The sequence below is a fragment of the Oryza sativa genome, chromosome 5, assembly GCF_034140825.1.
Source record: "Oryza sativa Japonica Group chromosome 5, ASM3414082v1".
In the NCBI taxonomy this organism is placed as follows: domain Eukaryota; kingdom Viridiplantae; phylum Streptophyta; class Magnoliopsida; order Poales; family Poaceae; genus Oryza; species Oryza sativa.
This window is the reverse complement of record NC_089039.1, coordinates 7554675-7626763: the sequence shown is the minus strand read 5'-3', so window position 1 is coordinate 7626763 and position 72089 is coordinate 7554675. Positions and strand designations below refer to the sequence as shown.

Genomic DNA, 72089 nt, shown 5'->3' with positions numbered 1-72089 from the left:
TCGACCACGATCGGATATCGCCATGGGATGACGGCAGTCTTGGGGTGGTCTTCTTCTGAGAATTCTATCTTCTGTTCAGACCACTTCATCTTGGGTGTAGCCCCCTGCCACGTCGAACAGACTTCACGTTTCACTTTCTTGTATTCTCGCTTTGAGGAGTATGCCGTGGAACCTCCAAAGATGTGCGAGACATGGAGATCGGAGTCTGGGTATGATGAGTCCGATTCCTAAGTAGCCGTCTCAGTGTCCTTCTCTACCACACGTACTCGCTTGCTTTTTTCCGATGCCATGTGCTTTCCGAGCGACTTTTTGAAGACGAGGCAATCTTCCAGAGAGTGTCTGTCCGACTTGTGTATAGCGCACCATGCTTCCTTCGCGTCACTACCTTGTAGGTCTGGGCGTTTGGGAGGGTCCGCGTATTCTGCTGCGAGAACTTCCGCTTGAGCTTTCTTTTTCCCACTCTTGTGATTTTTCTTTTTGCTTGACTCAGGTGCGTCCTTGGCTGGTTTCTTCTCTCCTGCGGTCTTCGGCTTGTCGTTCTTGCGTCTCAGTGCGTCATCTGCGTGGGCGCATCGATCGACAATCTCGAATAATCTCCAAGTAGTTGTGATGCGCCTCGTTGCCAACTCCTGGGTAGTATAGCGATCTCTGGCACCGGACTTGAAAGCGCGGATTACAGAAGCGTCGGTGATTTCGGGGATTGTATTTCTGCACTCATTAAAGCGCTGAACATAATCTCTCAAGGATTCACCTGGGTTTTGTGTCAACGCATGTAGGTCGTCTTTGATAGCGTGGCGCTTGTAAGTTCCTTGGAAGTTGACGACGAACTGCTGCCACAGGTCTGCCCACGAAGAAATCGAGTAGGGCGGGAGATGCATCAGCCATGAACGTGCAGAGCCTTTCAATGCAGTTGGCAAATAATTCGAAAACGCGTTGTCATCTACTCCGGTGTGCGATTACAAGGGCGTCGGCCGGGTTCTCGAGAATCCTGTCGTCGCCTCCCGTTGTTGTCCCAGCGCCGATCTCCATTGTCGTCGTCATTATGGCGGCGTCCTCGACCTGTATCGCCCGGCACCCGCCATTCGCGATCGTCGTGATCGTGGTAGTTGTGGCGGTTATCACGGTCTCGGTCTTCACTTGAGCGGCCTCCTCGTTCTTCGTTATCGTGACGTCGTGAAGAGACGCGATGTCAGGAACGGTTCCCGTTGTCTCGTGTGCGTCGTGCCTCTCGGCGGCCATTCAGGTGATCGCGGAGATCGCCGGTGCCGCGAGGTGGAGGGGTGGCTCGATGAGGCGATTCCCGCTGTTCAGGGTTTTCGCCATTAGCACCACCAGTTGGTGGCTGTTCCGGGTGCGCTGTAGCGACGGCCTCTTCAAACGCGTTACTGAGGTTGGTTACTGATTCCTGTAGCCGTTCTGTCCACCGTGCGAGATCGTCGTTCAGAACGGGATCGTAGGGGGCCTCCCTCAGTATTGCGTTGATGGCCCTGATATGCTGGGCCAGTGTAGTCACTTGATTTTCTACTTCCGCATTAGCGCGCGCTGACGTGCTAGTCCTGTCGATAGCCAATACCTCGCGTGGCGTACTTGTTGATGATGAGCCATAGTCTTCGAGCAAGTGTAGAACTGACGGCTTGTGAGGATCGATGTCGATTACCCCAACGAATCGATCCGAGATCAGTGTCGCTCCTTGTTCCTTGTCCGCATCCCTAGGAGAGATACATGACTGCTGGACCTTAGGAGGCGCCGTCTTCATGGCGCTGAGAAAGACCTTGCAGCTTGAGAGGTCGTGATTCTTTGTCTTGTGGATAGGACAATAGATATCACGGGTTGGAGAAGTACGCTGAATTCCACGCTCTTTGCAGGCACGAATTTCGGCATGTACGTTGAGAAAAACCCAGCAGGCTTGCAAGGTGTGTTTTCTGGTTTTGTGGATAGGGCACCAGGACCTTATCACCTCGGAAGTTATCCTCGTCGGCTCGTGATTCTTGTTGAAGAGACAAGGTTTGGCCGCATTAGGATCCTTCTCGGGCTCGGATGTCGTCGACGTTCCGTTCTCCGCTTCGGCGGGAGGATCCTTCGACATGAAGTCGTCCTGGGTTGTAGCCACTGTGTTCTCGCTTCCAGTCACTGATGGACCAGCCGAGATCGGCACCGTGGTGTAAATCGGGAAGACGATTTCGCCGACTTGAGTACACACCAGCATTGTTGAAGCAGGAACTCCTTGGTCGAGGTTGGTGTTGACGCTGTTGTCGACGAAGCTAGATGAAATAGTAGTAGAACCTTGAGCACCAAGGCCCCCTACATGGCGCGCCACTGTCGATGGGGGATACCGGATATAGTGGGTACTGTGGTACGCTGGTACGAGGATCTACGTAATACGACATCAAGCAGACAAAAAGCACAGATTATACTGGTTCAGGCCCCTTGATACGTAATAGCCCTAATCCAGTTGATATGGGATTATATGATGGAAATCACAGGTTACAAAGGGAACAATGGAACTCAATGATACCGGCGAGATCGTAATCGAGCTGGTTCGACTAAATCTCCCGACGACTTGGCTCCTGTAGATTCCGACTTCGTAGGCTGTGGTGGATGTGTTGGCTATGAGATTCGATGCCTTAGGTCCTCCCAGGGGGTCCCTTTTATATCGCAGGTCAGGCGGTTTCCAAGTAGAACTCGGAGACATCGGACCTTGCACGATACAGTGACGACCCAGTCCTGTCCGAGTAGGACTCCTTCCATCTGTGAACTCCATGATGAATTTCCTTAATGTATGCAGAGAACGTCTGTATACGCGCAGGTATACCATATCGATATGTGACGTATATCGAAGGGTAAAGGGTATACCTTACCCGTAACCCTGACATAGATAGCATGTAAGTATGGGAAATGGGCGATATGGTCATTTTGGAAAAAATCTAACGATCAACTCACGGTCAACTAATGGAATAGAGATAGAGGAGATCAAAATGAAAACTCAATGGCATGTAGGAATGGGACAAAATTTAGGGGTATAGAAGAAATTGTGAAACTTTTAAGGGGTATGTTGGGAATTTTCTCTTACTTGAAAGGGATGTCCACAAAAATACACAACATACATATTCAAATTCAACTCATGCAAGTAGAAAAAAAATTTAACTTTAAAAATAACATGTAATTTGGAGTCAAATCTATTTTTTTATTATTTTAGTTATACTAGTTTTGTTCCTATCCAGCAAAAAGTACCGCCTAGTACTAGTACCTACAACCTATAGGTGCCAAAACAAATCCGACTGTTCAATTCATTGGGGGTATGATGGGAATCGAAGTTAGGGTGGTTGCCTCGACGCCTTTGCCCTTCCTAGCGTGCGCTGCCTCGCCCTTTCGCCCTTCCCAACCCGCGCCGCCGTCACTTCTCTGCTTCCATTCCCCGTGCGCCCTTCTCCCCTTCCATCCCCTTTCGCATTCCCAGCGCACGCCACCCATCCCTTTGCGCCGCTTCTCCCCTTCCATCCCCTCGTAGCGCCGCGGCAGCAGGGTGCAAAATGGTGGCGCGGCAGCGAGGGAAAGAGAGATGACGAGCAAGAAAAGAAGAATAGGGGAACGGCGGTGGAGGATAAACATAGCAGCGGCGAGTTCGATCCAATCCTATTCTAGGATTTTTTTTTTTGGCCCACCTCAACCCCTCACCCATCCATTCAGCCTCATCCATCCCTACTAAGCGAAATTACTATCTTACCTTTTCACCTCTCTTCACCGTACGGTACTAGATAAGGGACAAAAGTGGTACCTCGCGGTACTGTACACTGGCAGCCGTTGGATTTGGTCCGATCAATGATCAGTATTTGGTCCCGTCTCTCAGTGCTGAACGGTAAAAAAAAACTCTAATTATATAGGTCGTACTTAAAACTTATATATTTGTATAATAATATATTACATATTAATCTATTTTATCAATCGTTTAAAAATTTTGTGATGACTTTTATACTACATGGACAAACGATAGGATGTCCCTCAAGTGAAAAAAAAATCCATCAGCTACAGTAGTTATAGTAACAAAGAAGAGGATAAAAGCATGCTACCACTATACAGCTAGGGATGAAAACGGAGCGGATAGTTTCCATCCGCTCCGGACAAAAACGGATACGGATACTTTTCGGATCGGATAATTCTCGGATAGTTCGGAAGACATGGTATGTGGTGGGTCATGCTGAGATTTAGTCAACTACTATTAGGTATGTGGTATCCATAACCCTGACAGTAGCCCCCGACTTCAATGCAAATGAACAAATTCATATTCTCAACCGCAGACCCTAGAGTAACTGTTGTCGTGCTCACGTGACTGTTCTTGATGAGTTCAGAGATAATGTTAGACTTCCTTTATCAGCCTCGTGCGGGCACCTAAAGGGTTTGTCTGAGTCAATCTCCAACGTCAACCAAGAAAGTACAGAATATACGACTAAGTCTCTTGTCTTGCTGTAATCGAGAATTTGGATTGAAATCAAGAAATTTTATCTCGGCGGGTACACCCTCTCTTCATTCCGTATTCCTTGTCGAGATCCACCAATCGTTCTCGAGTGATCGAGAAGGCGCAGAGTCTGCGATGGAGCCTTGTCAACATTTGTCGTACTCGCCTTAGTCGATCTTGGTATAAAACCATAGAGACATGGAGACTTCAACAATGTCGAATAGAATTTTCCTGAAATTAATACTCAGAAAAGAATATTAGATAGAAATAGCCCCCGAGCGAATGCTCAAAGGGTGACATGTTATAATATGTATGGAAAACTGAAAATGAATTAAATTTACAGACCAATGTTTTGTATGTGAGCGTCTTCTCTCTTACCGACTTCGATCAGTCAGTTTGTTAAGTCATACACTCTGCCTAGCCCCCAGCCTTATCGTCAGAGAATCGTTCTCGAAGGAGAAGGCTTTTGGACCCTTGACCTGCCTTGGTTGAACAAGCACTGATCCTAGCCCCCAGCCATGAAGTTGGAAAACTCAATTTCCGATTACACGGCTTGGTTAATACGCACGGCGAGAACTCTTACACGACCAGATCTTACATGGTCTTTTGTCTCTACAGGCTCTGACAAGGCCTTATCGGCTCTGGGCGTCCCCAGCCGAAGTTCCCTTAGGTTACTCGAAGGCCTTGTCAAGACGGCGTAAAGGAACAGTAGGATAGGTTTTAACGCTAGGTGTCGTCGTGGTAAGGGATCTCTGGGTAAAACACTTGGCGATATTATGTACCTGATATCAGTTTTGTTGGAGTAGAGGTAGTGGGAGAATCGCTACACCTCTGGTCGAGGACCAGGTAGTAGTCGTAACTTGACCACTTAAAGTGGAAATAGTGGGAGAATCGCTACACCGTTGGTCGAGAACCAGGTAGTAGTTGTAACTCGACCATTAGATGTAGATGTACGAGAGATCGCTACGATTAATTGGTTGAGAACCAGTGAATAGGTGTCTCTCGATCATTTCGACTCGTGGTACGAGGACCACTATGCTGTCGGTCGAAGATCAGTCGTAGCTGTTCCTCAACCATCTGAAGTTAAGGTGCGAGAGATTGCTACGTTTTACTAGTTCGAGAACCAGCGAGCGAGTAGAATTATCTCTCGAACACCAATAGAAGTTTGTGGTGCGAGAGATTGCTACGTACTAGTTCGAGAACCAGCAAGCGAGTAGAATTATCTCTCGAACACCAATGGAAGTTTGTGGTGCGAGAGATTGCTACATACTGGTTCGAGAACCAGCGAGCGAGTAGAATTATCTCTCGAATACCAATGGAAGTTACGGTGGGAGGGATTGCTACGACTGGTTCGAGAACCAGCGAACGAGTAGAATTATCTCTCGAACACCAATGGAAGTTTGCGGTGCGAGAGATTGCTACGTACTGGTTCGAGAACCAGCGAGCGAGTAGAATTATCTTTCGAACACCAATGGAAGTTTGCGGTGCGAGAGATTGCTACGTACTGGTTCGAGAACCAGTGAGCGATTAGAATTATCTCTCGTACACCAATGGAAGTTTGCGGTGAGAGAGATTGCTACGTACTAGTTCGAGAACCAGCGAGCGAGTAGAATTATCTCTCGAACACCAATGGAAGTTGCGGTGCGAGAGATTACTACGTACTGGTTCGGGAACCAGTGTCTCGCCCAGAAATTTAACCCAAATTTCCAGACTATTTTGTGTATTAAATCCCTATCCAGGACCAGCCAGGGTACACAAAACGACAAATAATAAACAGTTCCAAACATAAATAAAGCGTAAAATACTTATAGAAGAGGCACTTAGTCCTCACACCAAAAGAAAACAGCAGCAGCGGAAAAAGGCGATCCTAGCGGGGCTTCAGCTCCACTCCATAGGCAAAACTCAACTGGGTTCTAAGCCTTGGTCTTCTAACTTTGTCTTCAGCTCAGAAGTACTACACTTCTGAAAAGGGGGAATAATAGCAAGGCTGACTACAACCACCGTACTCAGCAAGCCACACCAATGATGCAAACGTGCAAGGGGATACAAGAATGGCTTGTGGCTATTTGCGTAAAGGCAGTTGTAAAACATTTCATTGAGCAAAATAGTAAAACAGTTGAGTAATTAAGGTAATATTAAATCTCCACATATCAACGCTACACCACGTTGAACAGGCCCAACCAACCCACTTGAACTACAGTGCATTGGGTCGATTTATTAAGTGTGAGACTAATCACGGTGAATCTGGTCGATCGCCCATAACCGCAGGCACGGCTATTCGAATAGTTTTACTCTGGCTAGAGGTGCACAACTGTACCCACAAGACACAATCCACCGGCATGTCACCATGTCATCATGTGCCCATGATGAACATGTCACCACGTCGAGTGATTGTGACAAGACCCTTCATATAACCCTCCCCTAACCATCCACACCACGCTAAGGTTTCACCCCCACTCCTCGCAAGGCAGCGGGCAGTCCCCTCGTGCGCCGTGGTGAATCCGGCAGCTGGACAACCGGTCTCCCCGGCCGACCCAACTCCATCACGCCCACCCTTGCCACCGGTGCCTAGGAAAGGGTCGAGCTATACTTCAGATTAAGCAGTTACCCGCTCCCGCTTGTGTTAAGCACTGTAAGTCTTCCAGGGTTTCCCGTGAACCGGTCCTTAATTGCCATGGATGCGACCAGCAAAACCATGCACCCACAGCCCACCATTCAGTCGCATTTTAGTTGGATAATTACGACCAATGCAACATGGTCAGGTGTCTCGAGCACACAGCTCGTTCTGATACTAAAAAGGTCTAATACTGCAATTATCCCATCAACTGAGCTAGTGGTAATTAAGCATGACTAAGCATATAGTTCTAGCTATGTCACATAAGTAACATGAGCTAGTCGATCTATTACCCACGGTTGACAAAGGATATATATCAAGTAAACATGGCACAAGCGAGCAGATAGGTAATACCCAGATCCCATGTAATAAGCAAAACAATTCATATTTATTTGCAAACGGTAAAACATTTGTAAAGTAGGATCAAAATGCTCAAGGGGAATGTATGACTTGCCTTGCTTCTTCAAGCAATCTTCCGAACTCTTATCCTCGCGACCGCGAACTTCCGAAACAGCGAATTCTACACGCTGGCACGTAAAATGAGGAAAAGCTCTCATAAACAACAAGGAAACAGTACATAAAAAGTAAACAAACATGTAGATCTCAATTTTAGATGAATTTTGCAAGTTGAATGGCCTAATTTGGAGTTCGAATGAATTAGATATGAATTTTAGAAGTTTTGAGCCATTTTAATGGATTTCTGGAATTATTAATTATTTATCGTGCAATTATTAAATATTTTCTCAAAGGAAAAGACCATCGCTAACGTCAGAAAGGAGCGGCCGGCGCCGACACGTGGACCCCGCACGTCAGCGGGCAATGGGGACGGGTGCATGGTTGACTCGGTCCACCGCGGCCGGGGCAGCACCGTGGACCCGGACCACGGGAGTGGTCCACGGGACCGACGGCCTAGGCAGCATGGCTAGGGCACGGCACGGCTCAAAGCCGGCCAGCCGAACGACGGCGATGGGCAGCGCGCGGCCACTGGCGGTGTGGAATGGTGGCAAGCGGCCGAGAGGCGGCGGGAAGGGGGACAGGAAAGGAAGGGGGACGGGGGAGGAGGGATCCTCACCGGAAGCAGCAGCCGGCACGGAGGAAGACGATGACGGCGACGATTCGGTGGCTTCCGACGAAGGAGGAGGGGAGGCCGAGGGGCGGCTACACCTGGGGAAGCTATTGGAGGGATTAGGGAAAAGGGAGAAGGCGTGAGCATGGCCGGCCGAAGAGGAAAAAGAAAGAAGGGACTCACCGGCGACGGAAAACATGTTTTGGTGGGGTTCCGGCGATGAAAAAAAGCAACCGAGGTGCTCCTCGGCGTTGCGAAGCGAGTGGCGCAGGCGGCGCGGTGCGGCGACGGCTGAGGCGATGGAGGTGCGCGGCTGGAGGCGACAGGCGGTGGTGGAGCTCGGGATGTGAGGTGGAAAGGTGGTTGCGGTGGGGTTTGGGGGCGGAGGAGTGGATGCCGGGGTGGAGCTCGGTACGGCGATGCCGATAGTGGTAGTGGCACAGCACGGGCGCAGCTAGAGTGGCGGCGGTAGGTGGCTGAACGACGCCGACGAGCAGCGGAGGTTGGTGGCGCGGTGGGGCGGCTTTCCGGTGGCTATTGGGGAAAATGGAGCGGCTGCAGGGTTGCGGCAGAGAGCGGCGAACGCGGTAGCGCAAGCGGCGTGGCGCGGGGACGTCAGGAGCGGCAGCAGCGGCCGACCGAAGAGCTCCCGCGAGCGGCGGCGCACGGCCTCAAGGGGAGGAGGGGGTTCCGGGCATGGGGGAGCTTGGGAGAGAGGGGGAAACGGAGGAGGGGAGCCCGGGGATCTTTTTTATGGGCGCGGGGGAGGGAGATCATGGCTGAGAGGGGTGGAATCAGGCGGCAACCGACCGGCGACGTGGGCGACATCGTGGGTGAAGTGGAGCTCAAATTGGCGCCAAAAATTGGGGAAAAGTGGGGGAAAATGTGTAGGAGATGGTGGGGAGCCGATTTCATGTGGTTTGGGTGCGAGGGCGCGGGCGGGAGAACCCGGAATCGGCGGCGACGTGGGCGGCAACGGCCGTCCATGGCAGCTTCTGCTCTAGAGACTGCAGGTAGAGGAAGGGCCTGACAGGTGGGGTTGCCGGGCCCACCTGTCGGGAACGGAGAAAGGGAGGAGAACCCAGGGGGTTATTTAGACTTTGCGCGAGGGGAAGGAAGATGGGTCGATGGCCCAAGGAGGAAGGAAGGAAGAGGGGAGGGAACGGGTCGTGGGGAGGGAAGGAGGGCTTTGGGCCGGAAGTGGCCCAAAGTGAAGGAGGGGAGATTTAACTTGGTTTTTCTATTTATTTTAATTGATTAAATGAACTTTGTGACTTTTAAAATTATTTCTCGAGCTCCGAAAATTCTCGGGAAATTTTTAGAAAATATTTAGGGCACAAAGAATATTACAAAATATTCCTGGCCGATGATTTTCAAGGGAAAATTTTAATCCTCCCATTATTTCACTTGATGAATTTGTTTTAACTTTTATTTAATTTCTAGAAAATGCATTATTAAACGATTTTTAATCCCGAACGAAAATCGGGGCGTTACAACTAGCGAGCGAGTAGAATTATCTCTCGAACACCACTGGAAGTTTGCGGTGCGAGAGATTGCTACGTACTGGTTCGAGAACCAGCGAGCAAGTAGAATTATCTCTCGAACACCAATGGAAGTTTGCGGTGCGAGAGATTGCTACGTACTGGTTCGAGAACCTGCGAGCGAGTAGGATTATCTCTCGAACACCAATGGAAGTTTGCGGTGTGAGAGATTGTTACGTACTGGTTCAAGAACCAGCGAGCGAGTAGAATTATCTCTCGAACACCAATGGAGACGCTAGAGTTGGTTTATTACATGTGCATCTCATGTGGCCAGCATGACTCACATACCCAACTTATAGCATATCCGGATATCTGTTCGCAATCATGTCGGGCAATCAAGCCGACGACATTCGCGAGGAATTATCCGTTAACAACCTTTTCTCGACTATTCCAGCCATGGCCGGTGCTATGAGATAGGTCGTTGGTCTTCGTTGGCAGGTTGGGTGCGATAACTCCGCATTTGTCGAGAATGTTCTCGATAATGGAGTGTACTCGATGACAACCTACTCATGTGCTCAATTGTTCCTGAAAAATATTTTCTAGAAGGCAAGACATATAGCAGAGAATATCGAGTATGTACTCGAATAACTGTATGGATCTTCTAGCATTATCAGGATATAACGAGCAGATTAAATATCAAGCATTATATAAACCGTGAACAAGCATGATTTATACAGAAGAAAATAAAGCGAGCCCCCAGTATTAGACCGCGGTGGTCTAATATTGAAGACGCTCGTATAACAGAGATTGTATAAAAAACATGCTCTAGGTAAACATAATAAATTATAGATCTGACAATATTATATTATCTGAAAAATAAGTACAGTACATTGCATATAAAATATTGCGTACCTGTGTAGATATCTACGAAATTAGTAGATTAATTCAAAAAACTAATCCACTAATTACCCTTTTCTTTTTACAGTCTGAGCATCAAGATCAACAAGTAGACAAGAAGCCACGTGCATGTAACTCCTTCACGTGCCCTGGTCACGTATACGAGTGTATATCCTGGTTTTTACCAACAAGTGCCGTGTACAGACATCTGTTGGCTACCAGTCCGACTCGGTGACTCATGGACAGGATCTGGACGCACACGCACAGTGATATGCATGATAATCGATCGATGTCGACTTCTGTCTTCCGCGTGCTGATGTCCTCCTGATCTCTGGCAGCTACATGCAAGATGGCGGGTGGCTGGCGCGCCGTCCTCCTGCTGTATATGTCTGCATCTCTCGAAAACCAACGTAGGGCCGACCAGTCAGGGCGTCGCGAGGAGCACTTTCCCTTGTAGTCGACGAGAAGATGGTTCGGAGATCTCGTCGAGTAATATGTTGTCGGAGAATCCATCTCTTGAACCCATCTCGTCGAAATCCTGAAGCACCAAAACCCCCCTACCTGGCGCGCCACTGTCGACGTTTGATGTCGCGATTCCGGTATTTGCATAGTATGGGGATTGTTGGTACTAGGATATATGCGAGACTGAGGTAAAATAGATGGAGACAGGATTTTTATATAGGTTCGAGCCCTTGAATTGTCAGGTAATAACCCTACATCCTGTTGGCCGGAGCCGGTCGTTGCTCTTTATTCACCATAATCATACCAGTACAATATTTGGGGTAGCCTATCTAACTGTTGTCGACATGGCGGTCTGAAGCTCTGACTCGAAGTCGACAACAGAGTAGTCTTCCTCCTCGAATCCGTGCCCGGCAAGATCAGAGATAGCGCTTTCATCTCTCCTGACAGTATCCGGAGACACCGTAGGAGACTAGCTGTGCTTATCCCTGAAGTCGATATCTGGCATCTTGTCTTGGCGTATGTTGACTTGTATATTGATCTTGTGGTTTGATCTATTGTTCCGTGTATGTTGATTGTGGTGGTCGTGTCCCCTCTTCTCCTAGAGGGCCTTGTATTTATACCCATAGGTGTCCCATTTCCAAGTAGAACTAGGGAAACCAAAATGGATACAATCCGAGTAGTCCTTGTCGTTTCCATGTAGAACTCTGGTTGTCTTTCCTTATCCAAAACTGCCTCCATATCTGAAGTCAGTTTCCGTATAAGACATGGTGTGTGGTGGGTCCTGCCGAGATTTAGTCAACTACTATTAGGTATATGGTATCCATAACCCTGACATCTTGGTAATCCTGTTAGAGACTTAGACCAGAGAAAAAAAGAGGAATCTGGAGGTCACCGTCGGAAAACGCTGCGAACAACAGGGGCGGCAGATGGGGTGGGAGCTGCCTAGATCTGCGCCGACGGCAACGGCCGAAGAAGAAGAGGAGAAAACGACGGTTAGGGAGAGAGCCATCCTCCATTCGCGTGATGGTGACGGCCAGGTAGGGAGCCGCCTCAATAGGGCTGCTACGGTGGCCGAAGAAGGAGAGAATACGATGGCAGCTAGGAAGGGAGTCACCTTGATCTGGGCCACGCGATGGTCGACGAAGGAGAGGAGGCGATGGAGTCGCCTCAATTTGCGCCGCCTGGATCCCGCCGTGATGGTCGGGAAGGAGCCTCGATCCGCTCCGATCTCGTCACCCTCGGCCTATGAGCTTGTCGACCGATAGTGGTCCGTTTTGCGGGAAGAGCGAAGGGAGAGGCGGCACCACTGGTGGAAAAAATGAAGAGGGAGAGAGGCGGAGAAGAGCACCAACAGTGGGGGATTCCGTGAGGAGAGCGAGCAAGGATGGGTAAGGACAATGAAAGTGAGAGGCTCACAGTAGAACTACCAGGAGTATAGGGTTTATATGTGTTTTTTTATTGTTATAGGGTGTGAAGTATAAAAGTTTTAGTTATCTGAAAATAAAAAAATTAGCAGAGGCTGACATGTAAGACTGTAGGAGCTAAAATAAAAAACCACTTTACAATAGTTTCCATTGTAGGGGAGAATTTTCACTATATGCCACTCAATTCGCAGCACTATCAGATTTTGCCACTCAGTTCGTCACACTTTCAGAATATACCATGGAGGATGCAAATTGTTTCATTCCGTACCACTCCGTCCATCCAATGTGGCATCCGTCAATCGGTCCATGCAAGCGCCATCGTTCGTCCATCGGGCGGGGAGCAGCTTGTCGGTCCTCCCCGCGTGCGCCGCCAGCCGCTGAGTTCCTTCCTGCACGCGGCGTCGGCTGCCGTCGAAGTGGACAAAGAAGGAGTCGGATTTCCCGCGCTGCCGACGAGGGCATTCATCTCCTCCGGCGCGCACTCGCCGCTCCGGCCGCGCAGCACGCACCCAACGGCCCCATCCCTGTGTCACTAGCACCCTCCTCGTCCCCATATCGCGTCGCCTCTGACCATGGTCACGAGCAAGAACAACATGCTCACAAGCAAGAACACCCCATGAACGCTATGAAGTAATGTGTGCATGCTCGCTGATAATGTCCAGGATGTTGAGGCCATGCATTGGAGAAGCGACCGACGCGGCTGGACGACTGGACCTCGTCGGCCAGCACGCTGCGTGTGAGGGGACCCCGCCGGCCAATGCCGTGCGCGAGGAGTAACTCGTCGATGGCGGCCGAACATCCCAATGAGCCCATCGGGAGTACCTCGGTAGCTGGCGGTTCTCGATGGCGACCGGATGCGTACGCTGGGCAAGACATCGACTGCTGATGGCTTACGCGAGGAGGAGCTCGCCGACGGCGGCCACCCATGGAGGACCTCGGCGGCCGGCTGCGCTCGACGGCAGCCAGATACGCGTGTGTACGTCCTTGCTGGCCGGCGGAGCGCTGGGAGGACCTCGTCGGCCGATGGGACGAGCGAGCTGCTCCCCGCCCGATGGACGAACGACAGCGCTTGCACGGACCAATTGACGGGTGCGGCATCGGATGGACGGAGTGTCACGGAATAAAACAATTCGCGTCTCTGGTGGTATGTTCTGAAGGTGTTACGAATTAAGTGGCAACAGCTGAAAGTGCTGCGAATAGGATGACATATACTGAAAATTCTACTACGGGTGGTGTACGAGTCGTGGAATATAGAATATGCCAGTATGTACGGTAAAGCTCCATATACGATAAGAAAATCGGCATGAGGTTATGGAAATAATTCTTATGGGCAAGTACATAGTAGAGTACTACTCGAAAAGGATTGAGACTAGATATACCATATCGTGCAACATTCACATGGATGATAGAACGCTTTCAGAAGCATAAGAACTTAACATTTGCCTTCTGCATCACTACGTTCAGTCAAAAATTTATGAACATTGCTGCGTATTTCATGGAAGCTTAGCAAGTAGGTAGTGATTCGATTTTGGCACAATAAACAACCTTTTTGTTCCTACGCTAATGCAAATGCAAGAACAAACAGCACCTTTGTCCGACCCGTCCTCCTGCTCCAGGCGCCAGAGCACGAGGCGGCCGTGGGCGTCGGCCTGCTCGAGAAGAGGCACCACCATGTCGAACAACCCGGCGGTCTCTACGATGTGGAGCACCCGGAGCCTCCGGGACGCGTCCTCCTCATTGGCGTCGAGGGAGAAGAGCGCCATGGTGCCCGCGCGGTCCTGCCGCTCCTCACCCTGCTCCTGCAGCGTACGTGTAGGTGGTGGCGGCGAGGACGTGGCGGAAGGGGTGGTGCGGGCAGATCCACCGCGTCAGCATTGCCGCCCAAGTAGCACGACCCCAAATCCATCCCTCCAACGACCCCTCGCCTTCCCGCACGACGCATCTCTCGGTGGCGATAGCGCCAGGAGGGCATCGTCATTGGGAGAAGCCATTGTTGCCTGCCTCGGCGAGAAGGAGAGGAGAGACGCGGGGAGAAGCACGCGAGGGAAGATTGGGAGCTCGCTCTCCCTCAAATCCACCGAGCGAAGAAAACGGGGAAGAGAACTCCAAAACATTCCACCGAGCAAATAAAACAAGAAAGGGAACTCTAAAACTTTTGTGGATATGTTGGATCCGAATTTTTCAAAAAAAAAATCCCTCAAATTTAATTTTGGGAAGAAAGTAGGATCATTGGTGATGCTCTTAGTGAGATGGCAAAGAATACACTTTTCACATGCCATACAGCAAGCATATAGGTTGCTTCATGTGAGTGATGGAGGGTTTGAAAATGTTGTGTGCGCAAAGAGTGACTAAAATAATTACTATCGTGATCTAATGGAAAAATAAATAAATAATGCAGATGCTCAAATGTTTGTGGCCCAACTACGTAGAAAGAAGGAGATCAATTCATCTTTCTTCCAAGATTTTGAAGTGGACGAAAATGGTAGGTTGGTCCGTGTGTTTTGGGCAGATTCCATAAGTAGAAAGAATTATAGTCACTTTGGTGATATTGTATCCTTCGATTCTACATACACCACTGTTGATGAAAAAACATACACTGGCCTAGGAGATCTGCTTAGCTTCAATGCAGGTCCAAATCTTGGTGAGGTGCGGGTGTGCCAGTCAGTTTGATCCTGCAACTGACAAGATATGTAAATAGTAGATCAAATAGACGATCGGCTGACAAGCCAATGAAGTAATTCCAGCCGATAGCAATAGGGTTTCGAGCAATCGGCTATAATTCGGATGTGGAGTCTGACACTATATGTAAATAATGATATAAAAACAATCGGCTGATGATGATAAATAATAATATGATCCAGTAGAAACCAATCGGCTAACAATGATATGATAGATAAGCATCGATCTGAAGGTTAAAGCATATATCGACTGAAGTTTCGATGTCATAAAATCCACAAGATTAGACAAACAGTAAAATCTTTGTTGTGATCGGCTAAATCCAATATGTATGCAATCCTTGTAAGCCGATGCAACATCTAGATAACTCATCAGCTGAAGCCCCGATGAAATCCTTATTGGCAATCAAGAAGCAGGCTAGAGAATATGGTTCTAAACACAACTTAGTAGATCAAACTTAACTGATGCAGCACTAAGTATAAAAAGAAATATAATATCTAGACAATCAAGCCCTGGACTGATTTTTAGGGTGGTAGATGCCTTAGCTAATCTAATATAGTAAAACAATTTAGCCGATACCGACAAAAACCCTAAAGCGAAAGGCAACCGATAGAGCTAAATTGAGATACTAAGACAAGATTAACTAAGACACATGATAAATAGGAAGGCAAATATATTAATCAAACTGGAGCAATCCAAGAGGTCAAATGTACTGATGCAGCCTTGAGCAACACCGACGTAGACGATACAATTGCCCGAGCCGGCGAAACATTGGACTTACCCCTTCGCCGGAGATCGGAAAGCGATGCAGCCCCGCGTCAGGTGCCAAATCCCGCTGGACGATGAAATAAAGTAGAAAAGGTAAAAGGTGGCGATGCACTGAAATGTATTGATCATGGAGATAGATTACAACGACCCCGGGTGTACATATTTATACCCATGGGTAGATACTATTTCTTATAGGACAAGAAAGAAACTTTCCTAAAGATAAAAAGAAAACATAAAGTCCTTATGGGACACTAAACACACTTTCCTAAAGGTAAAAGGAAACTAACAAATACTGGCTAATTAATAGATAAACTGCCATGCCGCATACTCCTTGAACACGGTCACTTCTAGATAAGCTTCCTTTAACAGATTAATTTCCTTAACGGAATATAGCAGGAATCCGACTATTGGAGACGTGATAATTTTCTTAGGGGCTTACCAAATTTCATTGTTAACAACCACTAACCAATACGACATAATTTTTGCTCCATTTATTGGAGTTAATCGTCATATGCAAAGTGTGTTCTATGGTGTTACGTAATGAGAAGATCGAGTCTTACATTTGGTTGTTTAAGACCTTTCTAAGAGCAATGGGAGAGAAATCACCTAGACTTATCCTAAACAATAAAGATGCTAGCATGAAAACTGCTACTATTCAAGTCATTCGGAACACGGTTCATAGGTTGTGCATGTGACATATCATGGAAAAGATGCCGAACAAGATTGGATCGCGGTGGAGAGAGAATTGTAATTTAAGAGAAAGTATGAAGTCATGTATTTAGCAATCAGAAACACCTGAGGAGTTTGAATCACAATGGCATTCTGTAATTTTCAAATTCAACTTGGAGGACAATGAGTAGTTGTCAAATAGGTGCGATATTCGTGTATCATGGATACTGGCCTACTTCATGGACATATCTCTGGCAGGTATTCTTAGAACCACTTCAAGATCAAAAAGCAAATTTATTTTTTAACCGTTTCATTCATCGTAAGCTTGTTTTCGTTGAGTTTTGGCTTAGATTTGTCACATCATTGGAATGCCAACGTCATGAAGACTTAAAGGCAGACAACACAAGCATTCATACAACATACAAATCTGTAACACCTTGCTAGAAGAGTTTTTACACATGAGGTTTTTGAGAAAGTCCAAGAAGAGTTTGTAGCAACTAGAGACCTTTGTTGTGTTAAAGACATGACACAAAATGATCGAATAAAAATTGTGACCTTCAGCGAGGTGAAAATCATATTATTCAAGTCATGAGAGGTGAAAATCAAAATGAGCTACCAAATGCATACATTGTGAAGAGATGAGAGAAAAGAGTGAAAAGGTAAATATAAGCATAATATTCAATGTTCTATTTTTTAAAACAATTCCAATTGTTTGACCACCATGTTATTATAGAGGGAGTGTTTATGATGACCAAGGTAACCTTCTATAAGAAAAAACTATTGACTCCATAGATATGGCAATGAGAGTCAGCTGCACACGCAACAAGTTTGAAGATCTCATTCAAAAGGCCAAGCACTCAGTAGAAGGCATTGACTACTTAACAACAAGTGTGTTCGACCTTGAGGCACCTTTGGACCAAATGGTCGCTGGTGGCAAACAAACTAGTTAGCAAGAGTTTGAGTCTTTTCTAGGTTGTAACATCCACCAACTGATTGATATTCATCCACCAACTGATTACTGATATTCATTAAGGGGAACAAGTAAGAGAATAAGAAGAAGCAAGGAAAATAATAATCAGAGAGGTACTACAAGTAAGAAGCAAGGTGACAAGGAACTAACACCATGCGTGTGCAAGATTTTCAAGAAAATGGTGTTTTATGATAGCCACAACTGTCCAAGTAAATCAGAACTAGGTATTGATACTATTAACTTCTCTCTATTTTTTTCTCTAAGAGAATGACATGACTTGCAAAATTATTTGGGTAATAATCTTTTCAGGGGTAACAGAAAAAGCACAATGAGAGATGGTTGCAGCGGGATATGGAAACTACTGAAAAAGAATGTAGACGCTACCAGTAGCACTTTAGTTGATTAGCGCTAATGTGCTTGCCTTGTTTTTATTCCTGACGTGCTCCAGCCTGTAGAACATGTATGTTATTGGTGATAGTTAGTGCTGATTCTATTTTAGTGCTGCCTTGGGAGAGCTAGATGTGACTCAACTCATGTTTAATGAGCTTGTATGCATGTAGGGGTATACTAGCACAATGTGACCTCTCAATAGCCAAAACATTAACAATTTGTATCCAATGACTCTAAACCTCCAACGTCAATTAAACAGAAACCGGAATGAGCACATGTATCTCATACTTTTATTCGATTAGAATATGTTCAAACTTTATTGCTATATAAATTAAAAGTGTGTTTTATGTATACACTGTTGTTCTCTCTATATGTGATTTTTATTATATTTGTATATTAATTTGTTTCTTATTCAGGAGCTCAAGGTTTATCGTGAAGTACCATACTCTTTGGCGCACCAGAACGAGACAATTAATGAGCTGAACCTAGTGGTCTTGTCCGAGATCAATGCCACTGCTTGTCTATGCTAAGATGTCCTACACAAGCTCTTAATAGTTTGGAGGTTGCAATCTCGATAGCCCAGAAGAATGTCAAGCTTCCTGGGGGAGACTCTTACCTATGCCACAGTTCTTTAACAAATACCCAGCTCAGCCAAACGAGAGAGATCAAATTTTTACCATGGATTCTAAGTTATGTGAATAAATGTACTAGGTCAGAATTGTTCTCGTCGGAAGTAGAACAGCTCACTACCAGGACCAGCTTACACTCACCACTTGCACTCCTAGTGGCCTTAACCCCTCCTTCCTTCTGCTAATCGGCAATTGCAATATGCATTTCCACAAGTATTCATTCTGGCAGTTCAGTTATGGCCAAAAATCTAAGAATCCCAAGTTTTTATTGTACAAATACGCTCGTATGAATCATAAGGTGAATGAAACTGAAGTGCGTGATGACTAAACAACAAACTACTGAAGTTGCAGACCAACTAGTGCATGACATACACAATTTTAAAGAACTTCATGAACAAAAAAGCCTGACACGATGCGTTGAGACTTATTTGTTTACGATAAATCTTCGTCATCAAAATGAGGCTCATACTTGTCCAACAGAATAAAAAAATTAACTAGGGTCAGTAGCTATGATTACAACCATGACTTATCTAACCAGCACTAACTGGTTCCAGGCATAAGAGCAACTACTTAACTTCAGCGACATAGTGCTAAACAAAAGGAGACTACAGGGACACAAGCAACACCAACAGACTAAAAAGTAAAGACTATTAGGTAGCAACATCATTCTCTAAAAGAGTCAACTAAATACCTAATTCAAATGCACCATATGATGATCTAATAAAGAATAAAAGTGAAAGAAATTGTTACATAGTATACATATAGTTTATTTAATTGATAAACAACAGAATATTGGTTTTCCTAACAATGATCTAACTATAATGACGACCACCAAGAAATGAAATTGTAAGTGAAGAAGCAAAACAATTGTTAGTGTTGTTGAAACGACAATAGCTTCACGTCGAAGGACGTGATTCTCTCAGTGGGATGATTGAACAGTAGAAACAATGTTTTAATTGATGAATTTTTTTGGATCTCCCCATTACATGGCCCTAGGGGGCTATTTATAGTCTTAGTATAGGCTCATTCCTTCTAAGGTTTAGTATGTAAAGGGGAATTTACATGGATACCCTTATGATATAGACATTAGTGAGGGCATGCAGTGTCCATTCTAGCTATGGGCCCTCAGGTGGGCTCCTTGGGCCAGCCCACAGGTGGCGAACGGCCTTCCTAGGTCGCAACGCTCCTTAAGCCCTTTGTCAAAGGTATCTTACCTTCGGGCAAACTCCTTCTGCTTCGTCTCGTGGCTTTGCCCGAAGTGGAGACATGGCGACGGGGTCGCGGACTTGGTGGCGAATCCTATGGCCTTCGTCCTTTGGCTTCATCCCCACTGGTTCGCCTTATGGCTTCGCCTCCAGGCGAAAACCTCTAACTTAGTCGTCGTCTTGTAGATCCGATGGTTTCGGCAGGTCCAGTCGAAGGCCCTCGTGACATGCCTCCAACAGTTTGTAACTATAAATGACCACAAAATTGAATTTCTTACCAATCATGAAAAACTAGCTAATAAACAATGTCACAACTATCATGAATGATGCATCTAACATGTACCTATGTTCTGGCTTGCACCAGCTAGAAGATTCAATCCTCGAACTTGTATACACAGGAGTTGCATGAAAATATGGGAATTATGGGCCTGTTCAGATTATAGCCAAAATAAACCTTACCAAGTTTTGGCAATGCCAAAATTTTGGCAAGACGGCAATATTGCCAAAATTTTGGCAAGATTTCTTATGTATTGACCAAATTTGGCAACAAACTAAACGTAGACATTTTTTTGGTAACTTTGCCAAAAAAATGGTATGGTTGAAAATCGCATCAAAGTGAACAGCCCCTATAATACAAAAATGTCAAAATAGGTGTAAAACATGACAAAAAAAAGAGTGACTTTTCATACTGCTAAAAGCACCAGAGCAGGAATAATATTATTAAAAACTCAATTTCGAACAAAACGCCACCAAGTCGACTCCAGTCAGTATTTGTTCAGTCAATCTATGCAAGAAAATGACCAGTCCCATACATTTCGGTTGGTAAAGCAACAAACCAATGGTCAATACATAAATTCGTTCTAGAATGCAAGCTATCAGTTCTGATATGATTGAAGGAGCAACCTGAACTTGCCATATATATGTCTAAAATTCAATACTAAAGCCACTGGAATTGAAACCATTTGATGCACTGATGAGGGAGTTAGGTCCCGATCTTCCAACAGGTATTAATAAATAGTCAATTTGGGCGAAGTTGCGACACAACTCGATCCAGTTTCCGAACGAACACGCTACTGAGCCCCGCAATTGCAGCACCACATGTCCTCTGGTTATCAACCGTGCCGAAACCCGGTTGACCTCGCCGAGAAGGCTAATCCCTGCATGCGAATCGAAGAATACAAGCAAGAACAAGATAGATTGCAACACAATTGCATATGAATGATTAAGCGCTCGAATTTGGGGTTCTACAAACCAATCTAGCGGCGAACTGTTCTTGACAGATTAATCTAAGCAAAACCCAACTTTAAACGATAACGGCTACTGAATAAATATGATTAGGGATGTCCTAGGGTTTCCCTAGGGCGCACACCCCCTTAGGCTAAGCCCACAACACAATTTAAAGCCCCAAAACCCAAATTAGATTCGGACTGGATGAGATACATGGCTTGTTTTGCAGATTTCCGGCAGCTTGGCAGGAATTTTGATGTGGGACCAAAACCATCTAAAAGTAGACTCCATAAGCTTTTCAACAAGTACTCATGGGCCCCTAAATTCCTTCTAGATCAGCAGCTAGGTCTGTTTGAAGTTGATGCTATCAGGAGGCCAAATCCGAATCCAAAACGCGCACAACTTTATCTCTTGTCTTCTATGGACCAAAAGTGGTGTGGTGATATGAAAGAAGACATGGAGGTCTTGGTTTGGTCCCCAAACAACTTCTTCAATCATCCATGTATTTCGTACGCTCGGTCTCTTTTCTTTCACCCAAGCAAGTACCTCTGCAAACGAAAAAACACAAAACTCATTATGTAGCAACGTTTGTTTAAATATATAACAAGTAAATCTAATGTAGAACATATGCACCTTTGGTTGATTAATAAATAAGATAGTCATGGTTATATCCGAGCTAGTTGTGTCCTTATCATGCACATGCACTTCAGGAACAAATAAATGAAAAAACTAATAGTATACTCAACAGTTCTAATCCCAGTGGGCAAATATATGAAAATAGAACAAAGGAATTTAACATAGCAGAATCTAAAAGCAGGGTCAGTCACATATGAATAATAACAGACATGAAATTCAAAGAGGCATTTTTCATCATCATTATGGGACTAAGCAGGGCAAAAGAATAAAGGAACAACCGACACACAAGGACATCACACGGCATCCTTAAAATAGACAGCTCTAGAACATGACATTAACATAGAACATTCACCAGAGAATAAATCTGCACATATTTAACAATGAGAGAGTTACTACCCAAACGGAATTCATTCATAGCATATAACATGTGTCCCACATAGCCTCCACATTGTACCACATTAACAGATAAGGATTAGTAGATAGTCATTAAAATGGAGATATAACGAATAGAGACAAACATAGGTGGTGTAACTGCAAGATAGTAGGTCACAGAGAGGTATAAGATAAGCTAGAAACATAGTTTGCTGATGGACACAGTAACTGACAGCTAATACATATTGATCGATCGATAGATAAATAGATAGATAGGGGCTAGGCTAGGTGAATCATCCATCCACCTAAGGTCAGTCAGTCTTGTCCACCATGAGACTTGAGGCTGTGATCGTAGCGAACCCATACAGTTGGGGCCATTGAAGTCATCCCAGTCTGCAGTCTCGATGCCGCTCCAGTCGATCTTGGCCCAAACTTCCTTGAACTGAGCCTCAAGCTCCGCCTGAATAGTGAAGTAGGTCTCGTCAACCATGTAACTCAACTTCGCGGCGGACCTCATCCTGTAATTCCTCGAGGCTGTCGTCCGACTCCCGGTCCTCAGGATGTAATCAAGGTACCCCTCTCACCGACTCCATATCCATCTGCTGCTTCGGCGGTCGTCTTCTCTCCTTCGTCGAAAGTTGACGCTCCCATCGGCACCACAGAGACGTCCGAGGCGGCCGCAATACTGCTTCTCACACACTTCTTGATGATTATCAAGTGGGACGCTAGCTGCTGACGTTCAACGTCGTCATCTCCACCTGTTTCTTGCTCCCTCACTTCTATCCCTCCTATAGATTTATATATAGGCTGCCACTGTGTTCAGATAGGGATCGCTGATCGGAGTCGGAGTCGGCTTCGACTCTGACTCGAGATTCGGGACAGGATGCACGGAAATCTTTTTTAACTCTAGAACACAAAGAACACAAAGACGTATTTGTCCTTCTAAGTTGACTCTAGAGTACAAATATGTATTTACCCTTCTAAGTTGTTAGACATACAAGTGCATCAATTGGTTATAATATGGCAATTATTTGAAGTTGGTTGATATGCACATGTATATATAGCTAAAAGAATTTGTTTGAGGAACATATATGTGTGATGATGGTGGTTAAAAATCATGCGACTGACTAAGAATTCATACCTTCAATAGCTAGATTAATATTGAAATGCTATGCATACATGTACATGTCAATCAACTTCAAATAACTGCCATATTACAACCAATTGGTACAATTACATATCTAACAAGTTAGAAGGGCAAATACGGTCTTTATACTCTAGAGTTAACAGTCAATGCATGGCCAACATACGGGAGTGGCATGAGAGTTTACGCGAATTTGAGCTAGTGGCATATAAGTAATTCTCTCTGCATAAATATGTGAACATGGAAAATGCAATAATACAATAACAAATGATTAAAACTAGATAAAATTAACACATTTAACAGGATTAGGCGTTTGGATGACGCACAGAAAATGCCCCTGCTGCTTCACATCACACGCTTCTTTCTCTTCTCTGCTCAGACATGACCATTGTGAAGGCAATGGAATAAAACCAGGAGAGGTACAGATAACACTATGGATTTTTGTCCGGATGAATGGAATAATGCAACAGAATGAAAGGAGATTGAATAGCACAAGCAACAACTGCGAACATTTTACTTTCACCCGACTGCTCGCACGAAGGCCGCCTGGAAGAAATGCAGGGATCCACCATCAAGGAAAGCACTGGACTCAGCACCAGGCGTCTGTCCACACAAAATCATAGCAGGCACATAAAAAATAGCACCATTAACTTTTCAGCACAAAGAAAGAAAGTATACCTTATATGTTAGAGCAATTTACGGTCCTTGAGCAGGTAACAATAATTTAGTGTAAATTTGGTACCTTATAGTAACTCATACTACCTAAGTACTAAGAAGTACTAAATTTACAGTAAAACAAGTGATACCTTATGGTACCTTCTTAAGGACCGTAAAATTGCTCTATATGGTATGTTTGTTGGCTTCAACCATTTTAGGCCATTCACAATGCGTCACACAAATCTGAGGAGCCTCGAATGGCACATAGGCTAGAGCATAGGCTAGAGCTACAGGTCCAACATTTGGGTTCTATAGTGCAAGTGACTTTAGTTTGTATTTCAGCCCCTAACACTTTTTGTTTCAGTTCTCTTTTTTTAATTTATATGTAGGTCCAAAATTTACAATTAACACCCTCAAATCTAGAAAAATTATTTAAACCCCCTCTCCCCTCTCTCTCCCTTATCTTTTACCCCTTATATTGTTCCTTCCTCATCTAGCTCGTTGTAGCGCACCTCCCCTCCATCTCCAGCTGCCTTGCGCCTCTCCCTCCTCCTCGGGCACCTCCCTCCCCCCCCTTCCGGTGCTTCCCTCCCCCTCCTTCGGCGCCTCTCTCTCCCTCCCCACCGGTGGCCCCTCTCTCCCTCCCCGTCTCTCCAGCTCGACCGAGTCGGCGACGGCTTGATGCTGGCCACTCCGTGCCCCTCGTCGCCAGATCCGGCCTAAGGGTCGCCGGATCTGGCCTTAGGCGGCAGCGGGACGACGGCAAGGACGGTGGCAGTCGATGACGGCGGGGCGGCGACGGTCGACGATGATGGCGGGGACGGCGACAAGAGGACCGTTGCTTCGCGTTTTAGGACATGGTCTCTCCAACGCGGTGCCGCCCCTCTCCTCGCGTGTCACGGGGCTTCCTCCTGGCAAGTTCTGACGAGGCTCGGTTGGCCAAATGATGCTCTGCGTACTTCGCAGGGACTCGCTCCACGTCGAGTTGGCTCGGAATCTCCGCGCTGGCGAGGTGAGGCCGAACACCACCTCACCGCATTGTGAATGGCCTTGGAGAGACCGTAGTTTTTGGTGCACCTTTGATGTAGCAATAGCTTAGCTTGTTGATTTTGAAAGCTTTTGTCTCAGTGGATGCATGACACCCAATTTCAGAGAAAATAGTTAAAACTAGCTCATTCTGTCAATTCTACGTGCAATACACTATGAAGTTCAAATAGAACGAACTGAAGTATGCGTCTATTTTGTTTTTAACTATATTTGGTTTCTCTTAAAGTTCAAGAAAATTCAGATCAAAAGGAGAGAAACAAGTAGGTTTTGCTAGCAAACTCTGAACTGAAGCAGTTTAGTGCTTGCTTAAATAGCTAAAATCATGCATGACGCATAGTTAAATCTGGACCATATCTTTTTGCTGATGGTTGGATGTTTCGATACTGCCAAAATTACAGTCACTGCACCTGATCCGAATCCTCGAGAATGTTAATTGATTTTTCTAGACGAGTTTGCAGATAGACCATAACTATTCCCGTGCATAGTTTAAGGACCGCATACGAAGACGAGCCTCTTAACAAGTCTGCACTATTTTCTCATGCGGACCTCCTAAGAGACCCACATGCGAAAATACCCCTCTCTTCACTCTTTTTTCTCTCCTTTCCTCTCCCTCTCCCGTTCACTCCCCACACTCCCTCTCCCTCCCCACTCCTCACCCTCCCTCTCCAACTCTCCCACTCCTCTCCACACTCTCTCCCATCCACACTCCCTCACGACGACGATGCTCTTGGGCTAAGGCGGCAGCAGTAGGCTTGGGCAACGGCAGGCGAGGGCGAGAGGGATCCCAGCGACGGCGACGACGGAAGGGGTGGATCCAGTCACCGCTCCCCCCCCCCCACGCATGTGGATCCACCGGCGGTGGAGATGGGATTGGCGGATCCGATGGTGGCAGCAACGGGAGGACAATGACAACGGTGCTGCCACCGGCAGTGATGACGAGAGGATGAAGATGATGACGACGGTGACGAGAGGATTCTTGGGTTAGGGTTAGGGTTTCAGAGTAGGTTTTCAATTTTTGGAATTTTCTATTGCATTTTTTCTTTTCGCTCCGGAGGAGTTAAGTGTCCGCATGTGAACAAAAATCGATTTTTGCATGCGGGTGACATGTGATTTCTCTATCGCATGCAAAATATGTTTTTCGTAGACAACTGGATGCAGGCGGGTCACCGGAAAAAATCGAATATATAGTAGTGACTTTCCCCATATAATCATTTATTTCAGCAGCAAGCAGTTTTTGTTGCTGTCATGACTCATGAACCTTTTTTTTTTGCCAAACACTACTATAGAAACCTTAATTGGTGCGGTTAGGAACCCCACAAAGGTGGCAGATTTGCCAACCGACATATAGCAGGCGGCACTAATGTGGAGGGGAAATAGATGCTTGTTTAGGAACCGACACATTTGAGGTTCTACGAATAAAATAAAACACTAGCTCGCCATCACCCCTGAAATCATCCCCACCACCCAGAGTCCACAAAGAAGACCAAGTTCATCCACAAAAATCCAGTAGAAACAAAATAGCATTAACATTTGCATGCTCATCCGCAAGTTAACACATCGTATACAACCAATATCGACATTCAGACACAATCAGCATTGGCACATGCACAAGAAAATTCCCAATGCCCAAACTCACCGCAAACTGGGAACTTCGCTGTTGCCCGCACCATCCGCCGTCGGAGGCCATGGTGGGCAGATCTGGCCACACCCGAGCTTGGGCAACTGCATCTGACAGCCGCCGCTCGTGAGGGAGAGGGCACTGCTGCCGTCGGCGCTCGGGGTGGGGAGGAGAGGGAGGAAAGGGTCGCGAGAGAGAGAGAGAGATAAGAGAGTCGCGCAAGACTGAGAGGAGGAAGAGAGTCGTGCAAGAGAGAGGGAGTGGCATGTGCTGCTTACCCTATCCACAAGTGCGACGTTGTCGTGAGTGTTAAGGACAACGCGGTCGGCTCGTCTCTGATTTTTATACAGGTGTCGGTTTTTTAATTAAACGAGATTTTAGATGTTCCGTCACATGTAGTGCCCGCTCTCTATGTATCTTCTGCAGTGGTGTCAATCAAATCACCAATTTGAACGGCACACTAGTACCAGAACACATTTTAACCATGGAAAACCACAAAGAGAAAATCATTCTGACGGGCAAGCATATTAGAGAGACAACAACCGATGATGGTAAAACAATACGCAGATAGAGTCATTCAGTTCTTTATATTAAGGAACATAAACGCTACTTAAACATACTCCCATCCAGACTGCAGTCAACAGATACGCATAACGACATACTATTACATACCTAACTAGTAATACCTATGCTACGCAACATTTCACACCCCAAAGGCTTAAATATAACTCAAACGGCAGGGTTTTTTCTTGCCAAAGGAAGTAGTAAATTTAGTCAGGCGGTTAATCCCACATTACGTATATGACAATCAAGATATATTAGCAAAATATATGAATGTGATATCAATATGTAACATCTTTTTCATGTTGGGCTTAGCATAGTTTGTTATAACCAGGGGATTAAATCAAAAGAGGAAAAGAATTAGAACTTGTAAAAGCCAAATGCACTGGTAGAGGAACAAAACTTAGTGATTCTGCGTAGTAAAATAAAAATAATAATGAAGCCATGGTTCTTATCAACATAATCACAATTAAATAATATTTAAATATACCATGTATAATATATTCAAAGCTTGCTAACCAAGAATATCTAAGACCTCGACTTCTCCTTGAATAGAACTTGACAACCTCGAATCGGACACCACGAATATCTCCCACAGCATGGCCCTTATGCCCAAATCCAGAAATCAACACCTCATCCCAGATAATGAGCATGAAGAAATAAGTATAGGTGACAGAGCAAGCATTTTCTAATAAAGTAACAGGATTAAGAATGTACATTTTCAATTCCTCAATGATGTTCAGGAAACTGTGCTAGCATGCATGGCCAGAAGTCATCAAAATTCAGGATTAAAATAGTAACTGGTCTCAATAATTAGAAATGGACTCGTTTATCATGGAATCAGTTGGGCGTACTGAATTACAATTATGATGGTAACATGCTTAGCTACCCTGGGCAACTTGCTAGGTGAATCACTACCTGATAACCATATGTCTTCTGAATGGTAGCAATCTTTTGAACAAAGCCAAATATATTAAACAAATTCTGTAGGTGCGAGAACAGCATAAATTATCTACTACTGTAAATAATCTATATTACGTACAGTGTAATCATCTATTAATTTGCCGATGATTCATGATCCAGTTACTCCACCAAGAAAAACGTTTAATCAAACAAAAATATATTGGTTCTTATGATTCATGTTTCAGTTAATCCACCAAGAAAAATGCCGCATTGAAAGAATTGATGAATATAGTCAGGAATTATTCTCTAGGTAAGGAGCATCAATGTTGTTGTCACTGGAAAATGCTTAAACTGATCGCACAGGAATGGGCTGAAGGAGAAAGTACCTTGATTTCCTTGAACATGGCCTTTGTAGCATATGATAAACTCGTCAGTTATCCGGATGAATGGAATAATGCAACAGAATGAAAGGAGATTGAATAGCGCAAGCAGCAACTGCGACGAACATTTTACTTTCACCTGACTACTCGCACGAAGGCTGCCTGGAAGAAATGCAGGGAGCTTCCTCAATTGATCCACCATCAAGGAAAAGCACTAGAAAAATCATTGCAGGCACATAAAAAGTAGCACCATTAACTTTTCAGCACAAAATTATATAGCCTCGATATCTCAATTTTTACAGCTCATCCATAGCAGAAATTTTGTTTATGCTAATCTTATTATCTAAAGCTGGCGGTTATCGCCGCAAGCTAATTGGTTCATTTTACCCCATTTAATTTTACGCCACGTGTCCATGAAGCATTCGGCAAACCATCGAGTGTCTCGTGCATGTATTGCTGTCTTCGTGCGGCAGAAAACAAAAATAACAGCAGCTTCTGGATGTCGTCTCACCTCACGTCCCTGCTATTTGGGATATACTCCTACAAAAGAATTCGTATAACATATTACCTACATTATAATTAGTAATTTGGCTCTATATTTTATATATGGAGTGCATATATAGTATTAAGCTATCTATCTAAAATACTGTGTCTAGCATATATGTCTACCAATTAATAGACGTACGTATCCTCTCTCCTCTCACTCACCTCCACATCAAAAAATATACTATGTGGCATTCTCTCCTACACGGTGATCCTACCATTATTCATGCCCTTAGTGCTAAGTGTGATTGGTTAAAACTGGAAACATGTAACTTAACCATGTTAATATCCTATATTATAGAAAAGATTAAACAATATTTTAACAAAAGGTAAAACAATCGATAGCAAGAAATAAAAAATATTTTATTTTAATTTTGCTAATTCTAACAGCTTATATACAAAATTTTAAAATTACAAACGTGAGACTAAATTCACCGTTTTGTTTGCGTATACTGTCACGCTATAATTCTCCGTAGGAATTATACAAACATAAAACCAAGTACATATTGAATGATATTTTTTCAATATATGATATTTACATAGATTTTATTAGTATTAAAGTAATTACTCTAAAAGGTATACATGTGCCCTAGGGGAAAAAATCACAGGATAAATTATCCAGCGCGCTAATAGGCGCGCCGATTTTCTAGTATAATGAAAAATATGGACATGCTTTGTTGTTCAAAGGGCATAAAAGATTTTTACTGCCAAACTATGAAAAGGTTTCTATTATGAACTTTATTTAAATTTGAAGCATCTAAACTCTATATATGTATACAGGCAGAAAAATGCACTCAAATTATTCTTGATCAGAAAGCATCACGTGAGCAATAGCTCTGCTAAATATGCCATCTTACTCGTAAACAACTGAACTGGGGGAGGAGCGGCAGCACCAGCCAAGTGGCGACGGCAACAGGTGGTGACGGCAGGGCAGTGCGTAGGGACCTTCAGTAACCTGTGGCAACCACCACAGATCTCGTGCGTTTGCAGAGGGGATCGTGCATGGAGGAAGTTGATGATGGCGGCAGGGGCACTGATTTTTACTGAAAATTTATGTCTCTTTTAACAATTTTTGCTGATCATCTCTCTTGTGTATACCAGATCTGCTGCCTAGACAGTTAGTTATTCATCTTGGTGCATCTGGCCGGATCCTTATATTGGTTTAATTAAAAAAACTTTCAGGAGAACATAGGGAACCTATCAGGGTTTTTTCATCATCCGTGCATACTGACGTTGTCACGATCAGAGCAAACCTCTTGCTATTGTGCGGTTTGCATTTATGAGATATAAACATGTATCAACACAATCAATGCAGACTAAATTGGAGGGTTTTTTTGTTGAGAAATTCCTCATAGAAATTAGTTGACCTAACACACTTGGTGGCGGCCACTTAGAACCATCCTACCATCAACAACAAAATGTTTGACGAACAGCATTGGCGGTTGTTTATGCGGCACTCAATCGAACATATCATGTGCATGGGCAAAATAGTTTGCTCGTTCATCGTAGTCAAAATCAAATAGTAGGCAAAAGAAACATAATGAACCGGGAGGAAGAAGAAACTGAAACCGAACAGCAGAAGCAAACTTGCCGTAGAGCTATGGAGACCGGATGTGAGGGCCGGAGGTGATAGGGATGTCTGGGTGAGGCGGCACGACAGTGAACCGATGAAGTCCTGGCGGAGAGCGGACGGCGATGGGATCGACGACAACTTCATGCGGTGCGACGGAGACCGGCGGGGATGGCACTAGGACGAGTTGGCGCGGTGAGCAGAGGAGGCAGATGGGGCGAATCGGGCAATGTGCGGAGGAATGTTCCGAAGGAAAAGGGGATGCGATCGATTTGCGTGTGCAGAAGGAAATCGACAATCAAGCAATCACGTGTGTGATTTTCCATTAGTGACCCCGTGTGCGCGATTTGAGAGAGAGGAGGGGAGAGGGGGACTGTGGGAGCCGATTTTTGGTCGTTGGATTTGATGAATAAGGTTTCTATAGGACTGCAGTTGCTCAAATAGATTAAACATATCCCAAGCTTATGGATAAGAGATTACTAATTTTTTTTAGAGAAGAGTATTTTTCTACCTGGCATCTACATCCAACCGGATATGTGCAATATTTTTAAATTAGGAACTTAACTTGTCAAATAGGGAACTTAGTCCTCATATGGAGATTAGAACTCAGGATCTTAAGGTGCTACTTAAGTCACTGCAACCACTAGGCTATATTTCTTTTCACATCAGAGATTATTGATAACAAACAGAACCTGGTAATTTATTACGCGTCCACCAATTAATAAACCCTAATTAACCAAACTTAATCTAGAATATGTAGATAGGGTATTAATAAACCCTAATTAACCAAACTTAATCTAGAATACGTAGATAGGGTAGTATAATGATCTTCTCTCCGCGCATGCAGGCGCGGTTGCCGGCAGCCCGAGAGCTCCCGTCCGTACGCCGCCGGTGGTCACGCCCTCCAGCGGCGCGGCCGTGTATTTGCCTGCGCGACAGTGACGTTGCGGCCGCCGATGTCCTGGCCGTTCATGCCCTGGATGGCGGCGTTCACCGACTCGCTGTCCTCGAAGTTGACGAACCCGAACCCGCGTGACCTCCCCATCACACTGTCCCAAGCGATCTGCAACCAAAAAGCCATCAGATAATAATAGATCATCTACTAGTTCACTAAGATTTCACGATTAGTTGTAGATCTGCAAATTTGAAAAAACGAACAGTGCATAGCGATCGATCAACCAAGTAGTGTGTGTGTGGAGATCAATTTGTGAAGGGATTTGTGAACAGATCGATGGAATGGATAGCCAATCAATATAAAAAAGATCAACGAAAACCCAGCCAAGATTTACAAAAAACTATATATCCACTGTAGAGGCGCTAAACTTGGGATGAACAGGCGAGACAAACCGATCGGAACGCTCGATCGACAGTTCGACACACACACAAAAAAAAGAAAAGAAATCCGTCAAACTTAGCGAAGAACAAACGACAACACAACCCACCCGGAACAGAACGGAAACGGAAGCAGGAGCGGCGAGGAAAGGGTTGGATACAGCGGAGCAAGAGCAAACCCACCTCGGCGCTGATGGCGCCGTAATTGGCGAAGGAGTCCTTGAGGGAGCGGTCGTTGGCGGAGAACGGCAGGTTGCCGACGTACACGCGGTACTCCAGCGGGGAGCGGTCCTTGTAGTCGGAGTCCCTCCACGGCGCCGCCATATCCTTCCCTTGCCTTCCTCTCTAAACCCTAATTAACTAAACCTTCGAGAGAGAGAAGCTAGAGAGCTTGGACTTGACGAAACACGACAATGACAATCCCAGGTCTATATAGATCTATTCTCATGGGCTCTTGGGTTTCCGCTACCGTCCGGCCGTCCGGGCCGCGCATGCCAGATGAAGAATAAGTTCATTTTAGGTCTCCTAACTTTACAGTGACTTTGATTTTGATTCTTGAAACGAAATAACAGATACAAGGATCCCTTAACTTAGCATAGTACTCCAATGCACCCGCTCAGAGCTCCGTGCTTCAGCAAATACGTTCGATGTTAGCCGCATTTTATTACGTTGTAAGACGTTTTGACTTTGGTAAAACTCAAACTGTTTTAACTTTAACAAAGTTTATATACAAATATAGTAATAATTATAATATTAAATTAGTTTTATCAAATCAATAATTAAATATATTTTTAGAATAAATTTGTCTTAGGTTGAAAATGTTACTACTTTTTTCTACAAATTTGGTCAAATTTAAAACAATTTGACTTTGAACAAAGTCAAAACGTCTTATAACCTAAAACGGAGGGAGTACCTTTCATAGATCAACATATCCAGTGGCCATTTTTTTTTCCCGAGCTTAGACCCTGCTTAGATTGGACTAAAACTTTTAAGTCCCTATCACATCGGATGTTTGGACACTAATTATAAATATTAAACGTAGACTATTAATAAAACACATCCATAATCTTGGACTAATTCGCGAGACGAATCTATTGAGTCTAATTAATCCATGATTAGCCTATGTGATGCTACAATAAACATTCTCTAATTATGGATTAATTAAGCTTAAAAAATTTGTCTTGCGAATTAGCTTTCATTTATGTAATTAGTTTTGTAAGTAGTCTATATTTAATACTCTAAATTAGTGTCTAAATACAAGGACTAAAGTTAAGTCCCTGATCCAAACACCACCTAAGACTTACATAAACCGGCAATGAGATCGAGGGCCTATTTGAGGGAGCTTCTAGCAGCTGCAGCTTCTCTTAGAATCTCCAGTTGCCAGAAGCTCTCCAAACAGTCCAGCTTTTTACCTAGATTTTGAGAATATGTAGTTATAGAATCTGGAAAATGAACTAGAAGCCATAAGCTGGGTTTCCCAGCTTCTCCAGATTCTCAACATCTCAGAATCTTAAGCTCCCCAAACATGCCCCAAATTAATTTTAGGCTTCTACCATTTTTTTTCTTGATTTTAGTTCTAGACTTTTACTGCTAACGATAAAAAAAAGAGAAGACAATGTAATACAGTAGTTGTTTTGCTTCTCAAACTTGCCATAACCCCCTCCCCCCCCCCCAAAGGTAGATAATGAAGGTTTAGAGGGAAAAAAAAACTTACTACAAATGTTTTCGTACCGTTTAGACTGCTAATAATTGGAACAAACCCTCAACGTTCATGCGTGCAACCTCCTCACTTTTAAGGTCTTGTTTAGTTAGAGAAAATAAAATTTTTGGATGTCATATCAGAAGTTTGACCGGATGTTAGTAAGGGTTTTCGGACACGAATGAAAAATTTAATTTCATAACTCGCTTAGAAACCACGAGACAAATTTATTAAGCCTAATTAATCTGTCACTAGCATATATGGGTTATTATAACATTTATGGCTAATCATATACTAATTAGGCTTGAGATTTATCTCACGATTTCTATATAAACTCTGCAATTAGTTTTTCTTTTTATCTTCTTATTTGCCATCGATAACACATACAGTCGGCATGAGGGTCACATGCAGGCCACAGACGGGCAGACGAACAGAGATTCGATTCTGCAGGAGGAAGCCAACCTCCTGGGCCTTCTGGCAAAAAGACGACGCCGAGCTCGGTGTGTTGGCACATCTGCGTTTGTAATTGAAAACGTACATATGTCCTCCAATCCTTATCCAACCTGACACACAGTAACTATGGAGCGGTCTCAACATCTAGGGGTGGGCAAAATAAGACCGAACGAAAAAACCGAACCGAAAAGACCGAGACCGAAACCGAAAAGACCGAGACCGAGAAATTTGGGTAGTAATTCGGTCTCAGCATGTCAAAGACCGAAAGTTGTTCGGGTAATTCGGTTATTGGGATCGGTTAACCGAATTAACCGAGAAAACCGAATTGTGGCCTAATAGGTCCAGGAGGCCCAATAGGCCCAATACACCACTAAACCCTAAAGACAACCCGTAGGCTGCATCCCCATCCATCCAGCCATCGCGCCACCCTCCCTTCCATCCCCATCCCCATCGCGCCGCCCTCCCTTCCATCCCGCGTGAGCACGCCTCCTCCGCCTCCATCGCGTCGCGCTGCCGTCGCCGCCTCCATTGCACCGCGTCGCGCCGCGCCGCCGCCTCCACATCGTCGGCGCCGTCTGCGCCCTCCGCCTCCACGCCGCCTCGCCGGTCGCGCCGGGCCACCGGATTCATCACGCCGCACCACCACCTCCGCCCTTCGCCCTCCACATCGTCGGCGCCATGTCAGCCTTCACGCTGTCTCGCCGGTCGCGCGGGCCGCCGGCAGCCAGATCCATCGCGCCGCGCCGCGCCGCCACCTCCGCCCTCCGCCTCCACATCACCGGCGACGTCTCCGCCCTCCGCCTCCACGCCAGTCGCGTGGGCCGCCGGCCGCCGGATCCATCGGGCCGCACCGCCACCTCCGCCCTCCGCCTCCACATCGCCGGTGTCGTCTCCACCCTTCGCCTCCACGCCGCCTCGCCGGTCACGCGGGCCGCCGGATCCATCAGACCATCACGCTATGCCACCGCCTCCGCCCTCCGCCTCGACATCGCCAGCGTCGTCTCCGCCCTCCGGCTCGGCTCCTCCAAATTCAGTCTGACCGAGACCGAAAAAACCGAGACCGAATTTATCGGTCTTGATTTTTTTGGATGAAATTCGGTCCTGACTTTTCAAAAACCGAATTGACCGAAAAACCGAAGACCGAGATCGAAATTTTCGGGTAGACCAAACGCCCACCCCTATCAACATCAACAGGTTATGGACTTATGGTATCCAGCTGTACATTGTACATATCTCAGGTTGTATACGTTCCTGAATAAAATTTATTTTTAAGTAATCATTATTTTGGAGTTTATAAAAGCAAGAAGAAACAATTATATCCGTACTAAAAATGAGATATAATTGTATTGATTTTTGTATTGGTATGTACATACGGAGTAGTATGTAATTAGTGAAAAACAAACTTATTTTATTTCGGAACCGAGGGAGTAAAGCTGCCATCGTGAGTTCGACAGCGAATCTTCCATATCGTCATGACGTTCTTCTTTTGCATGCCAAGCCAATCAGCTCACCAATTTGACGGGCACACTAGTAGTGCCAGTACACATTTTGACCATGGGTCCATGGCATCGCAAACCGCAAAGCAACAACCACTCTGACGTGGCAGCAGATAGAGTCATTCTTAACATAAACGCTAGCCATCAAACTTACACACACTCAGGTACGTGCTGCAGAGTGCAGACTGCAATTGATGATTACAAGCATAAACACACACCTAATTAAACAACATATCCTAATAAGGCCCTAAGCTTGCATATCCAGGAGATTACCAACAGAGACTGATTAATTAATTAAGCATCCACCGCTTAAACCCTAATTAACCAAACTACCAACACGACGAATGACTAAAACTAGCTAGTAGATCTGCAGCATAGATAGCTTAGGGTAGGTAGGTAGGTAGAGTCTTCTCCGCTCATTCAGGTCGACCTCCTCGCCGCCGGCCGGCCGTCCGCCGGCGGCGCGGTCACGCCCTCCAGCGGCGGGGGCGCATCTGGGCCCGCGCGACGGTGACCTTGCGGCCGCCGATGTCCTGGCCGTTCATGCCGTGGATGGCGGCGTTCACCGACTCGTTGTCCTCGAAGTTGACGAACCCGAACCCGCGTGGCCTCCCCATCTCACTGTCCCAAGCGATCTGCAACCCAAAACAATTAACACACCAAATCACCAGATCAATTCATAAAGATTTCACAATTAGTTGCAGATTTACAAGGACGGACGGCCAAAACGTTAAAACGTGCATATATAATACAGTGATGAACCAAAACAGATGGATAGCAAATACACCCATCAATATAAAAGAAATCAATGGAAACCCAACCCCCATCCAAAATCTCTACAAAGCCGACGGGGAAACAACAGCAGCACAGGTCCATCAGAAAAGCTTCCAACTTAATTAGCGAAGCACAAACGACACAACCCAATTAACCGGAAGAGAACGGAAAGGGAAGCAGGAGCAAGAGCAAGGCACCTCGGCACTGATGGCGCCGTAGTCGGCGAAGTAGTCCATGAGGGTTTGCTCGTCGACGGAGTAGGGCAGGTTGCCGACGTACACGCGGTACTCCAGCGAGGAGCGGTCCTTGTACTCCGAGTCCCACCACGGCGCCGCCATAGCCCTTCCCTTCCTTTCCCTCTCTAAACCCTAGTAATCAACACCTCTCTAAACCCTAGTAATAACACCTAATTCTTCTTTGGATGCCAAACGAGAGCTGAGGACTTGACGAGGTCACGAGGAAGACGACCGGAGTGCCTGACCAACCGCATATATATGTATAGGTCCTCCCTGGGTTTCGGCTGCGGGCCGGGCCGGGCCGGGACGGGTGCCGGACGAATGGGTTGGTCAAAAGGCGCTTTCCGCGAAATGGGCCGGTAAAAGATCGGGAAATGGGAACCAAGCTTCAGCACCGATCATGGGAGGAAAAACTTTTTGTGGCTGTGTGCCTGTGTTTTTTAGTTGGTGGTGGGAGCTATGCACACTTAAAACGGATTATCTCATTAACGGGTTATCTCATTAATATCAATATGAATGAGGAAAATGTCAGAATAACTTATATAGTTATGTTTTAAAAAATAAATTAATATGATTTCTGAAAGCAATTTTTTTGTATTTTTTTTTAAAATGCAATGTTTATTAGTTTGCAAACTTGTGTGCGAAAAAGAGAAAAAAAAAAGAGTCTGAGAAAGTAGAGGGAGGAATACAACCTATGACTCTCTTTCTATAAAACCGAGTATATCGCTTCCTCGAGTATTAAAACCGGTGTATTTTCAGCGGCTTTAAGGAGCCCTACTTTGGCTTCGATCACACATTGTACACCAACTTTGGTGTGGAGTGAGCCACTCGTACGTGCCACCGATCACGCATAGAAATATACTGTAGCGTGCAGACCCACATGCAAGGGCACAGACTAACCCACACATTTCTGCAGAAACCCACCATGCCTTCTGGCAAAGACCACGCGAGCTCAGCTTGCCGTTTTGGCACATCTGCACCGTACGTGAAAAAGTAACAACGTGTCCACCATTCTTAGGGTCTGTTTGGTTTACAGAGACTTATTTCAAGTCTCTGTCATATCGGATGTTTAGACACTAATTTAGAGTATTAAACATACACTAATTACAAAACTCATTCCATAATCTTAGACTAATTCGCGAGACGAATCTTTTGAGTCTAATTACGCCATGATTTTGACAATGTGATGCTACAGTAAACTTTTAATAATTATGAATTAATTAGGCTTAAAAAATTCATCTCGCGGATTAGCTCTCATTTATAAAATTAGTTTTTTTACTAGTCTATGTTTAATACTCCAAATTAGAGTCCAAACATCCGATGTGACATGGGCTAAAAAGTTTTAGCCCCATCTAAACACCCCTTTATCCTCCAACCTCCAACACTTTGTACTGGAGCGCTCAACTACTACTACTCGACTCGTGAGCGAATCTCCTTCGTACGGAACACATCATACGGAACACATCTCTCGTGCTCCGCTTTTGGCACCACACCTTCTTCATATTGAAAGGGTCTTTAATTATGTTAAAATATAAGTAAAAATCATCGAATAAATAAAGCCATGAAGTCGAACTTATAGTTTTCTAAATTCACTAAAAAAAATTACTCGAGATTGGTATAAATATGAAATCTTAAGTCTAAACTTAATTTCGTTTGGGAGGAAAGAAAGAAAGAAAAAGACAAATTTCACTAGAATAGAGAATGTATTTCATGCTTATAACTATCTCTAGTAAATTTTTTTATGAATTTATAAAACTTTGAAATTCGGTTTCTACAGATTTTCACTTATTGGAGCGTTTTCATCGCACGCGGGAGAAGACAGCACAGCGGTGTGCTTTCTATGCTGAGGAGGAGTAGGCGAAGGCCTGGCCAGTGCCGCACTCTTAAGCAAGCAGAGGGAGAAGGGAGAGAGAGTGTGTGTGGGTGATTGAGGAAAACATGGGAGAGAGAGAGAGAGTGTGTAGATGTGACTATGTGAAGGGAAAAAAGTTGGGTGAGAATGGGTCTGACTGATTTTTTTTTATAAAAAACTACTAACTGAATTGTCATGTAGGACTAAAACTACTTTGAATTGAGTCGGGAAGTTATTTGTCCTATTTAAATATTCGAGTTTATAGGATACTTCAGTCTAATGTGGACTTTTTCCTTTTATGTGCTTTGTGCTTCTTAATTACTCCCTCTGTTTCATACTATGAGTCATTTTGATTTTTTTTCTTAGTCAAACATTTCTAAGTTTGACTAAGTTTATATGAAAATATAGTAACATCTATCACACCAAATTAGTTTCATTAAATGTAACACTGAATATATTTTGGTACGTTTGTTTTGCGTTGAGAATGTTGCGTTGAAAAAAGTCAGAACGACTTATAATATGAATATTTAATTACACATAAACTATTTGTGTTAAGTGAGTTCTTTATTAGTTAGTGTTTATTATTATGTTTATATATGATAAAATGGTACAACTGAAATTATAAATTACGAAAGTAGTATAAATATGTCAACGAACCTAACGAACTTAACAAATCACCTCGAGAGTCTAGCCGAGCTAGGCCTAGCTCGTTAGAGTTAACAAGCCGAGTTGTGTTGTTAAGATTACGAGCCGAGGTCATTATCCACCTATAATTTCATGATTAACTTCAGTACTTAAATATTTCATCATATTAAATCATCGTATTAAATGAATTTTTATTAAGCTATTTTAGATGGATAAACCTAAGGTGGAAAGATGTAATTAGGAAAAAAAAAGGTCAAATAAACAATATTCAGGATGTGACATCTTCCCCCCTTCCTAACCCTCATCCCCTACCTTAATTTGGCGCAAAAAAAACCTAACTTGTCAGGCTTCCCACTCCTACGACCTAATCCTTACCTTATTGGGTTACTGGTGATCGTCCGAGCTGAAGGAGTGCCTCACGAATTGTGGTTCAATCCAATGGTAGAGGATTCGACGGAAATCCACCACAAATTTACGTGTCTCGTTTAGGTAGGTAGGAAATGTTACTCCCTTGTCCTAAATATAACAACTTCTTACTTTCAAAATTTATTAAAAATATTACTTCTTCCCCTACATCTTCTTCTTAACCAATAAGAAACTTACACCATTAAAAATTTCTACACACTCCATCGTTTTACTTATCGGTAGGACAAGCGAAACGTCATATTTGCAAACCAAAAATAATTATAAATAAAACTTTTATATACGTGTTGTTAGCGATCAGCTATACTTATCTACTCTTCTCAACAAATCATACCATTTTTCCATTTAATTTCACCAACTTTTTAGTACATGGCAATTTAAATGGTACTAAATTCAAAAACTAAATTTAGTACATTTGCCGCTTGCAACGCTAGGTACTGTAGAGCTGCGATAATTTCACTAGATACAAAAGCTTAGATTTAGGGGCGTAAAGTTTTAGCGTGTCACATCGGGTATAATATAGGGTGTCATGGAGGGTTCGAGCACTAATAAAAAAACTAATTACAGAATCCGTGAGTAAACCACGAGACGAATTTATTAAGCCTAATTAATCTATTATTAGCAAATGTTTACTGTAGCACCACATTGTCAAATCTTGGAGCAATTAGGCTTAAAATATTCATTTCGTAAATTAGTCACAACATGTACAATTAGTTATTTTTAAACCTATATTTAATATTTTTATGTGTTCAAACGTTCAATGTGATAGAATAAAAAATTTTAAAATGAGATCTAAATAAGGCCTTGTTTAGTAACAAGAAACACACCCCTGCTCGTGGCGGACAGGCGCGCGGTGGAGTGGGTGGACTCAGCCATCGATCGCCACAAAGCAGGGGGGACCACATGCAAGGCAGAGAGACGGGGCAGGTCAGGTCGTCAGAGTCGATTCTTCATTTGCAGCCTTGCAGCAAGCCACCACCATGTTCTGGGCCGTCTGGCAAAGACCACGCGACCTCCCTGTTTTGGCACGTCTGCATTTTGTACGTGAGAAAGTAACGCTATACTACCATATTTCTCGTGAGCGAATCCTTATGCCTACTTGGTTCTCAAAAACATTATATTGAATCTTTGCGCACATATATAGAGTATTAAAATAGATAAAAAGAAAAACTAATTACATAGTTTGCATGTAAATCGTGAGATAATCTTTTAAGTATCCTAATTAGGCCATAATTAGCTACAAGTGCTACAGTAAATTACATGTGCTAATAACATATTAATTAGGATCAAAAGATTAGTATCGCGATTTCCAGGCAAGTTACGAAACTTCTTCCAACATCAAGTCAAACGTCCCATGTAACACCCAAAATTTTCACCACCAACCAATTACATGGCACATCGTAACCACCGAAGAAAAAGCACCAAGCAAAAAATCACTCGCACCGTCGTACGTGCCAGCCAGTAGAAACAGAGAGAGATCAATAGTTGATGAGACAGATAGCAAACACGTCTTTAATTTAAAGATCATGCATATGGTGCTGCCGACTGCCGTCGACGACAAAAGGATTCATATCCAGGAGGTTACCAACAGAGCCTGACAATTAACCATCCCATCCATCTCTTAAACCCTAGTACATTGACCAAACTACCAACGAGAGATTACCAACAGAGCCTGATAATTAACCACCCATATCTCTTATTAAACCCAAACTACGAAGGAGATTACCAACAGAGCCTCATTGGCATCAATCTCTTAAACCCTACTACATTAATTAACCAAACTACGAACACGAACGCGACTCTGAAACTGAAACTGATAGTAGCACAACTAGTAGCAGTATCTAGATAGGTAGGCTTGAGCGCGTAGTCTTCACGCCGGCGGCTGGTCCGCCGGCGCCGTGCGCTCAGCGGCGGGAGCGCGGCTGGGCCTCCTGGACGATGACGTTGCGGCCGCCGATGTCCTGGCCGTTCATGCCCTTGATGGCGTCGCTCGCCGACTTGCTGTCCTGGAAGCTCACGAACCCGAACCCGCGGGACCTCCCCGTCTCACGGTCCACAGCGATCTGCAACCCAAAACCAGCAACAGCAAGTCACCAAACCAATCTATCTATGTATTGGAGTACGTACTAGCTATAGTTCATGAAGATTAAAGAGATATTTACTGATCTGCATATGAAAACGCACAAAGATGAACCAAGAAATGTGTGTATAAATTGGCCCGGCGAATTGGGCAAATATTAGATGAGATCCCAAGAAAGTGGCGAATCTTCCGAACTAAGAAAAGAAAAAGACGATGTTGGGAATATGGAAATGGGGGCACTTCAGAACAGATGTGACGGATAACGTGTATCAAATCGGCCAATCAAAGCTCGGGAAAGACGAACAAAAATCAACAAAAACGACGCGAAATGGCACTGATCATAGATCCATCACAGAAAATCGTCAAACCTGCAGATGAACAGAAAAGACAGACCGACCGGAACGGGCGGAATAATGGAGCAAGCGCAGACAAATCCACACATACCGAAAAAAAAAACGTCAAGCTTAGCGACGAACAACCGAGACGACCCAACCGGAACGGAAGCAGGAGGAGCGAAGAAGAAGGGAAGGGGCTATATATATACTGACCTCGGAGCTGACGGCGCCGTAGTTGGAGAAGGAGTCCTTGAGGGAGCGCTCGTCGGCGCGGTACGGCAGGTTGCCGACGTACACGCGGCTCTCCTGCCCCTTCGAGTCGGAGCCGGTGCGGCCATTGTAGTCGTTGTCCCACCACGGCGCAGACATATCCTTCCCTTTCCCTTAATTCCCTCTCGAAACCCCAACTCTTCCCTTTTTCTTCGGATGCGAAACGAGCGAGAGAGGAAGTGGAGAGAGATGATCTTGGACGAAAATGGAGAGATGATCCCGGGTATAAATAGGCTGGGAATGGGATACATATCCAACCTGATCTGATCACCACGTACGGCGCAGGTAGATTAGAGAGGTAGGGCCGAATCGATCGGCTTCTTGTTTTGTGAGATATGGCCGATCAGTTTTGGTAGCATTATCGAGTTCTTGGGCTGGGTCATATGGGATGTTTGCTTTGGGCCGTGAAGAATATGTGAGGCAAAGGATTAAGTTCACTTTGAATCCCTCATTTTGTCGCCAAGTCCAAAATTCATCTATGGACTGCAAAACCGGATCCCTCAACTTACAAAATTAGTAACAAGGTCTCCCGTTTTAGCTGTTTTCAACTTACAAAATTAGTAACAAGGTCTCCTGTTTTAGCTGACGTGGCTCTTTTGACTATGTTTTCGTCCCATGTAGTATTGGCGTGGCGTTTACGTGGCAATTCCATCCGGGAAAATCTGTGGGACCCAAATGTAAGTTACACACAAAATAATAATAAATGAGATATTAGGGGGGGTGAGAATAGGGGTGGATAGGCTCGGCTCGGTCTAGCTCGTTAGGATAACGAGCTGGCTCGGCTCGGCTCGTTTGAAAGCTCGAGCCAGCTCGTTAGACTCGTGAGCCAATCCAACAAGACAGCAAGCTCCGGAGGAGGGGACATGTGAGTGCGCCTTCTCCGGCGATGGCGGTGGCGGCGGCTGGCAGCGACGGCGGCGGCGGCCCTAGCGCCGGCTGGGGAAGTGCGGCTGGCGGCGGCGGCGGCGGCCCTAGCGCCTACTGGGGAAGTGCGGCTGGCAGCGGCGGCGGCTAGGGAGGTGTGACGGCAACGGCGGCTCTAGCGGCTTGCAGCGGCGGCGGCGGCCCAAGCGCCTGGCGACCACGTCGGCGCGGTCTCGTACGGCGGAGCGATTCCGATGTGGATGTGCGGTCTCGACTCTCGTCTCGTACTCTCGTGTGGTGCGGCTGCCGCCAGGACTAGGAGTGACCAAGCCAGGACTAGGGTTTTGCTTTTGCTGTTGTATTGGGCTTGGGCCTTTGCTATTGTATTGGGCTGGGCCTTTACGGTTGTCTGATTAAGTCCTGGCTCGTTAAGGCTCGCGAGCCAGCTCGAGCTGGCTCGTTATCCCTAACGAGCTAAAATGCCAGCTCGGCTCGTTAGCAAAATCAAACGAGCCGAGCCGAGTCGAGCCTGTCACAAGTCGAGCGAGCTAATCCACCCCTAGGTGAGAATCTACATGGAATGGAAAAGGCCAACCAATGCCACGCATAGCTATCATCTTTTTCAATGGAGGAATAATATTTGGTCCACTAGGAAGTGATAGAAAAAGCCAAAACCCCCACAAGAACGTGAATAAATGACACAAGCTTAGTCTGTCCAGTTCACACCAAAGGAATCTATGCAAAGATCAATAATTTCTTCTTATTTTAAATGAATATACTATCCGCTTTAAAATATAAGTATTTCTACAACATAAACTTTATAGTACATATCAAATTACAAGCATTTCTAAACACTCATTTTAGTGCGTGTAAATCCAAGCATTTTCAATCAATTGGAAGTTTCCAAATGGAACCTAAGGGTTCATTCCGAACGCTACATTTTCGGAACATAGGGATAGGAAAATGTTGTACTCGAGTGCCTTGGCACCTTTAAATTCTATTGAAAAAAAACACAGAAAATACAAGAATAACCATTTTAATGGAGACAAAGAAAACTGTAGAAATCAGAAAAGAGCGATAGTCATATTAAAAATCATCCAAAATTCATATGATTTGAGGCAATCTTCTAAATTTGAAAGGAATTTGGGAGATTTACTTCCTTGTTTAAAGGACAATATGAATTCTTTCCACACGAATCCAATTCTTTAAAATTCCTTTGTTTTCTTGACTAGGGGTGACAATGGGACAGGCTGGGGTCGGGTTGGATAGGAATGTCGCCCTCGCTCCATGCATTCTCCTCTGCCCCCAGCGCCGCAGAGCTAACTGGGTGGAAAATGTCACCCATCATGTCCTCGCAGTTCACCCCGGTGCTTGAGGGTGAATTAGCGAAATTGGCTGCTACGACGGCTTGGGGCCAGCAACGACTAGTCGATTACTGAAGGCGCAAATGATAGGTCGACGGTTGGAAAGGGCTTCGATGATGGCTAGGGGCGGTGATAATGGGTCAATGGTTGGGGATGACCGGGTGGGGATTTGACGATGAAGACAGCATTTGTCACCCCCAGAAATTCTCGAACCAGAATTTCTAAGCTGAATGTGCATTAAATCCCTGTCCAGGACCAGCCAGGGTACACAAACGACAATTGTTGACATACAGACCCACGTCTTACAAAAATATAAAAGATTACAAATGCAGCGGGAAAGATAAAAGCGAGCTAAACCGGGAAGCTTGACTTCAGCAGCGGGCGACTCCACTCCACAGGCAAACCTTGACGGCAGCGACGAAACCAACCTCTCTGAGACGGCTCCAACTGAGAAGAACTTCAACTCTGGTGTGGGGGAAAAGAGAGCAAGACTGAGTACTACCCACTGTACTCAGCAAGTCATACCGGAAGAGAAGGTATGATGCAGGATATAACCAAAGGAAGCTAGGGGTTCTTTTGCATAAAGCAGGCATTTCAAAGTAGTAGTTGAAAGCAGTAAAACAGCTGTAGTAATTAATCAATATTAACCAATCACTGTCCAACGCTACACCACGTTGCAACAGGCCCAACCAACCACCTGTACTACACCAGTTCAATAAGCTAAACTAGGGGTGAGACTAATCACGGTGAATCTGGTTGATCGCCCATAACCGCGGGCACGGCTATTCGAATAGTTTTACTCTGGCCAGAGATGTACAACTGTACCCACAAGACACGATTCCACACATGTCGCCATGCCCCGAAGTATCACCATGATACTGCAAAGGGGGAAATCGTGACAAGACCCTCCACATAACCCTTCTTCCCTAACCATCCACACCACACTAAGGTTTCACCCCCACCCCTCAAAAGGCAGTGGGCGGTCCCCTCTTGCGCCGCGGTGAATCCGGCCTAGACAACCGAATACCTCGGCGGACCCAACTCCATCACGCCCACCCTCGCCACCGGTGCCTAGGAAAGGGTCGAGCTATACTTCAGATCAAGCAGTTACCCACTCCCGCTTGTGGTAAGCACGGTAAGTCTCCCAGGGTTTCCCGTGAACCGGTCCTTAACTGCCATGGGTGCAACCAGCAAAACCATGCACTCACAGCCCGCCATTCGGAATATTTTAATTAACTGACACCCTTGCGGTGGCACCAATCTAAAGCTATGCCAATAGTCAGAGTCTATGTAATAATGTGATCCCCATTTGTGTCATAGTTGAACTAAGCATGGCTAAGCATTTCCTAAGCCAACATCTAGTCATTTTGATACCCAAGTTATCAATGGCATAAGGTAACCAATATGTGGCTGAGGAATAGGACCCATCCCACATTACATTGTAAAAGAATGCAACATTTAATAGAAATGCGGGATATTGGTAAATTGGGTACAATATGATCAAACGTATTGCATGACTTGCCTTGCTCTCGAACTGATGAGACCTCAACAACGTCTTCGAGAAACTGCGGATCGACGAAACGGCCGAAACCTACGCGACAAACAAAGCACACAAGCAAAACATGCTATAAGACTACTGAAACAGGAAACAAAACCATTTTTAATGGATTCTTTGCATTTTTCTTGATTTACTCAGACTTGAATGGACTTAAACGGAGCTCGGATGAATTACTTATGAATTTTAGGAGATAAACTATGTTTTTACTAATAAAGAAAAAGTCCTTAATTAATTATTGCGCAATAATACCCAGGGCTGACGTCATCCGAGGGGGGGGGGGGGCGGCGCCGATAGGCGGGGCCCACGGGTCAGCGGCTCAAAGGGGAGAGGAAGGGGGCGCCGGCATGTGGGCCCCACGGGCAGTGGCTCAAGGTGGCCGGTCTACCGTGGACCGGGACCACGCGGGTGGTCCACCGTCGGTCCACGGGACCGACGGTCCGGATCGGCCGGGAGGGGCGGACATGGCCGGGAAACCCCCCGATTTGGCCGGCGACGTGGGGGGGGGGAGAGAGAGAGAGAGTGGGGGGGATTCAAATCGAATCCCGCCCATTTGCGGGCGCGCGTGCGGGCGGGAATGGCGGGGAGGGCGGCGACGTGGGGACGCGGAGTGGGGGCGCGGCGTGGAGCGGAGAAGGCGGCGGCGCGGACGGTTTCGGCGGCGGTTGCCGTCGTGGGGCAGGCGGCTGGAGGAAGGGGACGACCTGACAGGTGGGCCCCACCTGTCAGCGTCCCGGAGAGAGGAGAAAGGGGAACGGGCCGGCCCAAAGGAAGGAGGCCGAGCGCGGGAGGGAGTGGGCCGACGGCCCAATAGAGAAAAAAGAAGGAAAAGAAAAAGAAAAAGAAGAAAGGATTTTTCATGGGATTTAAAATTGCACTTTGGTGATTTTTAATTGGTTAAAATTATTTCCAAGGCTCTGAAAATTCCACTAAAAATCTTGTTAATGCATTGGAGCATGGGGAACTCAAGAAAAATTCCACCACGCTATTTCCGATTATTAATTGCATTTATTAACTAGGGATTTAGCTCTAGGTTAATTAAGATAATTTCTTCGGGCAATTTATTTAACCAATTTTTAAAGCAAGAAAAGGGGGGAAACTTCAAGGTGTGACAAACCTACCCCCCTTAAACGGAATCTCGACCTCGAGATTCGGAAGTGCTGGCGAAGAGGTGCGGGTGGGTGGCCTTCAACTCATCTTCTCTTTCCCAAGTGGCCTCTTCTTCTGAGTGATGACTCCACTGAACCTTGCAGAATCTGATTACTTTGTTTCTGGTCCTTCTCTCGCTGGTTTCGAGGATACGAGTCGGCTTCTCCAGATATGTCAGATCTTCCTGAATTTTGATGTGATCCGGACTTGCCTGTTCCTCAGGTCCTCTCAAACATTTCTTCAATTGAGAGACGTGGAACACGTTGTGGATGCCAAGCATGTTGGAGGGAAGCTCAAGCTGGTAAGCAACTTCACCTCTACGTTCCAAGATCCTGTATGGTCCCACAAAGCGTGGTGCCAACTTTCCTTTGGTTTGGAAGCGATGTACTCCCCTGAGTGGAGTGACACGGAGATACACATAATCCCCTGTTTCGAAAGCGAGCTCCCTTCGGCGGTTGTCTGCATAGCTTTTCTGCCGAGATTGCGCGATTCTCAATCTTTCCCTAACAGCTCTGACTTTCTCTTCTGCCTCATTTAAAACTTCTGTACCAAACAACTGGCGTTCCCCTGTCTGATCCCAGAAGAGTGGAGTAGGACACCTTCGTCCATACAGTGCTTCAAACGGTGCCATCTGCAGACTAGCTTGGTAACTGTTGTTGTAAGAGAACTCAGCATACGGCAAGCTTTTGTCCCATGCTCCACCAAAGTCAAGCGCACAGGCTCTCAACATATCCTCTAGTATTTGATTGACTCGCTCGGTCTGGCCATCTGTTTGTGGATGGTAAGTAGTGCTGAAATTCAACCGGGTTCCCAATTCTTCTTGTAATTTCTGCCAGAACTTTGAAGTAAATTGGCTTCCTCGATCAGACACGATCTTCTTAGGTACACCATGTAAACACATAATTCTTGCCAGATAGAGTTCTGCTAATTTCTTCCCTGAGTAGGTAGTGTGCACCGGAATGAAGTGAGCCACTTTGGTGAGTCGGTCAACGACTACCCAAATAGAATCATGCCCCGATGACGTCCTGGGCAAACCGGTGATGAAATCCATTCCGATTTCTTCCCACTTCCATTCTGGAATCTGAAGTGGCTGTAGCAAACCTGCTGGCCTTTGGTGTTCTGCCTTTACTCGTTGATAGACGTTACAGAGTGCTACGAATTCAGCTATTTCCCTTCTCATGCTGACCCACCAGAACTTCTCTTTGAGGTCTTGGTACATCTTAGTACTACCGGGATGAATGGAATACTGAGTTTGATGAGCCTCGGTTAGTATCAGGTCTTTTAATTCCTTGTTTTCGGGTACACACAATCTTTCTCCCATCCAGATTGTTCCTTGTTCATCCTCAACAAAACCTCGGGCTTTTCCAACTCTCATGTTCTTTTTGAGCTCTGCTATTTCAGGATCACTTGCTTGAGCTATGCGAACCTGCTCCACCAGTGTGGGCTGTGCCTCTAGGGCAACCACGAATCCGTGCTCAACTATACCAAGGTTCAGATGTTCCAAATCGCGTTGAACCTCACAACATAGTTGCTCTACCCATGCAACATTGCAGTAGCTCTTCCTGCTCAAGGCATCTGCAACCACATTAGCCTTGCCGGGATGATAATGTATTCCCATATCATAATCCTTGATCAGCTCCAACCATCTTTGCTGTCTGAGATTCAAATCAGGTTGAGTGAAGATGTACTTTAGACTTTTGTGATCTGTATATACCTCACAACGGTTACCGATGAGATAGTGCCGCCAAATCTTTAAAGCATGAACAACTGCGGCCAATTCCAGATCATGCGTCGGGTAGTTGCCTTCATGAGAACGCAACTGCCGTGAAGCATAAGAGACCACTTTGCCATCCTGCATCAACACACATCCTAGCCCCTGGCGAGATGCATCACAATAGACCTGGAAATCTTTTGTCTGATCAGGCAGGATTAAGACTGGTGCAGACACCAACCATCGTTTGAGTTCTTCAAAACTCCTATTGCATTCAGCAGACCAGATAAACTTTTCTTCCTTCTTCAATAGCTGTGTCATTGGCTTAGCAATTTTAGAGAAGTTCTGAATGAACCGGCGGTAATAGCCCGCAAGTCCTAAGAAACTCCGAACCTGAGTGACTGTCCTTGGTGGGGTCCATTTGGTAACTGACTCCACATTTGCTGGATCCACAGCTACTCCTTGAGCATTCACGATGTGACCGAGAAACTGAACTTCCTTAAGCCAGAAGTCGCACTTGCTAAACTTGGCATATAGCTGGTGCTCTTTTAACTTTTCAAGTACCAACCGGAGATGCTGCTCATGTTCTTCCTCGGACTTGGAGTAGATAAGTATGTCATCGATGAAAACCACGACAAACTTGTCTAGAAATTCCATAAACACCTTGTTCATCAAATTCATGAAGAAGTCAGGTGCATTAGTGAGTCCGAAAGACATAACTGTGCATTCAAACAACCCGTACCGAGTGATGAATGCTGTCTTTGGAATATCCTCTTCGCGGATCCTCAACTGGTGATAGCCTGATTGTAGGTCTATCTTAGAGAACACAGTAGCTCCTTTCAACTGATCAAACAGATCATCAATCCTTGGTAAAGGATACTCGTTCTTGATGGTGACCTCATTGAGTGTGCGGTAGTCAACGCACATCCTCTTGGTTTTGTCTTTCTTCTCCACAAAGATAACCGGAGCACCCCAAGGCGACGTGCTCAGGCGGATGTATCCCTTCTGTAACTGTTCATCGACTTGCTTCTTGACTTCCGCCAACTCGTTGGCTCCCATTCTGTAAGGCCTCTTGTGGATCGGTGCAGTTCCAGGTACCAAGTCAATCCGGAACTCGATATCCCTTTTTGGTGGCATTGTTGTCAGATCGTCTGGAAAAACCTTTGGATACTCTCTGACTATGGGAATATCCTCCAGCTTCTTAGTGGTTTTCTCCACTGCTACCTCTTGTTCTTCACCAGCAGCCTGGTTTAAACTGATCCCTGGCTTCTGCGGCACTGGAGACTGGAAGGTTACCACCTCTCCTTTTGCATTGGTTAACTTGATGGTACGGCTAGCGCAATCAATCACTCCTCTGTGCCTTGTCAACCAATCCATTCCAAGTATGACATCTAGGTCCTTGGATTCGAGAAGAATGAGGTTGGCTGGAAAAATCAACCCTTGAATTTCAACTGTCACAGATGGGCAGTAGTGAGTTGTGGTCATGCCACCTCCAGGAGTATGAACTCGCATTGGTATCTTAAGCTTCACTAAAGATAACCCATGTGCACCAGCAAAACGCTTGGAAATGAAGGAATGTGTTGCACCAGAATCAAACAATATTACTGCCGGTGTCGAGTTGACGGGGAATGTGCCCAATATAACCTCTGGTGCTGACTGCGCCTCCTCTGCAGATGCATGATTGACACGGGCCTGAACGAACTTGGGTCCAGCACATCTTGGCTTCGGGCACTTTCCAACCGTGTGTCCGGGTTTGTTACAATTGAAGCAGAGTTCGGGTTTTTCTCCCAACCTCTTGGGCTGTTCTGGCAGAGCTGGCTGAACTGATTGAGCTGGAATCTTTAGTGAACTCGGAGTAGGGTTGAGGCTGTGCTGCTCACTGTTGTTGTGACTGCCACTATGGTGGTTCTTGTTGAAGCTACCCGGGTGGTAGGGACGGTGCTGCCGGATAATCATGGTGGAAGGTCCACCGTGACGTCCCATCGTGAAACGAGGCTTCTAACTCTTCCCCTGGGAGTCCTGAACTGAGTTGCCTTCCTCTTACGGTTTATTTTGTTACAGTGCTCCTCCTGATGGATAGCCTTATCCACCAGCTTCTCAAAGTCCTCATAATCTCTAGAGATCAACTGGTTAGTCAATTCATCATCAAGACTAGACAGAAACTTCTCCTGCCTCCCGTCATCGGTACGCACGTCCTCAGGGGCGTAGCGCGCGAGGCGGTTGAACTCATGCAAATACTCTATAACTGTTCTGGTTCCTTGTTGCAGGGAACGGAACTCTCTCTTCTTTTGTGCCACAATTCCCTCAGGAACCTGTGCTTTATTGAAACTATGGCAAAACTCTGTCCAAGTAACCTCTGCCCCAGCTGGACGGGTCACCATGTAGTTGTCCCACCAAACAGAAGCGGGACCTTGCAGCTGGTGTGTAGCAAAAGCAACCTTCTCTTGCTCGTTGCATTGCAAAAGATTCAGCTTCTTCTCAATGGCATGAAGCTAGTCGTGGGCCTCGATTGGGTTGGTGGTGCTTGAGAAAGTGGGCGGCTTGACACGAAGAAATTCTAACAGTTTGGACTGAGGGCGTGGAGGACCAAACTGCAGGTTCTGCTGCTTCTGCTGTGCTTGCTGCTGCACCTGCTGCAACACCTGATGGTACTGTTGCTGCATCTGTTGCATCATCATTGTCATCATCTGAGTCTGATTGTCCAACACCTGAGCAATTGTTGGGTTCTCGGGCGGTGGGGACAGACTGTTGTCAGATGCACTATTGGCACGTGCTCCATTGATCGGCTCTTCGCTGCCACTGGCGTTGTTGGAGTCGCGTGAACCATTCCTTGTCTCCATCTGAAGGGGATATGTAGAAATATGAGAAAAGGAAGAAAAACAGGGGGCTCAGAAACTAATCTTGCTTATGAATTTAAGTGCAATTATCTTAATCTTGATTAAAACACTGAAAAAGAGGCACGCAACTCCTAATTGAGGCAGTCATACCACTGACACATGATATCGACCGCCGACTAACCCACAAGCAACAAACCTAAACACGAAAACTAGCAAGCAAACAGACTAAGAAGGCGATAAAGCTAAGGGCGGCGACTCTGAAGCTCGGGGCGGCGCTTGCAAACGAGGGATAGGACTGACATCTAAAGTAGACAAGGGATAGGAACCAATTCATGCTCAAATCCAAATTAAACAAAGCAAAAGAAGACTCAAATAAATAACCGAGCATGATGATTTTTATACATAGAACAACATTTTTCACGAACCGAGACAAAAGACACTAATGCAACTGACTAAACAATAACTTAATGCATGAAATAGATGCATAGTCATACTGATACGCATAAACTTACCCCACCGAACATAGACACGACCTAATGCATATCACCCGACAATTCCCGACCGACTGCCGAATAAATTTCGAATAAACTTTTACTAAATCCCTAGACTGTCCCTAGTCGAGAAATCCAATTAAATAAGCGACCAAGATTTTTCCCACAAATCAAAAGAACAAACCCCAAAATTTTCCCGAAACAAAATCCAAGTGCAAAAGGGCATATGCATATGAAAAAAAAAGGGTTCAGAAGGCTCTTAGGTTTCCAGTTGGCTTGTCCTACGGTCAAGGTCGGCTCTGATACCAACTTGTCACCCCCAGAAATTCTCGAACCAGAATTTCTAAGCTGAATGTGCATTAAATCCCTGTCTAGGACCAGCCAGGGTACACAAACGACAATTGTTGACATACAGACCCACGTCTTACAAAAATATAAAAGATTACAAATGCAGCGGGAAAGATAAAAGCGAGCTAAACCGGGAAGCTTGACTTCAGCAGCGGGCGACTCTACTCCACAGGCAAACCTTGACGGCAGCGACGAAACCAACCTCTCTGAGACGGCTCCAACTGAGAAGAACTTCAACTCTAGTGTAGGGGAAAAGAGAGCAAGACTGAGTACTACCCACTGTACTCAGCAAGTCATACCGGAAGAGGAGGTATGATGCAGGATATAACCAAAGGAAGCTAGGGGTTCTTTTGCATAAAGCAGGCATTTCAAAGCAGTAGTTGATAGCAGTAAAACAGCTGTAGTAATTAATCAATATTAACCAATCACTGTCCAACGCTACACCACGTTGCAACAGGCCCAACCAACCACCTGTACTACACCAGTTCAATAAGCTAAACTAGGGGTGAGACTAATCACGGTGAATCTGGTTGATCGCCCATAACCGCGGGCACGGCTATTCGAATAGTTTTACTCTGGCCAGAGATGTACAACTGTACCCACAAGACACGATTCCACACATGTCGCCATGCCCCGAAGTATCACCATGATACTGCAAAGGGGGAAATCGTGACAAGACCTTCCACATAACCCTCCCCTAACCATCCACACCACGCTAAGGTTTCACCCCCACCCCTCAAAAGGCAGTGGGCGGTCCCCTCTTGCGTCGCGGTGAATCCGGCAGCTGGACAACCGAACACCTCGGCCGACCCAACTCCATCACGCCCACCCTCGCCACCGGTGCCTAGGTAAGGGTCGAGCTGTACTTCAGATCAAGCAGTTACCCACTCCCGCTTGTGGTAAGCACGGTAAGTCTCCCAGGGTTTCCCATGAACCGGTCCTTAACTGCCATGGGTGCGACCAGCAAAACCATGCACTCACAGCCCGCCATTCAGAATATTTTAATTAACTGACACCCTTGCGGTGGCACCAATCTAAAGCTATGCCAATAGTCAGAGTCTATGTAATAATGTGATCCCCATTTGTGTCCTAGTTGAACTAAGCATGGCTAAGCATTTCCTAAGCCAACATCTATTCATTTTGATACCCAAGTTATCAATGGCATAAGGTAACCAATATGTGGCTGAGGAATAGGACCCATCCCACATTACATTGTAAAAGAATGCAACATTTAATAGAAATGCGGGATATTGGTAAATTGGGTACAATATGCTCAAACGTATTGCATGACTTGCCTTGCTCTCGAACTAATGAGACCTCAACAACGTCTTCGAGAAACTGCGGATCGACGAAACGGCCGAAACCTACGCGACAAACAAAGCACACAAGCAAAACATGCTATAAGACTACTGAAACAGGAAACAAAACCATTTTTAATGGATTCTTTGCATTTTTCTTGATTTACTGAGACTTGAATGGACTTAAACGGAGCTCGGATGAATTACTTATGAATTTTAGAAGATAAACTATGTTTTTACTAATAAAGAAAAAGTCCTTAATTAATTATTGCGCAATAATACCCAGGGCTGACGTCATCCGAGGGGGGGCGGCGCCGACAGGCGGGGCCCACGGGTCAGCGGCTCAAAGGGGAGAGGAAGGGGGCGCCGGCATGTGGGCCCCACGGGCAGTGGCTCAAGGTGGCCGGTCTACCGTGGACCGGGACCACGCGGGTGGTCCACCGCCGGTCCACGGGACCGACGGTCCGGATCGGCCGGGAGGCCGATCGGACGGCACGGCGGCGGCTAGGCACGGCTCGGCTCAGCTTCAAAACCGGCCGGCCGGCCATGGCAACCGGCGGCGACGCGCACGGTCGCCGGCGACGGCAATCGGCGGCGCGGGAAGCGACGGCGGACGGGGTACAGGACGGCGGCGTCGACCGTAGGCGACGGCGAGCGTGTGGAGAGAGGCGGCGCAAACGAGAGAGAGGGGAAGAGGGAGGAGGGGGGATCCTCACCGGCGAGTATGGCGGCCGGAGCGGAGGATGAAGGTGGCGGCGACGACCTGGCGACGAGGAGGGGCGGACGGGCGGCGGCGGCACCTATGGAGGGAGTTGAGAAGGATTAGGAGTAGAGAGAGTGACCACGGCGGCCACCATTGTTGGCCGGAGACGAAGGAGAATGGATAGCTCACCGGTGTGCGAGGAGAACCGGCTCCGGTGGGGTTTAGCGGAAACCGAGCGGCGGCCGAGGTGGCTCACGCGGCGGCAATGCTAATGGCGGCGGCGGCTTGGCGCGGCGGCGGCTCTAGCGGCTGCGGCGCGCGACCGGAGGTGGCGGCAAGCGGCGGCGCTAGTGGCGAGCGGCGCGGCGGCGGTAGGAGGCACGGAAGAGCGCGGCGAAAAGGGGAAAAGGGAGAGGGAGATGCGGGGAAGCTTTATAGGGGCTCGAGAGGGGCGGACATGGCCGGGAAACCCCCCGATTTGGCCGGCGACGTGGGGGGGAGAGAGAGAGAGTGGGGGGGATTCAAATCGAATCCCGCCCATTTGCGGGCGCGCGTGCAGGCGGGAATGGCGGGGAGGGCGGCGACGTGGGGACGCGGAGTGGGGGCGCGGCGTGGAGCGGAGAAGGCGGCGGCGCGGACGGTTTCGGCGGCGGTTGCCGTCGTGGGGCGGGCGACTAGAGGAAGGGGACGACCTGACAGGTGGGCCCCACCTGTCAGCGTCCCGGAGAGAAGGGAAAGGGGAACGGGCCGGCCCAAAGGAAGGAGGCCGAGCGCGGGAGGGAGTGGGCCGACGGCCCAATAGAGAAAAAAGAAGGAAAAGAAAAAGAAAAAGAAGAAAGGATTTTTCCTGGGATTTAAAATTGCACTTTGGTGATTTTTAATTGGTTAAAATTATTTCCAAGGCTCTGAAAATTCCACTAAAAATCTTGTTAATGCATTGGAGCATGGGGAACTCAAGAAAAATTCCACCACGCTATTTCTGATTATTAATTGCATTTATTAACTAGGGATTTAGCTCTAGGTTAATTAAGATAATTTCTTCGGGCAATTTATTTAACCAATTTTTAAAGCAAGAAAAGGGGGGAAACTTCATGGTGTGACAGCATTGCAGACGAACGATGAGGCAGCGCGGTGAGGGTCGTTGACGATGAGAGATGAGGTTGTGTGTGGTTGATTGATGAGTAGCGTGGCGGCACAGCAAGGAGCAGCGAGGTGGCCCAGAGAAGCAGCCGTCAGCGGTGTCCTTGCTAGCGTTACATGCCTACCGAGAGCTGCGGCGGCTGCGGGGTTAGGTGAGAGACCTGAACCCCGCTAGGTCACGCGTAGCTTAGTTAGAATCCATGCTCCCACCTCTATCCCCATAAATTAATTTGCGGGGTCATGCCCCACTCACCCACGAGTGAGAATTCCCCATGGCCCTAGCCCTAGCTTCGTAGGTAGGTCCTAGCTCCAATGGAAGAAGTGATGCAAAACTAGAAGTGCATACTGCAGAGTAAGGCCGTGTTTAGTTCATGTGCCAAAATATTTTTGAAGTATACAGACACACATTTGAAGTATTAAATGTAGACTAATAACAAAACAAATTATAAATTCCACCTGTAAACTGCGAGACGAATTTATTAAGCCTAATTAATCCGTCATTAGCAAATGTTTACTATAGCATCACATTGTCAAATCATGGGATAATTAGGCTCAAAAGATCACAATTAGTAACTCGTAATAATTTTGGAGAGTTTTATCAATTTAATTAATTGTTGCTTAGTGGCGTTTATATTTTCTTCTGAATCTGATTTTATTAGCATCGAGAATGCTTGTTGATAGGTTTTAACGCTGAAACTGAAGGCGAGGATCTTGACAATGAGGTTGATGATGGGGTTGATGATGAGGATGGAGAAGTTGCCAATGTAATTGGTGCAGGTTCGGTGAAGGTAAAAGAAAGTTTAGGTCAAAGGCTTGGCGGGAGTATGTGTCAATTTATGAAGATGGAGAAATTACAGAAGGAGAGTGAATGCATTGCACTACTTAATTGGTGCCAATAGCGGAGCAGGAACTAGCGTTTTGCGGAATCATTTAAAGAGATGCAAAATAAGGATTGAGAAGGTTAGAGTGGTGGATCAGCTCATTGCTACTCTTATGTCGCCTAATTGAGTTAGTATGGGGAAGTGGACTTTTGACCAAGAAGTATCACGAAGAGAGTTGGTAAGAATGATTGTGCTGCATGAGCTACCTTTTAGCACTGTGGAGTATGATGGCTTTCAAAAGTTTGTCTCAAGCTTAAATCCACTCTTTAGGATGATATCAACAAGTACAATGAGAAATGATTATATGAAAATGTTTGAGGACCAAAAGAATGTTCTCAAGGAAGAACTCAAAATGTTCAAAATCAAGGATGTCCCTTACCATGGATTTATGGACATCCAACCATACTTTGAGATACATGTGCATCACATGTCATTACATTGATGCTGATTGAAAGCTGTAAAAAAAGATTATCAAGTTCTCTGTCTTGGAGACGCCACACACTGGTGTAGTGATTTTCAATGCTGTTCTCAAATGCATTCAAGAGTGGAACTTGGAAAACAAACTATTTGCAATAACATTGGACAATGTTAGCAACTATGGTTCGATGGCAAAGGTACTGAGAGAGAATTTGCTAGCTAAGGGAGTAATAGTTGGTCAAGGGAAGTTTTTGCATCAACGTTGTGCAGCACATATTCTAAATCTCATATGTCAAGCTGGATTGAAGTTCATTAAAGGCACTGTTACTAAGATACGGGAGAGTGCTAAATACGTCCGTAGTTCGTACGGTCAAAAAGAGGAGTTCAATGAGATTGTTACATAGCAGGGTATTACTTGCAGCAAACATCGATGTTGTGATCAGATGGAATTCGACATATCTAATACTTGACGTAACACAGCAATACATAACAACATTTGATGCTCTAGCTTTGGAAGATCTGTTGTACAAATTTAGGCCTACACCTCAAGAATGGGAAAAAGTAGATCTAGTTTGTAGATTATTGAAGGTGTTCTATGATGCTACTAACGTGATATCAGCCACAAAGTACCCTACCTCAAATCTATACTTCCATAAAATTTGGCAAGTCATGCAGACCTTGGAAAATGAATTATCAGAAGAAAAAAAATGAAGGATATGCTTACTGACATGAAGGACAAATTCGATAAATACTGGAAATTATCATGGATGGCACTATGTATTCCTATCATCTTGTACCCACGGTTCACGTTATCCTTTCTTGAGTTTCACTTTGGCCCTGCCTTTGGGAAACGTGCTAAACCTAGGCTTGAAAGATTAAAGACAACCCTCGAGGGCATGTTCAATGAATATGCTCAGCAAACGATCAACCTTGGTTCTGCGCAACAATGGGGTGGTAATGTTGAGATAGGTAGTTGTGATGAATTGGCTTATTGGGATCAACACGTGAGCCTCACTGCCCCACCAAGGATTGTGGCATCATCAAAATTAAAGAATTATCTGTTAAAGCCTCCACTCCCTCGAGGTGAACCCTTTAATATCTTAAAATGGTGGCAAGCAAATTTTATTGAGTTCCCCGTACTTGGTCGGATGGCTCGAGACATTTTAGCTGTACCTGCTAAACTTGAGAGACTATACTAAACTCTAGAGACTATACTAAACTTGAGAGAATGTATGAAGCTTCTTGCTTGAGGTGTGTCTTGAAATGGAGGATGAGAGCTCCTTTTTATAGCTTCCCAATGACGGTTGTGGTGGTTGGAATGGTCGGAAATACCCTCCAATAGTCATTGGGATGCAATCCTGGACGTCCATGCCGAACCCTGGCCTCAACCGTGGAGATGGGGGTTCAGCCGAACCAGGGGGTTCGGCCGAACCATGGGCTGGCCCAATCCAGCCCATTTTCAGCTGGCGACCTCTTATTCTTCTTTTCTACGTAGACTTGTGAATGTTGGCTGTTTTGGTCGTGTCAATTCGATGTTTCGAACCCACTTGTCCGTAAGTCTGATTCTCGATAGCGTTCGATTGATTGATCGTCCGTGTTGCTGTCGATTCTTCTCCATTTTGTGTTTATGCTTTGCAAGAGGTTAGAATCCTAGTGCTAGTGGAATATATGTTATTTTGACACATATGCATTGTAAGCATAACTTGTTCTCCTTAATTTTAGTAATATTGACAGGTGAAACTGATCACTAATGGCCGTCAACAGTGATCTTACTGCAACTCTGCTCTTTTATGGTGAATTGGCTGTGTAATTAGCCATGTGATGTGATGTACTCCTTTGCATATACGTAGCCCTAGGATTCCTTGCGTTTTATATGTGTGGCCCCATGAATCTGTGAATTAACTATTATCTGCTAGGTTCAATAGGTTAACCTTTTGCTCCATTGGATAACCTATTTATTTAATGGAATCATTAAGGGATGCCCTAATTGAACCATGGATCAGCATGATCACGTGAAATGGTTTAGGTTCAATCCAGAACCTAACCATTCCCATCCTGAGTGGAGAGGGAGCCATCCCATAGCAGCGCTGTGATGGGACTGTAGCACTGCCAGAGAAAGGATGCGTAGGTGGCAGCGACGCGTCAATTCAGCATTGACGCCGAGGAGGAGGCACTAGAGCTGGGCTGGAAGGTCGTGCCGAGGGAGCTCATGGCGGAAGTGCTACGCCGACTGGGGCCAGGGGCGTCATGGCTGACACCGCGGTCAGCCATGGCTAGCTCAAATGAGGGGAAGGGGGGGTGGCGCGCAGTGGAGGAGCTACGTCTCCGCGCCACTAGCATCAGCCTCATTGGCGCTGCTACCACGGTGACCCATGCTCTCGCGTCTGAGGGGGGTGGAGAGAGAGAGAGAGCAATCCCGTTGGAACGATATCCCGTCCCATAGCATTTCTAAAAAATGTGAATGGCTTGGTGACTATATAGCAAGCTGCATCTTCAGCCATGAGATCGCGGGTTTGATCCCTGCATCACATGATCGTTGCTGAATTTTTTAATTCTTCCGCACCTTGCACAAATATCAATATCAATATGATGGCTGATAAATGAAATTTTTTTTGGAAAAATGCCATCGACAATTATATACTCCCTCCGTCCGTAAATATAAGCGACCTTATATTTAGGGACGGAGGGAGTAGGAATCCTGATTTTTATTTTTATTTTTTTTAAAAAAACCCTCAAACCAGCGGCCCAGCGTTACAGCGTGATCCAAAATTCCACGTTAATTTTATATAAAAAAGAAATCCCCACCAATCAGCTGTTGGCTGTTCCGTCTCGTCCATGCGATCCCAACGCGGTTCAGACCGCGTGAACAGATCTGTCACTCTCTCATGCACAACCAATGGACGCAACCACCACCCACAAGTGATACGGTCGGCGCACACCTTTCGTCTCCGTCTCCCCACCACGCAACCCCCCATCTAATCACCCCGTACACAATACCCTGACGTGGTGGTCCTGCCCCCGCCGAGCCGATCCTTCTGGGCCCCACGTATCAGTCGCCCCCGCCTCCCCCCCCCCCCCCCCGGGGTGCGGCCTGCGACGATTTTTCGGTCGCTTCCAGATGCTTCCGTCACGAGACGGGGGTTTCCCCGGTGCTACGTGCGCACCACCCGCTGCTCTACTCGCACCAGGTAACCTATCACTGACTTGTGAGCCCCACCGGTCTGTAGCTCTGTAAACCCCGCGTGTCGGTGTCGGTGGGCGGGGATTCGCGGTAGTGGTGGAATCACGCGTAGCTTCGCCGCTACGTGGCCTCGCGCACGTTACGCGGAATAAAAAGGTGGAGGAGGAAGACGACGGAGACGGGAGACCGAGGCGAGAGGGAAGAGCACATGGCGAGCGGGCGAGGAGGAGGGGGTGGGGTGGCGTCGCCGACGCCGGCGAAGGTGGAGGGCGGCGGAGGAGGAGGAGGAGGGGGGCCGGGGATGCCGATGGCGGAGCTGGAGCAGGTGTTCCGGCGGTACGACGCGAACGGCGACGGGAAGATCTCGGCGGAGGAGCTGGCGTCCGTGCTGCGGGCACTGGGGGCGCCCCTCGGTCCCGGCGAGGTGCGGCGCATGATGGACGAGATGGACTCCGACCGCGACGGCTTCGTCGACCTCTCCGAGTTCGCCGCCTTCCACTGCGGCCCCACGCCGGCGCACGGCGGCAAGGGCGGCGACGCCAAGGACCAGGAGGCCGCGTCGGAGGCGGAGCTGAGGGAGGCGTTCCGGATGTACGACGCCGACAGCAACGGGAAGATCTCGGCGCGGGAGCTCCACCGCGTGCTCCGCCAGCTCGGCGACAAGTGCTCCGTCGCCGACTGCTCCCGGATGATCCGGTCCGTCGACGCCGACGGCGATGGCTGCGTCAACTTCGACGAGTTCAAGAAGATGATGGGCGGCGGCGGCGGCCGGCGGTAGGCTGGAGGGGACTGACTCCGTATGGTTGCCCGGTCAAAGTTTTATCTGTTCTTGCATGGTTTCCGTAATTAGAAGCTTATAAATCAAGCCTAATATTTAGCATGTGAACAACTTTTTAAGTAGATTTTAAAAAAGCCCCCCACTGATTTGATGGGTAGTGATGTAATCATGCAAAGGTAGTGGAGTGACATGCTGTATTACTGTTTCTGATATATACTGTACAACTTGACTAATGTTCAAACTGATGGGTGTATAAACAAGCTTGGGCAAAGGGATTGCCGTCCAGCCTGGGCAAAGAATGTCGAGTTTTATAGCATTGTTTGTTTAATATTTGTAACACCAGTAAAAACTCGGCAAAAATTCTAGGATATATTTTGAATGGACGACTCCTAATTTATGGGACAATGTTTGGAAGATGAAAATGAAATCTTTGTTTCACTTTCAACAGAAATGGTATCTTTATTAGGTGCTCAGAATAAGCTTAACTTTTTTTCAATGATAAGTTTGTTTTTTTTCTGCTTCGGTTTTTTCAAAATATGTTTATTTTTTCATATTCATTGCATCGGAGTTTATGAAAATAAATACGATATAGATATGTTACGAGTAGATAAAAGAGGTTTAATAATTATACTGATATTTGATAAAGTAAGGATATTTTAATTTTTTTTAAATAAAAGTAAACTTATTTCGAACTAGAGGTTCACCAAATGTTACACACAACCTCACCAAAGTGCCATTACAACCATAAAAGACATGTCAACATTTATTCCTGATATAGTATGCAGTTAGTGGCTTTACTCTATGATCAATCACATGTCACATGTTCGACAAGTGTCAAATCTTACATGTGCTACTCTCTAAAAAAAGCACATGCTAAGGCTGTGTTTAGTTTCTGAAATTGGAGAGAAGTTTGGGGAAAGTTGGTAGTTTCGATAAAAAGTTGGGAGTTTATGTGTGGGAAAGTTTTAAATGTGATGTGATGGAAAGTTGGAAGTTTAGGGGAAGTTTGGTGTGAACTAAACAGGTCTAAGGCCGAGTTTAATTCCAAACTTTTTCTTCAAACTTCCAACTTTTCCATTACATTAAAACTTTCCTACACACACAAACTTTCAACTTTTCCGTCACATTGTTCTAATTTCAACCAAACTTCTAAAATTGAAAGTTTGGTTGAAATCGAAACGATGTGACGAAAAAGTTGAAAGTTTGTGTGTAGGAAAGTTTTGATGTGATGAACAAGTTGAAAGTTTGAAGAAAGAGTTTGGAACTAAACTCGGCCTTGGCCTAAACACATTCTAATACAACAAATCTAGACATAGGCCGAGTTTAGTTCCAAACTTTTTCTTCAAACTTCCAACTTTTCCATCACATCAAAACTTTTCTACACATGCAAACTACTAACTTTTCCGTCACATCGTTCCAATTTCAACCAAACTTCCAATTTTAGTGTGAACTAAACACATCCATAGTGTTGGAATTAATAGATGGGCTAAGGCCCATTCGAAGATTAATTCTTTGGAAAATCACAAAAGCCCACCTCATGGGATGGCATGCATGTGAAGTTTAGTACCATCTTGCTTATTCTAGAAGAGGGGGACCTCCTTAAAAGGGAGGATGCCCTCCTAGCCACTTGAAGCATGTGTGGTGGAGAGAAGAGGGGAAACACAGTAACCGAACCGGATAAGTCGCGTGCACGACGTACGCGTCGAATGGTTCGCAAAATTGGTTCCTCACCCTTGCACAGATGCAGCCTCCTTTTGCAGTTTTGTTTTGCTGCGGGAAATTCGGATTTGTTTTGTTTTGGAAACATTCCGAAAAATCCGGTGCGTGAAAACGGCGTGGAGTCCGGATAAGTTACGCGCGACTTATCCGGTTCGGTTACGCGAAGTGGAGATCATGCGGGCACCCTGATCAAGCGACCTATCTCTATATAAACCGAGCCGCCGCCATCATGCACCACAAGCGAAATCAATCTTGGGTTTGCCTCCTACTCTGTACTACGCCGTCGCTCATAGACTACTCAATCCCACTTGCCGGCATGCACCGGCGATCGGGAGAGCAGGTCTCCGGAACCTCTGCCTTCGACGTCCTGCACCGGGAGAAGGCGGCAATAAGGTTTTTGGGAAGCGCTTCGCGCGACTACTCCCTGTTCGCCCGCGACGGCTCGTCTTCCTCTCCACTCGCGTGCTGCGCGCCTTCGTCGACGCCCGCAACCGCGAGTAGTTTCTGCCGAGCAACCGGTCTTTCCGCCACCTCGGTACGTGTTCGATATGTTACGTATATTTGATCTGTTCATGTTTTACTGCTTAGTTTACATGTGTAGATCTAATGATGTGTTCATGCTAGTTTACATCTGCAATGTCATGATTTATTTATGTAATAAATTAAATCATTATGTGCTTATAATTTCAACAATCCAAGAACCTTATTATAGGCGCTATGATTTTACTATGGCTGGTTTTGCCGATGCACTGAGGCCGGATAAATTCACCGGTGTGCACTTTAAGAGATGGCAGATCAGGGTCACTCTGTGGCTGACAGATATGAAATGCTTCTGGGTGAGTACTAGCAAACCTGAAGGAATTCTTACTGCTGATCAGTAGAAGCAATTCGAGGAAGCTCCTCGAAGGAGTAAGAGACAAAGGACGGCTAAGTCCTTTGGCGATGATTTCGCTGTGTACCTCGTGGATGACACTCCTTAGTCAATTTCAGAAGCATATGCATCTCCTAATACAGACTACTGGAAGGAGGCTGTCCGTAGTGAAATGGATTCCATTATCACTAACGGGACTTGGGAGGTGACAGAGCTACCCTATGGGTGTAAACCTGTGGGGTGCAAGTGGGTGTTCAAGAAGAAGCTTAGGCCTGACGGTACTATTGAAAAGTACAAGGTTCGGCTTGTTGCTAAGGGCTATACTCAGAAAGAAGTGAAAATTTCTTTGACACTTACTCACCAGTTGCTAGATTGACCACAATTCATGTGCTACTTTCCCTAGCAGCCTCACATGGTCTTCTCGTTCATCAAATGGACGTTAAGACAGCTTTTCTTAATAGAGAGCTGGATGAGGAGATATATATGGATCAACCTGATGGGTTTGTAGTTGAAGGTCAAGAAGGCAAAGTGTGCAAATTGTTGAAGTCTTTGTATGGTTTGAAACAAGCTCCTAAGCAATGGCATGAGAAATTTGACAAAACGTTGACATCTACAGGCTTTGCAGTCAATGAGGTAGATAAATGTGTGTACTATCGTCATGGTGGGGGTGAGGGAGTTATTCTGTGCTTGTATGTTGATGACATACTGATATTTGGAACAAACCTTGAGGTGATAAATGAGGTCAAATCATTCTTGTCTCAAAATTTTGATATGAAGGATTTGGGAGTAGCTGATGTTATCTTAAACATTAAGCTAATTAGATTTGAGAATGAGATTACACTCTTGCAGTCCCATTATATGGAGAAGATCTTGAATCGCTTTGGCTACATTGATAGTAAGCCTTCTCCAACACCTTATGATCCTAGCTTGTTGCTTCGCAAGAACAAGAGAATTGCTAGGAATGCACCGGAATACTCCCAAATCATTGGCTCGCTGATGTACCTGGCTAGTGCAACTAGGCCTGATATCTCCTTTGCTGTGAGCAAGTTGAGCCGGTTTACCTCTAATCCGGGAGATGATCATTGGCGTGCGCTTGAGCGAGTAATGCGCTATCTGAAAGGTACTATGGAATTGGGGCTTCACTATTCTGGGTATCATGCGGTACTGGAGGGATATAGTGATTCTAACTGGATCTCTGATGTGGATGAGATCAAAGCCACTAGTTGATATGTTTTCACACTAGGTGGTGGTGCTGTTTCGTGGAGATCTTGCAAACAGACCATTTTGACGAGGTCAACCATGGAAGCAGAGTTGACGGCACTGAATACTGCTACTGTTGAGGCAGAATGGCTGCGTGATCTATTAATGGATGTGCCTATTGTTGAAAAACCAATGCTGGCTATCCTTATAAACTGTGACAATCAAACGGTAATTGTCAAAGCGAATAGTTCTAAGGATAATATGAAATCATCTAGACATGTGAAAAGACTATTGAAGTCTGTCAGGAAATTGAGAAACTCCGGAGTTATAACATTGGATTACATCCAAATAGCTAGAAACCTGGCAGATCCCTTCACGAAGGGCCTATCACGAAATGTGATAGACAATGCATCGAAGGATATGGGTTTGAGACCCATGTGAGTTTTACTATGGTGGTAACCTAATCTATATGATCGGAGATCCCGTGAATTAGAATCTGGGAAGAACAAACCATTAGTAAACTAGAGGAGAGTGCCAATCTATACCCTCTCTAAGTGAAGATGCATGTACTCTCGTGAGCTGCAAGGCAGGTTGGCTATGCCTTAATGAGTTCTGTTGGCTTTAATTAGCGAAGATGCTGTCCTGCAGAGCATTCTTGAAAGAACCCACCTTTGTGAGCTTGACTGTTGGTCGCAGTCTATGGAGATTTTGGGTGAATCTTCTAGGAAGCTTACTAAAGACCTAGGAGTATGACTTATACGCTCCACCCGAGGGGTAGTCTACAGACGGTCTAGTATCAGATAAGACTCTTAGTGAAACTTGCTTGCATAAAACTTGCAATTCAAGGCAGAGTCCATTGTTCAAGTTGTGAGTAAGTGTAGCTTGGAGTTCTAGGTGGATGTTCAACCTTAATATGTCTCCATCGAACCATTGGTATATAAACAGTACATTGGAAAAGGCAAATCTCAGTGGGATTTTAAGATTTGGTGGGGGATTGTTGGAATTAATAGATGGGCTATGGCCCATTCGAAGATTAATTCTTTGGAAAATCACAAAAGCCCACCTCATGGGATGGCATGCATGTGGAGTTTAGTACCACCTTGCTTATTCTAGGAGAGGGGGACCTCCTTAAAAGGGAGGATGCCGTCCTAGCCTCTTGAAGCATGTGTGGTAAAGAGAAGAGGGGAAATACACGCGAGCGCTCGCTCGCCTCGCCTGGCCTGGCCTGGCAGGCGGCGCGCGCACGATGTACGCGTCGAATGGTCCGCAAAATTGGCTCCTCACCCTTGCGCAGATGCAGCCTCCTTTTGCAGTTTTGTTTTGCTGCGAGAAATACATTCCGAAAAATCCGGTGCGTGAAAACGGCGTGGAGTCCGGATAAGTTACTGTTGACAGAAAACACGAGGCCTGGGAGATCTGCTTAACTCCAGTGCAGGTCCAAAACTCGCCTTCGGATGTGTGAGCGTGCCAGTTGATTTGATCCTGCAATCAACAAGAAATAAAGACAAAAGAACCGTGGTTAAACTTATAAATGATAGCCGATCGGCCAGAGGCCGATGACACATCATTTATATCTAAGCCGATGTCATCTGTGCATCGATCGGCAGTCATGAATAAGTAAAGAATGACTAAATCTACTTGATCAGCTATAGATATTAACGATATATACCCCTTATATCGATATATACTTAAATCAAGTGATTGGGATAGATCGGTCATCATGCCGAGACAGTATAAACCACTTAGATCAAAATATATATCAATAACAGGACTATATATGTTGATAGCGTAGCCGATCAGATAGATCTAGTATGTATCGGCTAATACTCTGATACTACTCTATGTTAGGATATTAAAGCAAGAATAATATATCGAACAAGAGCCTAATATACTTAGACTCAGCAATATCTTGATATAAAGGGCAGATTTAACGTATCAATGAAGCACATAGAACAAATAAAGTTAAATCAGATATGATCGGCTGAAACCCCGATGCTATTCTAATCGGCAACTAGATAGCAGGGTAGAAATCAATATTCTAAGTACGACTTAATAGATCAAACTCAATTGATGCAGCATTAAGTATGAAAAGAAGAACAATATCTAGACAATCAAGCCGCTAGAAGATTCATAGAATGGTAGATATCTTATATAATCTGGATCAACATCAAGATCTAACCTAATCGGCTGCCTTCTGCACACAGATGTTGGCCGGTAGTAGATTAGATAACAATATTGCTGAAGATTATATAAGATATATGATAACTTGACGAATTATATAAATAAGATTAGAGTGTCATAAAGATGTAAGCACTAATCCTAAGAACACGATTCGTGATGACGAATTTTACCTCTTGTTGAAGATCGAAACCGATGCAGCTCAACCCGAAAGTAAGAACTCGTCGAAATAAAAGCAAAAGGTGGCGATGCGCCGGAATTGTATTGAATGTGTCTCTTTTTTTTGTTACATAGGGCTCGGGGTCTATTTATACCCGAGGATTACAAGATATGCCCATACCGGACACGACCATTATCTCTAACAAACTCTAAAATATCACAAGTCTTTGCGGCAGACTTTTGCCCACACTTATCTATAAGGAATTTACATAAAATTTCCTAATTAATAGATACAATTTCCTTCCCAGGACTCTATCCATGCGTGGCAATCATATTGAAGTATATCAACTTGAGCCTGACGTCGTGCACAAGTCGTATTGTCAGAATCGGCTATATCGGCTTATTTAGCTCAACTCAATCTCAGCCGATCCTAGCCGTAGCCGATCCGGACTCCAGCCGATTCCTGCTCTGTTCCAGAACTCGATCTCCGCCTCCAACTCTTCTTTGATCAAATCCCCTTTCCTGATACAAATGTTACCAAATTTGGTTGTTAACACTTACGCGCGACTTATCCGGTTCAGTTATGTGGAGTGGAGATCATGCGGGCGCCCTGATCAAGCGACCTATCTCTATATAAACCGAGCCGCCGCCTTCACGCAACACACGCGAAATCAATCTAGGGTTTGCCTCCTACTCTGTACTGCGCCGTCGCTCGTAGACTACTCCATCCCGCTCGCCAGCGTGCACCGGCGATCGGGAAAGCAGGTCTCCGGAACCTCTGCCTTCGACGTCCTGCACCGGGAGAAGGCGGCAATAAGGTTTTTGGGAAGCGCTTCGCATGACTGCTCCCTGTTCGTCCGCGACGGCTCGCCTTCCTCTCTGCTCACGTGCTGCGCGCCTTCGTCGACGCCCGCAACCGCGAGTAGTTCCTGCCGAGCAACCGGTCTTTCCGCCACCTCGGTACGTGTTCGATATGTTACGCATATTTGATCTGTTCATGTTTTACTGCTTAGTTTACATGTGTAGATCTAATGATGCGTTCATGCTACTTTACATTTGCAATGTTATGATTTACTTATGGAATAAATTAAATCATTACGTGCTTATAATTTCAACACATAGAGCTTGATTATCAATCCTAGTACAAGAGATTAGGTGTTTTTTTTACCTAGGGGATCCAAGATGTCTTTAAATTTGATGTATGTATGTATGTATGTATGTATTATTACATTCATCCTAAAATATAATAAATTTGAAGCATGTATGTGGATCCTAAAATATAAACTTTTAAGCATGTATGTAGATCCGTGCCTATCTAAATGTATGTAAATATTATATATTTAGGTGTCGTATTTTTTTTAAAAAAAGAACAAATAAAGGAGTACCACATCAATATCTTCATTAGCAGCGAACATTTAATGTAAAGCTCATCGAGCAAAAGGGCTGCAGCTACACACCATGTGACCATGTGGAGATAAAGGGCAACAGTAACGCGAAAGAATGTAGGTGTCACCGCGGGAGAACAAGGCAGCATGGCGTGGCCGAATGGGCCATAAATACGTAGGTTTTCATTGAATCCAGGGTTATAATTGGATTGAGGGGATATTTGGTTGATATCTAACCTTACCATAACTAAGTTTAGGCTAGTTATGCTATAGTGGCACAAGTATGGCTTAGAAATAGTTGGCCACAAGTGTGGTCACTACTATAGAAAAGTCCAAAGTACCGGTTCCTAAAGGCTCATAGGTGCCGGTTTTTCATCCGACACTAAATTGGTCGGCACCAATAATAGCAACCGACACCTATAACAAAAATAGAACCGGCACCTTTACCATTGCTCGAGCCAAAAAAAAAAACGAGAGCCGGCTCAAATCCGAGCCGAACTCACCAAGCGGCGCCGTCACCGGGCATGCGCCCCAAACCCCAAAATCATCCACAAATCATCACCAAAATAAAATAAATCACATAATGAACATATTTAACAATAAATTCACACAAACATCAACAAATTCTGCCACCCGCTGCCTTCCCCCCGTCGGGCACCATCGCAACCCGTCGCCCGCCGCCCGCCGCCTCCCCTCCCGCCGGATCTGGCGGAGGGGAGACCGCCGCCGCCGCCGGTCGCCCGCCGCCTCTCCTCCTGCCGGATCCGGCGGAAGGGAGGCCGCCGCCTGTCGCCCGCCACGATGCGCCGCCGCCTGCCGCACCTCCCCTCCCGCCGGAGGAGAGGCCGCCACTACCCGCCGCCGCCCGCCGCCGTCGCCACCCCTCGCACGCTGTCGCCCGCCACAATGCGCCGCCGCCTGCCGCGCCTCCCCTCCGACGGATCTGGGAGAGGGGAGGCCGCCGTCACCGCCCGTTGCTCGCCGCCTCCCCTTCAGCCACCGCCTCGCGCTGAGATTTTTTTGAGAGAGCCGAAAGCGAGAGAGAGAGGCAAGAGAGAGACAGACAAGAGAGATGGGAGAGGGGATAAGGCTCTCATATAGGCCGATGTGTCACTCACTCGTCCGTCGGCTAGATTGGCTCGGCGGCTCGGCTTGGTTTGGATAGGTGTTGGTTTTTCAAAAAAAACACCTATAATTTATTATAGGTGTCGGTTAACTAAAACCGGTACCTATAATATATTAAAGGTGCCTATATTATCTATACTATAGGTGTCGGTTTTTCTTTAGAACTAACACCTATAGTTGCTTAAAGGTGTCAGTTTTATATGTTCTCAGCCTGTGGACGTGGTAAAATCACTATAGATGCCGGTTAGTTGTTCCGGCACCTATAGTGCCGATCTTTATGGGCTTTTTTTTTAGTAGTGGACAAGCTTAGCTCTAAATTTGAGAGCATGACGTGGGTCCCAAAGTTAAAAAAGTGTGGCATAACACAATTATAGCAACGAACCAAACAGACGCCTAAGAAACTGTGGCATGACTAAAGTGTGGTATGACAAAGTGTGGCAACTAACCAAACAACCCCTGAATGCGTCTGAGTAGTTCATCTGTAATCTTTATTTTGTGATGCAGGGGAGTACATACTAAAGAGTACTGTAATCTTTGAGCGAGCAATTTTGTGATTTTATCTTGATTATTAAAATGTGCAAATGGTGAACTAATTAGAACTTACAGGGTTCCTTTAGAATAGAGGAAAAACATAGGATAAATGCCCCTTTAATTTGTAGGATTTTAATCCTACATGAAAAGTTCGTAAGAAGGCTTCTGAAACATAGGATTGAATCCTATAGTTTCCTTTTAAAGGACATTCCAGATTTCTATGAAAGTTAACAGTAACTCCAAAGTTTTGACAAATTTTCTTGGAGTATATATCTCTCATTACCATAGAAAAAGTTTGCCTAGATGATACATAAGCTATTTACACGTGTTTTCCGCTTTGCCTGCAACCAAGGGCCTATGGAAATCGTGGATTTTTGCGGGTGCATCAAGAACTGCCGGAGAAAATATATTTACGCAGTCGGACATCTTCAGTCTTTGCCTATGAAATACGTTTTGTACGGGCTGTTACTGAAGTCTGAAGACATTTAACAGTGGAAACACTTTTCACCAGGCGGATCTAAACGCTTGCATTGTTGTATTATAACAAAAATAAAAAAATAAAAATCTAGCTGCTATGGAGCAATTCATGCCCATGCAAAACTAGCATATTTCTTTTCAGTATGTGGGGACACAAATTAGTAGCCACATTCACGTTCACTGAACATTCAAATAGATAAAGAGATAGTACTTCTAATTAAGTTGGTCATACACATTATATTATACACATCAATACTTGGAAGCAAGATATATATTGACATAGACAGTTTTAAGTCATACTCCCTCCGTTTCAAAATGTTTGACACTGTTGACTTTTTAGCACGTGTTTGACCATTCGTCTTATTAAAAAAATTTGTGAAATATGTAAAACTATATGTGTATATATTTAACAATGAATCAAATGATATGAAAAGAACAAATAATTACTTAAATTTTTTGAATAAGACAAATGGTCAAACACGTACTAAAAAGTCAACGGTGTCAAACATTTTGAAACGGAGGGAGTACTAATTTAGGGTCTGTTTGGGGAAGTTTCTAGCTGCTGCAACTTCTCCCAGAATCAGAAGATCTCCGAATAGTCAAGGTTTTGGTACATATTCTGAGAAGTTATAGTTGTAGAATCTAGAAAATGAACTAGAAGTCAGAAGCTAAGAAATCCAGCTTTTCTAAATTCTTAGAAGCTGGCTACGAACCAGCTGCTTCTCCGAATCTTAAGCTCCTCAAATAGACCCTCAATCTGCATCCCTGAATCGTATAAGATATAAAGTGTAATTACTATCTACGATGTCAACTTAAAAAATGTCCTCAACAGTTAGTAATATGCATGTATGAGAGCAACTTTTGCTTCAACATACCGATCCTTTACATCTCTGAAAACTGTAAATTGGTGGTAATCCAAATTAAAATAGATTTACGACTAGAGCTTGTAGTCAACCAAATAGGGATAAGCTAGAGTGAATATAGCCAAGCTCATTCATCACCTGACATGAGATGTATTGCAAGCTAGTTTCTGTTAGCACCTTAAGAGCTTCACCCTAGCTACACATAGGACAAATACAATTACTAGTACTATCAATACAATTCGAAAGAATGCAACACGTATTCCTCATCAATTAAGATGTCGGCCATTCTAAAAAGTAAGCAAAAACAAATAGTATGAAGCAATTTTGTTAGTGCATCGTACTCTACAATATGTGATAATTTGATAATTAATCAACTAACATTGTCAAAAAAAATAACGTAATTCTAGGTCAACGACATCTTCTAAAACTATATCGTCCAAACCACGTGGAGATGTTCGTGACTACTATTATGTCATAATTTGAAAAAAAAAACCCTCATATTGTATGCATGCTCCTATGTAGTGAACATAAACTTCCTGAGTGAACCCCGCTCTACCAAAAATTAACACAATTCCAGTTCAACATGATCTTGTTGCATCTTAGTTGGTTAGTATAGGCACTAAACCGTCCAAGTTTGACAAAATAATCAACTAATAATGTATACAAGCCATTGCATGTCAAAACTCTAAACCTTAGGAAACAAACCGAGTAGATCTATTGGCACCCCATATACTGACAGCGGAAACCCTAAACACTGAGGAAAAAAGAGTATCGAAACCCAAAGAACCATCCTCATACAATCTAGAGAGGTCCACTCTATCACAGTGTAGGTCAAAACCTTACCTTAGACAAGAAACCAAGTAGATTTGTTGCCAAACAATATATCCTGCCATCGGAAACCCTAAAC

General features: G+C 45.4%; 4 protein-coding genes across 4 annotated transcripts; 1 reads left to right on the top strand and 3 right to left on the bottom strand.

Moving 5' to 3' along the window:
• Positions 1-30993: 30993 nt before the first annotated feature.
• Positions 30994-32094, bottom strand: LOC107275643 (glycine-rich RNA-binding protein). The gene is made up of 2 exons (XM_015783629.3): positions 31878-32094; positions 30994-31425 (listed from the first exon to the last, which is right to left on the bottom strand). Exons 1-2 carry the CDS (start codon positions 32016-32018, stop codon positions 31258-31260), a joined length of 309 nt encoding a protein of 102 aa, XP_015639115.1. The 5' UTR covers positions 32019-32094; the 3' UTR covers positions 30994-31257.
• A 3352-nt stretch (positions 32095-35446) lies between these two features.
• Positions 35447-36579, bottom strand: LOC4338138 (glycine-rich RNA-binding protein blt801). The gene is made up of 2 exons (XM_015783324.3): positions 36314-36579; positions 35447-35977 (listed from the first exon to the last, which is right to left on the bottom strand). The coding sequence occupies exons 1-2, from the start codon at positions 36452-36454 to the stop codon at positions 35810-35812; spliced, it is 309 nt and encodes a 102-aa protein (XP_015638810.1). The 5' UTR covers positions 36455-36579; the 3' UTR covers positions 35447-35809.
• A 4178-nt stretch (positions 36580-40757) lies between these two features.
• LOC4338137 (glycine-rich RNA-binding protein GRP2A) lies at positions 40758-42180 on the bottom strand. The gene is made up of 2 exons (XM_015783323.3): positions 41901-42180; positions 40758-41335 (listed from the first exon to the last, which is right to left on the bottom strand). Exons 1-2 carry the CDS (start codon positions 42054-42056, stop codon positions 41177-41179), a joined length of 315 nt encoding a protein of 104 aa, XP_015638809.1. The 5' UTR covers positions 42057-42180; the 3' UTR covers positions 40758-41176.
• Positions 42181-60076: 17896 nt separating this feature from the next.
• Positions 60077-60940, top strand: LOC9266860 (probable calcium-binding protein CML18). The gene has a single exon (NM_001424152.1). The coding sequence runs from the start codon at positions 60105-60107 to the stop codon at positions 60672-60674; it is 570 nt and encodes a 189-aa protein (NP_001411081.1). The 5' UTR covers positions 60077-60104; the 3' UTR covers positions 60675-60940.
• Positions 60941-72089: the final 11149 nt, after the last annotated feature.

Coding starts and splice junctions, on each gene's coding strand:
- LOC9266860 (NM_001424152.1), top strand. CDS start 60,105: ATGGCGAGCGGGCGAGGAGGAGGGGGTGGGGTGGCGTCGCCGACGCCG.
- LOC107275643 (XM_015783629.3), bottom strand. CDS start 32,018: ATGGCGGCGCCGTGGAGGGACTCCGACTACAAGGACCGCTCCCCGCTG. Junction 31,426..31,877: donor ACGGCGCCATCAGCGCCGAG/GTGGGTTTGCTC, acceptor TTTTGGTTGCAG/ATCGCTTGGGACAGTGTGAT.
- LOC4338138 (XM_015783324.3), bottom strand. CDS start 36,454: ATGGCGGCGCCGTGGTGGGACTCGGAGTACAAGGACCGCTCCTCGCTG. Junction 35,978..36,313: donor ACGGCGCCATCAGTGCCGAG/GTGCCTTGCTCT, acceptor TTTGGGTTGCAG/ATCGCTTGGGACAGTGAGAT.
- LOC4338137 (XM_015783323.3), bottom strand. CDS start 42,056: ATGTCTGCGCCGTGGTGGGACAACGACTACAATGGCCGCACCGGCTCC. Junction 41,336..41,900: donor ACGGCGCCGTCAGCTCCGAG/GTCAGTATATAT, acceptor TTTGGGTTGCAG/ATCGCTGTGGACCGTGAGAC.